Below are 66712 nucleotides of genomic sequence, written 5' to 3'. Positions count from 1 at the left end.
TTTGGTTATTTGAAAGCATCAGGAATGTAGAACAGGTTCTACAGTAGAGTCATTAGATTAGAAATCCTCAGAGCTAGGTATAATGTGAAAAACAAATGATTCTGTGATAGAGTCAATGTAATATGTTGTAATTTGTTTTTTTGAAAGCATCAGGACTCTAGATCTGGTTCTACACTGGAGTCATTTCATCAGTAATCCTGACAGCTATGTGTTGTGTGAAAAAAAAAGGATTCTGTGGTAGAGTCAATTTGATTTGTTGTAATTTGGTTATTTGAAAGCATCAGGAATGTAGAACTGGTTCTAAAGTAGAGTCATTAGATTGGAAATCCTCAGAGCTAGGTATTATGTGAAAAACAAATGATTCTGTGATAGAGTCTATGTAATATGTTGTAATTTGTTTTTTTGAAAGCATCAGGACTTTAGATCTGGTTCAACACTGGAGTCATTTCATCAGTAATCCTGACAGCTATGTGTTATGTGAAAAAAAAGGATTCTGTGGTAGAGTCAATTTGATTTGTTGTTTTTTTGTTTTGTAAGATTATCAGAAATGTTTAACTGGTTCTACAATAGAGTAATTGTATTAGTAATCCTCAGAGCTATGTTTTTTGTGAAAGACAATGATTCAGTAACAGAGTCAATTAGAATTGCTGTAATTTGCTTTTATAATGAAACAGAATTGTAGATATGGTTCTACAGTGGAGTCATTATATTAGTAATGATTATAGATATGTTTTATATGGAAAACAATGATTTTGTGATAGTGTAAATTGCATATCACTGTAATTCATCAGGATTGTAATGCATCAGGATTATAATGTATCTGTAGTTGTTTCTATTAAATATTTTCAACACACTGACTGTATAATACATCGCAGGACTTAAAATAAAATCTGGAAAGAAGAGTGGAAGCAAAGCATCAGGACAGAATAAAAATAAGGGAAAACGACTACGAATCATCTGTAGAACGCGTCATGAAGGACAACTGGACACAAAAAATTTTGATGAGTATATGAGGTAAATTATTTGGCACATTATAACTATTAGGCAGTTTGGTAATTTTGGTAACCTATAACATGTTTGTTATAAGTTGATTTTGAAGATTATACCAGAAGAAAGGAAGACAGGATGTTCGTTTTTCGACCCTATGTTCTTCATATCATATATGGATGCAGTTAAAAAGGCAAAGAAAAAAGATTCTACAGCAATTGAGAAAAGCAATGTGTGGAAGTGGATAAAGAAGCAAAAGATATTTGCTTGCAGATATGTTTTTGTTCCCATCTGCCAAAGGTATATAACAAAAACGTAAGACCTATAAATTATTTTACTGCTCCTAATGCACTAACTATAAGAATGTGGGTTTAATCATTTGACAGTAATCATTGGAATCTTCTCATACTCTGTAACTTGGGAGAAGATTTGGAGATGAATGAAAAAAGTCCATGTATGCTGTTATTGGACTCACTTCAAGAAGCAGAACCAAAGAACCTAGAACCGTGCATCAAACAGTACAATCTCTATTTGATTAGTATTTTAGAATTTAATGATTTATTTATGACGACTGTGTTGTTTTAATAGGAACTTTTTCATGCAGATTTGTGTACCAAATGTATAAGAATGAGTCAGTACAAGGAACTGATGATGTTTTCCAGTTCAATTTGAGTATTCCAATGGTTCCTCAACAGGATGACGGTGAAAAATGTGGATACTGTGTTCTTTACTATATGTTCAAGTTTTTGATGTCTTGTCCAGAAAACTTCAACATTAATGAACATGGTGGCTTTGTAAGTATATATTATTATTTAATTCTACTATTTATAATATATTTTTGTTAACAAATAACAACCAAATTAAAATGTTTAACAGATGAATAGCAGTTGGTTCACAGAGGAAGAGATGAACAACTTTTTCAACAATCTATCATCAGAGAAATTGCATACTGACCAAATGCAAGCTTCAGAAGACATAATTGTGGTCAAGGAAAAGAGTATGCAAAATTCAATCTCATTAATTTAGAATAATATAATCACTTTGTAGTTTGTGTTGGATTACAATTGTGGTCTTTGTTGATGCATAGATCTTTCAAGTAATATGGAAGTTGATGGCCAAAATGTCGATAATGAAATTGCTGCTGAAGAAATTGAAAAACTTTCTAAAGATGAAGAAGAGGCTGAGATGGTGGTACAATGTGAACCTATTCGTTCACTAGTTGTGTACACTCCAAAGAGCTCACAGGAGCAGCAAGAACCCAACCAACCAACACCACCTGCATGTAAACTTCAATTAGAATAATATTTTTTATATTGTATAATAAATAGTGCTATCCAGATTTCTTATGTCTAACACTGTTTGTTTTTGTAAACAGCTGAAACAATTGCCACTCATGAAAAAGATGGCAAGGAAAAGCTGGCTGCTGCTGCACCTTCTGTGAGAAAATCTCCAAGGCTACAACCTATAAAAGAAGATGAAGAAGATTTCTCTATTCATATTGTCGACCCTGAGGGAGGAGAAAATGCAGAGAAGGGACCAGCAGAAAAAGCACAAAGAAAAGTAAGGGCGACAAAGAATGAAGGTGTCAATAAAAGGAAAGCCGTAGAAGAGGTACATAGTTACACTATAACAGTACTTGTTCATTGTTCATCCCATTTTACAACAGTAGACATATAAAATATACATGGTTTCTATTGTATAGTACAGTTACACATTTGTAAAAACATTTAAATGGTCTGATTCTGTAACATAAGTAAAATAGTGCCAATTTTTTAATAATTATAGTTGGTTCCACTTTAGAAGCAAAATTAATGATTACTGATGAATACATCAGGATTACTGATGAGTGCATCAGGATTACTGATGACTGCATCAGGATTACTGATAGTCATCATCTCAGGTAGTAGCACTGTTAAGCTATTATTCTAAGATGAACTTTAAAAATACTTGATTCATACGGATCATAATGATTACTAATGAGTACATCAGTATTGTTGATGAGTGCATCAGGATTACTGATGAGTGCATCAGGATTACTGATAGTAATCATCTCAGGTTTACATTCCACAGTAGAACTGTTGAGCTATGTTCTAACATGAACTTTAATTTTTACAACATAATATTTAATATTTAATGAGCTATGTTTAATATTTGATACAGGTACAACATAATAAGGAAAAGAAATTGAAGAAAAAGGTGGAAGTAGAGAATGAAGATGAAGAAGTGGAAGAAGAAGAAGAAAAAGATGATGATGAGAAACCAAAAAAGATTTTAATCCGTGCTTATCCATCAACATTTTCAAAAACAATCTCAAGGCTGTCTGAAGCTCAAAGGCAGTGGGTCAAATCTGCTGGGTTTGGTGCACTCCTTCATTTTACTCTTGGTGAGGAACTGCCACACAAGACAATAGTTAATTGCTTATGGTGGTTCGAGCACAATAAATGTGAGTTTGGTCTATTCCCAAATCGGAATCTTAAAATAACAGAGGATGATGTTTTTGACATAATTGGTCTACCCCAAGGGAAATTGGATGTTAAACTTGAAGATTCTAAAGATAAAATCCAAAGCTGGGGCAAACAATTTAAAGAAAGGCAGCCAAGCAGGATCACTGAAAAGATGTTGCGTGAAAAGATTGCAGATTCTCGTGATGCCGATGAACATTTCAAGCAGAACTTCATGATTCTGATGGCTAACCTTTTCATCAGAACAGATAAAACGTCCTTTGTTTGCCCCAAAATCCTGAGGTTCAGTGGTAATTTTGACAATGCAAGAGACTACAATTGGTGCAAACTTGTGATACAAAATTTGAAAGAGGCTCATGAACAATGGTGGAATGATCCAAAAACACAATACTACACTGGTTGTTTTGTTTTTCTTCTTGTAAGACACCTTGAAACATTTGATACTCTTTTTTACTATATATGTATAGCTTCTGCCATCGTCTCTTATGACTTTCTATTTTGTCTGTAGTACTTTTATCTAGCTAGGACAAGCCATCCTGATGTGAGAGTGAAGAAAACATGGCCTGCCTTTGTTGGCTGGAAGAATTCATGCATTGATGACAGAGCAAAGAGGGAGGGTCTTGATAATAATTTTGGTCATGGAGATATTGTAAGTAGATAGTCTATATTCTTTCTACATATAGTCATGAATATAAAAAATGCCAATAATTTATATAATTATGCAGGTTCCAGAATTTGAAACTCCTGATGAAAGCAATCAAAATGATGTGAACTCTGAACAGTACAAGGTATAAAAATAATAAAAAATGAAGATGATTCTATAGTAGAACCACCATATTATATATAACTGTTTTTGATCATGTATCCATTTTAACTTGAGTTTTGTTTATTTCCATAAATAAATGAATATAAATGATGTTTTTATTCTATAATACAGGGTGGGAACAGCAACTTCACCACACCTAAAGAAACATTGAAGGGCGTAGGACCCAGTCGGCTGTTTTCTCCACAAGACAATGTTGATGCATCAATATTGTCAATTGCAAGAGATGTTGAACAGAATCACAATAGCACTGAGGTGCTCACAGAGGATGTAAGAAAATTTATTAGAATCAAGTAATTTACTATAGATTCATAACTATGTGCAAGTACTAACATACATTAATGAAACTAGGAGATAACGTCAAGATTACAGCATCATTTATCACAAATGGAAAAGCTGAAGAAAGAATTTGGTGAAACACTTGACAAGGGGAAACAGCTGTTCCCAGAAAGTGATAAAATAAAAGAATATGAACAGAGGTTTGAAGAGATGACAACAGGAAGGTGAAAGATTTAAATAATACTTTTACTCCATAACTTTCTGAACATAACTTGTTTAGATAGATTCTTAGAATTCTTTTTTACTCTTTGGCAAAACAGTATTGATAAAGGCTGGGATTTTTTCACATACAAAGACTGGAAAACATTTGACATTTTAATGCTCCCGGAAAATGAAAGGGCTTTTAATAAGATGCACGATATAGATGATTTTTTAGATGATTTAAAATTAGGGGGTCAGGTGGTTGATAGTAATATTTACACAAAACATATTACTAGGAATGAGCCAAGCTATGCTGCATATGGACTCAACAATCAGCTGAAAAGGGTACTCAAACCAACTGATCATCAGAAGTCTCCATTCAAAATCCGAGCGATTGATCTCAACACACAAAGGTTCAGCAAAGATGAAGAAGAGGAGCTGGATTAATGGAAGAAAGAACCGAGCAATGTGAGTATATATTTAGTATACATTTTAGTTTCAAATAGCTGATGGTTATTGACTATAATGACTCAATCGTGATTTATAAAATATTATGATTCAGTGTTAGAGTCATTTGGAAACCATTCCATTCCTTTAAGTAATGATACATGACAGTATTTGCATACTGACTGTATTTCACAGCTGTCAAATAAAAAATCATCAGTATTTTGATCCTGACAGTATTTCATATATATATAATCCTGACAGTATTTAATATGGTTGACACTATACTTTGCAAAAGCAAAAGCTAATAATTGACTCTGTTTTAAACATGCAGGATTGAGATATTCCTCTGGAACAACGTTACTTGCTTGAAGCATCACATTCAAAGCCTACAAATTGGAAAAGAAGTGTTGTTCCATGTTGTTGATGCTTATACAAGCATACTAAACGAAGATGAAAAATTCAGAGCAGCAGAGTCTCCTTATAGGTTTTTCTGCAGTACAATGGTGACAGTAAGTTAATCACAAATAATCTACAGTCTGTTATTTCATATTCCATGTTATATATTATATCTGCAGAACACATATTATATGTTTAGAATTTTTATTAATAACAGTTATATGTGTCTTTAATGGTAGATGGGAAATGTGGTTAAAGGAAGCCAATTGGTAGCAAACAGTACTGATCCAAATATAACATACATGAAGTTCAAATCCAACATGGATGCAATTTTGTTCAAGCACGGAGTTGATATTAATCATGTTGATCTGGTATATACTCTATCCATATTTATCATTTATAACAATGTGAGATTATTTCCTATTTTCATATTTAGATAGTGAGTAAATATATTTGTTTTTTTTTCAACCAAAGATCTTCTTCCCAATCTTCTCTGGAACCCACTTCTACCTGATATGCTTCAATTTAAGGAAGATTTGTGTTGACATAATTGACAACCGAAGTGGAGACCGTGTAGATATCATGTATGATGGAATACCTGAAGCCCTGGTATGCAACTTTTTCCAGTTTTAAATAAATATAGTAATTTATGTTTTATTTGATTATATTAACCAACTATTATATTTTTAACTATACGTTTCAGCAAGAGAACTTTGGGTTATACATGGCACAGAAAAGCCCAAGAAAAATCAAGTTGTTAAATAATGCTCCAGTGCAACGTCTAGAAATGAAATGGAGAACTTCAAATAAGAATGTATGTTTGTGATGCATCATATGGAAACATATATGGGATATGCTCTACGCAACTGGGATTGCAAATTTGCTGCGGAGGTTGGATGCAAAACTAACTTTTGTTTCTAAAATACTTTCAAGTTTGGATTAGATATGTGTTTTTTTCTCTTTTATGACCATTTGTGACAATCATATTTACAGGGTATTGAACAGAAAAGGCAATTGGAGAAGGCAAGAAAAATATATGCTGCAAAGATTGTCTACTCAGAAATAAACATCTTGAAAGACCACATGAAAACAGAGATAAAGTTTGTTAATCAGAACTAGACTAGACTGAACTTGTAAAAATATATTGATTAATCTTGGATAATTGTGTTGCATCAGTATTTCTGTTCCTGAAGTATTTGGATACTGACTGCGTTTCACATCTGTCATATTAAGATCATCAGTATTTTGATCCTGACAGTTTCATACATGTAAATAACTCTTAACACATAATTCTCTTGTAGAATTAAATTTGTGAATCAGAAGTGGACTGAGCTTGTAAAAATATTTTGTTTAAGCTTGGTTAATTGTGTTGCATCAATATGTCCATTCCAAACAGTACTTGGATACTCACTGTGTTTCACATCTGTCAAATTATAAATCATCAGTATTTTGATCCTAACAGTATTTCATATATGTATTTTGACTCTTAACACATGGTTCTCTTGTAGAACCAAATTGCCATCATCAGTATTTTACTTTTAAGACATGATTCCCTTGTAGAATGAAATTCATGTCATCAGTATTTCCAATCCTGACAGTATTTAATCCTTAAGACATGATTCTCTTATAGAATCAAACTAACATCATCAGTAATTGATTTTTAACATATTCTGTATGTTCTAAAAACATGATTCTCTTGTAGAATCAAATTTAAATCATCAGTATTTTTGGATCCTGACAGTATTTAAATCTTAACACATGATTCTATTGTAGAATCAAATAAACGTCATCAGTATTTAATCCTTAAAGACATGATTCTCTTATAGAATCATATTTGACATCATCAGTATTTTGGATCCTGGTAGTTTTTCACAGCTGTCAGTAATTCACTTTTAGCATCATAAGTAAATTGAATTTAAACACATTAACTTTACTCATCAAACATGATTCTTTTGTATTTCACTGAAAACGAGGTCAGAATTCAGAGAGTCGCTTGTTTTCTATAAATAGAGTTTCATCTCAGTTTACTTTTTCTCACTTCTTCATCACCATCTCAACTCCTCATAGTCGTCGACCATGTCTGCTAAAGATCTTCTCGCCGAGTTTGATAGGGCATTGGAGTCTGATCCTCCGCCACTTACGCCAGATCCGAACGCGGTTCCTCCGCCTCCTCCTCGCCCAACCTTAGGCGAACTTCAGGTCCTCATCACCGAGCTTCAGGCGAGGATAAGGATGCTTGAAAGGCGAAACGACCGCCTTGAAGACAAAATAGATGAGCTGCAGGAAGAAGTGAAGGAGTTGAAGATGGAGAACTCCTTCTTAAGGGATAAAACTGATAACGACTACTAAGTCGTTTGCTTGTAATCCTCGCCCCATCACGGGCTTCTATTAATGAAAATATTTCCATTGTGTAACTTTTACTTCTTTCGTCTTCGACTTTTATTTTCATAGCAATCGATGATTATACCATTGGCTTTTATACTTAATCAACCACAATAGATTAAAATAAATTATTCAAAAAGACAACATACCAAAAAAGATTAGATGCAATCAAACATTCATTTTTCATTAATAATAATATATTTAAAAAAGAAGACAGTACATAAAGGAAGACCTATCTAGCCCTATCAACTAGAAGACTCTTCCTCTGCCTTCTTCTCCTCCTCCTCCTGCTTGTGGAGGATACTGGACATCATCCCCGCGAATCGAATGATCCATTCGCGGCGTCTGATGGCAGCAAGCCTCCTTGCCTCAGCTTCTTCACGGAGGCGCTCCTCATGAAGGTAACAGTTCATTGTCAGAAACTGGACCTCGAGATGTGTCTCGAAGTCCATTTCTTCAACAACCTCATCAGGGAGGCTGAGAACATGGTAGCGAACACCCCAAACAGTGACGCTGAAGCAGCGCTGGCAGATGCGGACGGAACCGTCAGAGAGAGACATTTTCAAAAAACAAAAGGGTTGGAGAAGAAGATGAAAGGTTTTAGAGAAGAAAGGGTTTCTGATATGAGTGTTACAGTAGGCTTACATGCATGCCTTTTATAGAATAGTGTATTAAAGAACTGAAGAGACATTTATTTAAAAGGAGGAGGAACATTTAATCAATACGTATTGGGAAGAAGCATGAATACTGGTGCAAGTAATTATGATTCCGTAACAGAAGCAAAATTATGATTTTCATTTTCATCCAACAACCGTTTATATTATCTATGATTTAAATTAGTAATTATGAATAAAACAACTAATTTAATAAAAACCATGTATGATTTTATTTAGTTTTAGAAACTTATCTTTCTTAAAACCAAAAAAAACACAAAAAATTATTAACAATTGTAATAATGTTTTTATTTAAATAATAAAATATACAGTAGGAATTAATTATTCTAAAACCCAAACCATAAACCCCAAATGTTAACGATTTTAAATTTATTTATTCCGCCTACGTCTCGGCTTCAGGGCCTTCGGCCCTTCAGCCTCGCCTTAATTAGGGTTTAGGCTCGAGGGAGTAGGGCCTACCGGCCCTACACCCTCAATCCTAAACCCTAACCGTCGGGCAATTTAATATACAGTAGGAATTGATTATTCTAAAACCCAAACCATAAACCCCAAATATTAACGATTTTAAATTTATTTATTCCGCCTACATCTCGGCTTCAGGGCCTTCGGCCCTTCAGCCTCGCCTTAATTAGGGTTTAGGCTCGAGGGAGTAGGGCCTACCGGCCCTCCACCCTCAATCCTAAACCCTAACCATCGGGCAATTTAATATACAGTAGGAATTAATTATTCTAAAACCCAAACCATAAACCCCAAATGTTAACGATTTTAAATTTATTTATTCCGCCTACGTCTCGGCTTCAGGGCCTTCGGCCCTTCAGCCTCGCCTTAATTAGGGTTTAGGCTCGAAGGAGTAGGGCCTACCGGCCCTCCACCCTCAATCCTAAACCCTAACCGTCGGGCAATTTAATATACAGTAGGAATTAATTATTCTAAAACCCAAACCATAAACCCCAAATGTTAACGATTTTAAATTTATTTATTCCGCCTACGTCTCGGCTTCAGGGCCTTCGGCCCTTCAGCCTCGCCTTAATTAGGGTTTAGGCTCGAGGGAGTAGGGCCTACCGGCCCTACACCCTCAATCCTAAACCCTAACCGTCGGGCAATTTAATATACAGTAGGAATTGATTATTCTAAAACCCAAACCATAAACCCCAAATATTAACGATTTTAAATTAATTTTATTAGACTGGTTTCTTGCCTGTAAGGCTAAACTTTTTTACCAAATGCTAAAAATAATTATTACAAAAAATTCATTAAATAAAATTTATTTAAAATTTAAATTTAAGTAATAAATTAAGAATTTCTTTCCCCTAAACAAATAATTCAAAACAAACAAAAGTGCGCTAATTTTAAAAAAAAACAAAGAAGCGGGAAAACAAAACAGCATTTATCAGAAATTACAGATCAAACTTAACACACTCTTTCATAACTTCCACTCCACTACACAATCGGTGGTTTTCAAATTCAATTCTCCAACTAAGCTTTCTCATCTCTTTCAGATTAACATCTTCAATCTTCAAATTCTAGTAAAATCTAAATCACATTTCACTAACTTCATCAAAATGCAGACCTCTCCTTTCATGAACACCAAGTGTTCGATAAAAGGGTACGAGTTTGCCCCAAACAATTTCTGTGCTCCTTTAGAGAAATCTGTGTTTCCTGATGATTTTCATATCATTATAGACTTTTTGACTTGTAGTCCAATTTATTACGCATTGACTCAACCTACTAAGGTTACTTTCAAAAGTGTAATGCAAATTTGGAGCACTTTAAAGTTTATAAATGGAGGCCAAGCAGAGAAATCAAAATTGACGTTCAATTACAATGGCAAGGAGTATGTCATCACACCGGAGGTGGTGGAGGAAGCACTGCATCTTCCAAAATTAGAAGAAAAAACTCCAGAATATATTACAGCTGATGTGCTTATTGCGTTTTTGAAATTACTGGGATATAATGGTGATCCTGACAGGATTGGAGTACTGCAGAGATCTCGCCTGAAGAAGCAATGGAACTTGTACTTTGATTGTATCACTAGATGCTTCTTGAACAAGGTTTCAAACTTTGATGCTATTCCATCAGGATCACTTGAAATTGGGTATTCTCTTATCTACAACACTGTGTTTGATTATGGAAATTTCATCCTTAACTTGATAGGTACTAGAAAAGAGGATAAGCTTAAGTATATCTGTTATGTTAGGTTTTTACAGTTGATTTTCAATCATATGTGCCCCTCTGCTGATTTTCCTGATGACGAATTAGTACCTATTAGTAAGATTTCAGAAACAGGGATTAAAGCCATAATAAATGGTGATAAGAAAAATAATTTAAAAGGTGAATGTTTCGTTCCTAAAGAAGTGTGGCAATTTCTTAGCACAAACATGGCAGAAAAATATAATTTGGTTACTACTGGTGTTCCATCATCAACTACTGATATGGCACTAGACAGTTCACCAATTCGTCAAAGCCCAAAGAGAAAAATCAAGGACATCTCCAAACAGAAATCAAAAGTAAAAAAAAAGAAGGTTGTGGCATCAGGAATGGCATCAGATAATAAAAAAAAAGAGATGGACTCAAGAGATACACAAATGCAGAAACCTCCTTGAAAAAGGAAGCTTAGAATTCTGGATGTTGATTCAGATCGTGATGAAAGCACACCTCCTTCAGTGAATATCAGCAATACAGAAACAATTGATCCTGCAAATTCTGGGAAAAAGGCAGAGACCAATGTGTATAAGAGGAAAAGACTTGTGATGTGCTCAAACTACGTTCCTACATTACAATTCAATGAACTTGTTGAGGAAAAAGTCAATCCCCTTCCTGAACTTGATGAAATGATGATTCAAGACATGAACAAGACAACTGAAATTGCTGACACTGAAGAACGGATTATGACGCAAGAGGTTTCAACTCAATTACAGCAAGCAGCTTTGGATATGGTGATTTATCAACCTCTAATCAGTGTGAACCCTATTCATGAAGTTTCTGTAGAGAAAAATCTTCAAAGTAAGAATTTAAATATCAAGCATGTATAGAATGGATAATTTTATATGATTCAATGCATACTCTTTTTATATGTATTTATAGATTTTTTCATATGATTCTATAGTATAATCATCTCATTAAGATAATTTCATTCTATGTCAGTTCCTGATGAAAATATTCATCAGGAACTGGTAACAGCTCATCACTTTTGGAGAATAAAAATTTATATACAATTTATAGATTCTGTAATAGAAGCATTCATATAAAGAATTTTGATTCTATCATATGATCATATAATATAATCACCTAATTAAGATAATTTCATTCTATGTCAGCTCCTGATGAGAATAATCATCAGCAACTGTTAACAGCTCATCAGTATTGGAGAATACAAATCTATAAACAAATTATAGATTCTGTAATAGAAGCATTCATATACAGAATTTTATTTCTATCATATGATTCTATAATATAATCATCTAATTAAGATAATTCCATTTTATGTCAGTTCCTGATGAGATTAATCATCAGGAATTGTTAACATCTCATCAGTATTGTAGAATACAAATTTAAAAAAAATTTATAGATTCTGTAATAGAAGCATTCATATACAGAATTTTGATTCTATCATATGACTCTATAATATAATCATCTAATTAAGATAATTTCACTCTGTCAGTTCCTGATGAGAGTAATCATCAGGAACTGTTAACAGCTCATCAGTATTGGAGAATAAAAATTTAAATACAATTTATAGATTCTGTAATAGAAGCATTCATATACAGAATTATGATTGTATTATATGATTCTATAACATAATCATCTCATTAACATAATTTCATTCTATGTCAGTTCCTGATGAAGCTACAACTACAACAAAAACGGACAAAAATGACAAGGGAAAAAATCCTATTGTCGAAGATGAAGATGTCCATGACAATTCTGATTCCTCTGAAGATGAGTCTGACCCAGAGTTGGCTGAAGTTCTTAGAATTTCAAGGAAAAGTATTTCTGGAAGCAGCAGCAAATTTATGCAAGAGCAAATATCTTTTGACAGCTCAGACTTAAAGAAAAAAATGGAAGCAACAACAATACTACACCAAGGTCTTAGGTCTGAGCTCAAAGATTTGCATACTGTAACAGATAAGCTTCAAGAAAATATCAAATCTTCAGAAAACACTTTCGCAACAAAAAGTGAGATGAGCACTTTGTCGATGAGAGTAGATAGTCTTGAATCAAAGTTCACAGATATTACAGGGAAACTTGATGAAATTCTTCAATTGCTCAAAGGCAAGAAGGTAGTTACTCCAGAGGGCATTGAAAAGCGTGATTCAGGAGTTCAAACTGAAAAGGAAATAAACACTGATGCTGCTGAACAAGTTTGTAGGGATTTAATCCTATGGTCTTATCAACATAATGGTGATCAAGCAATTGATAAAGACGAGGGGGAACAGGAGAAGCTTATGGAAAATGATGAAAATGTCCAGAAAGGTACTAATCATTCCTTTAATTCTGACTTGTATTTTTGTGAAAAGTTGTAGAAGATATATGCGTGTGTATGTGTTTTATAGGTTTGGTATGATTCTACATGCATATATGTTTTTAAGATTTAATTATTTTCATAATTTAGATTCTATATACAAATTATCTAATCAATTTGATTTATGTGTGTTATTTAAAAGTTTAGGTTGTGAATCATATATTTTAAAATTATGGTTCCAAGGTATAGGCATTAATGTTCTTTTGTGAAATAATTTATGTATGAAATTAATGTTTTTTTTTGTTTTAAAATTAATGTTCAGTAATGCAATCAAAATTTGTGTAGTTGTGCTTCTACAATAGATGAATATGTATATCATGCCTTTATTAAAAATTGATATTGAGGTTAACGTAGTTTGTGTATAAATTCAAGGTACTAATGATGATGACAAGATAATTTATAACACTGAAGAGGCCGCCAATTATTTTCAAAAATTGAAAACCAATGATGGAGAAGAAGTCTTGCTGTATGCAAACAGTGAGAAGGCTCTGAATATAAATGAACAAAGAGCAACAACTGTTGCTATGGCTGAAGATAATCCAGACATGAGTGAGGAAGAATACAGGATACTTCAACAAGAAAGGTATAATGAATTGCAAGCTGGAGAAGGTCAGAAGGATTCAGGAAGAGGGAAAGGGAGAGGGAGAGGAAGAGGAAGAGGCAGAGGAAGAGGTCAGAAACAAATCAAACAAAATGATTCAAATGAGGAACCAGTTTGTTTGGATTTAATCAGTTATCAAAAAAATGATGATCAAAAAATTGATAAAGACTCGGGGGAAAATGAGAAGGTTCTCCTCAAAGGTACTAATTATTCCTTGAATTTTGACTTGTATTTTTGTAAAAAGTTGTATAAGATATATGCATATGTATGTGTTTTATAGGTTTGGTATGATTCTACATGCATATATGTTTTTAAGACTGAAATTTTTTTCATAATATAGATTCTATATACAAATTATCTAATCAATTTGATTTATGTGTGTTATTTAAAAGTTTAGGGTGTTAATCATATTCTTTAAAATTATGATTCCAGGGTAGAAGCATTAATGTTCTTTTGTGATATAATTTTTGTCTGAAATTAATGCTTTTTTTTTTAAAATTAATGTTCTGTAATGCAATCAAAATTTGTGTAGTTGTGCTTCTACAATAGATGCATATGTATATCATGCCTTTATTAAAAATTGATGTTGAGGTTAACGTAGTTTGTGTATAAATTCAAGGTACTAACGATGATTACAAGATAACTGATAATGCTGAAGAGGCCGCCAAGTATTTTCAGAAATTCAAAACTAATGATGGAGAAGAAGTCTTGCTGTATGCAAACAGTGAGAAGGCTTTAAATATAAATGAACAAAGAGCAACAATTATTGCTATAGCTGAAGATAATGCAGACTTGACTGAGGAAGAATATAGGAGACTTCAAGAAGAAAGGTATAAAGAATTGAAAGCTGGAGAAGGTCAAGAGGACTCAGGGAGAGGTAAAGGGAGAGGAAGAGGAAGAGGAAGAGGAAGAGGAAGAGGAAAAGGAAGAGGAAGAGGTCAGAAACAGATCGAAGAAAATGAATCAAATGAGGAAACAAGTACTACAATAAAGATCGCAACTCAAGAAAATCCAATTCCTTCAACATCAATTCCAATTCCAAAAGTTGTTCAATATAATGATGCCTTAGAAGTTGAAATTGATGAAGAAGAACAGAATAAATTGATTAGAAATAGAAAATCAAAAGATTCAAAACAGGTAAACCATAATATTTAAATTCTTGATGAGTTGACAGTTACTAATGGACATATCAATCTAGAATATATTCCTGATGCTAATAATATGTTATTCATTGCACTTGGCGTACAACAAAATGCTTCTCTTCAAAATCCTGATATGAACTCAGATCCTGAGAAGACAATTTCTAAAGATATTTTGAATGCTGGTGAAGAAATTGTCCCTGAAATTGTTCCTCATGCTGAAACTGAATTAGGCAATGATCCTAAAATTCAGGTAAATCCAATTATTCATTTTACTTTCAAATAGCAGATGGTTATTGACTATAATGAATCAATGCTGATTTGTAAAAAATTATGATTCTGTGTTAGAGTCATTTGGAAAACATTCCATTCCTTTAAGTAATGATACATGAATATCTTCTAGAATCATATTTAGCATCATCAGTATTTCCTTTCCTGACAGTATTTGGATACTGACTGTGTTTCACAGCTATCAAATTAAGATCATCAGTATTTTGATCTTGGCAGTATTTTATATATGCATTTAACTCTTAAGACATGATTCTCTTATAGAACTAGATTGAAATCATCAGTATTTAACTCTTAAGACATAATTCTCTTATTAAATCAAATTGACATCATCAGTATTTTCAGTCCTGACATTATTTCACTCAATCCTGACAGTATTTAACTGTTAATACATAATTCTCTTATATAATCAAATTGACATCATCAGTATTTCCAATCCTGACAGTACTTCACTCAATCCTCACAGTATTTCACTCTTAAGACATGATTCTCTTATAGAATGAAATTGACATCAACAGTATTTCCAATCCTGACAGTATTCCTGATACTAATAATATGTTGTTCATTGCACTTGGCGTACAGCAAAATGCTTCTCTTCAAAATCCTGAAATAACCTCAGATCCTGAAAAGCCAATTTCTAAAGATATTTTGGATGCTGGTGAAGAAATTGTCCATGAAAATGTTCCTCATGCTGAAACTGAGTTGGGCAATGATCCTGAAATTCAGGTAAAATACAATTATTAAATCTTGGCACGTTTAATGACAACTTATTTGCTAATGATTTGGTAACTGATTTAATTCCCAAAAATATTTCTGATGCTGAAACTGTTTTAGTAATTGGACTTGTCATACAGGCAAAAACTGTCAAAGTAATTGAAGATGTGACTTCAGTTGCTCACTACAAAGTTACTGACGCGGTACAACAAAATGTTAAAGATTCTGGGAATATTCATGGTGTTATTAAGGATGCTGACTACATGAAAAGTATTGAGACCATAGTGGCTTATGTATATCTAGAAAGCTATTATGAAGAAGATGATGTAGAAGTGAAGAAAGTTGACAAACGAGAAAGAGAAATTCAAAGAAAGGTTCGGGCGAATGAAAATTTTTATCTGCGTAAAGTGTTGAAATCAAATCGCAAGATCTGGGATGATCCTTCTAGGCTGAAATCTGACCTCCCAATGAGTCACTGCCCCAGAGCAGAAAAGATAATAAAAGATAGAAGGCGTAGAAACAGAGAAATGAATAATGACAGCATGGCTCAGAGAAAAATAAACTTCATCTCTGGAGGAATGATGACTGAAATGCCTTCTATTAAAGGAGCAACCTCAAAGATTAGAATTTCTGACTTAAAATTGATTAGTCATTCCACAAAAGCTGGACTTGGTTCTCATTTAATTAAATATGAGAATGCAATCTACATTGATCCATGTCCCCTTACAGATAGTCCTGATGAGAAGTTAACTGCATAACATCTTGAGAAAATTGAAAGTGTAGCCATTGTTGAGGATCACTGGGATACAAAGGACATAAAGCAGAAAATGATATATTTTCTACATGATAATACAACCAGGGTGCTGCCAATTGAAGATCTCTTAATCAAGTCCAATAAGGAGCTAAAGTTTGTACAGTATTTACTAAGAGTGACAAATGAAACAACAGCCCTATGGTCTAGGATGATCCTGAATACTATAAGAAGAAGAATGGTGGATGGAGATGGATCTTATACTGGTGAATACACTCCAAGTTATACTGATTACTCGCTGAAAGAAGTCCCTATGCAAAAGAAGAGTGCAAAGGTTTCGGATTCAGAAGGTTCAAAATATCTGCATCTTAATCCAAGAGGGACAATGCCTACGTATATCAGTTTTGATGAAATCAAGTTTCAATTCAGTACAAACACAACCATCAGAGCAGCTCTATTTCAAATAGATGATGATGATGAAGAACAGAAAATCTTGAAAGACAAACTGATCAAATATCTGAAATCAAGGGAGGATAAACGTCTTGCAAGATTTCTATCATTGTTAATTTGTGCATCTTGGTCCCTTGATAGAAGCAATAAAATAAAATCATATATTTGTACTTGTTCATACTTAACCATGTTCATAATAAAAGATATTTTGAAAAATAAAACATAAAAAATAGACATATAAAGTCTGATTCTATAACATAACCAAATATTGCCAGTTTTTTTTTTAATAAATGTAGTTGATTCCACTTTAGAAGCAAAAAAGTAAAATAAAATAATATTCTATATTATTCATGTGTTTCATCAGTATTTGATTACTACATCAGTATTTTATAATTCATATACTATGATGCAACTATAGAGTCAATTAGAAATCACTGTCTCCAGAATAGTTTTTTGTGCATCAGGAATAGATACATCAGTATTTCTCATCAGTATTTTTCATCAGTATTACAACATGACAAGTCAACTGACTCTACATTAGAATCAACAAATCAACTCCAACACAATGATACTTGAAAAATCAATACACAAAATTAATCTAATAAAAAAAATACTGATTATATCAAAAATATTAAAAATATTCACATTCTGAATCGCCAAACAACAATATTTCTTCATCACAAAATACTAACAACACAAAACATATCTACATTTTGAGAGTAACTACTAACTATACATACTAACTAGTCATATTTTGAGAGTAGAAGCTAGGACTAAGAGATACTTGTATATTAGGAATAGTTGGAATCTGCTGATTAACAAGGAGTTTCTTCGGACAGTTGCGTGAATCATGATACCCAAGAGTATGACAAAATTTACATGTCCTGGTTGGTCTTTTCTTCCCATCACGACTTAACTCTGCACCACGACTTAACTCTGCACCACCAACAATTCTTTTACGACATCCTTTGTTATTACTTGGCAGTGGTGGAAGTACATTACTTGAACCTGAAGGCCTCACACCAAAAATCTCTTCCAGCATATCATCTTTTGTTGCCGGACGTTTATCAAATTTTTCTTCAACTCTAATCCTCAAGCACTTCATCTCATCCAACAAATACTCTAAACCTTTCAGGTTATTGCAAACATTATCAACACAAGCTTGATACTCTGTCCATATCCTCATTGCAATTTCTCTACTGATATACCCATCAGTAGCACATTCGCTTTCATCAGTAAACTTCAATTTGCAAAATCTCTCTGCATTCCTCATCCAACGCTTACATATGAACTGATGTGGGATTTTATCAACACCCCACAAACTCAAACAATAGAAACAATGACGACACAGATAGCCTACTCTGGTAAACAGCTTGCAGGAACAGCTAATATCATATGTTGACAAACAAAATTCAACCTCAAACAACTTACCATTCAAGCTCTTATCACAAAGTAAATATTTATTCACGCCATCAGTAACAATTGGTTGCCCACCAAGACTGATATGAAAGCAACTGGCTTTTATTTGTTTTTGAACCTTATAAAACATACTTCGAGTATAAAGGCAAGTTGCATGCTTTTCAATAGCCTTCTCAGTAATAGATTGTGGAATACAATTCTTGTCAGTGGTGTTCAATTTGTTTTGGTCATGAATTTGTTTGTCAATAGCACTCTCATAACACAAGTAGAACTCTGAAAGAGTATCCCCTTTTTGGACGAAATGATTAAAGTAGAAATTACTGCTCTCTGACCTTGAGGTTGTTCTCAATAAGGCTCCCATTGGCTTGTCCGCAAAGAAAGCAGGAATCCATGATTCCCTCATTGCATATATCTCTTTCAACCAGACATGTTCACTTAATCCAAATTCCTTAAGCACATCATCCCAACCTTTTTCAAACTCAGGAACAGTCAAATGTGATGACCAAACAAACTTATTGAGTTTTTCCATAAATCCCGTTTCTGCACAGAACACAAGACCAACCTACATTCACAATATCAAAAACAACTGATAAGGGACCATGCAGAGAATTAATCATAAATAACAAAAAATTAACTTAAAATAATACAATATATGATTCTGAAGTGGAATTTTTTTTCCTAAAACATTTTCATACAAATATGTAATAAGAGAAATCAATAAATTCTACAATAGAATCAAGGATGATTATACCTTGGCAGGGAACTTTTGCATTATATGCCACATACAATAACGATGAATAGAATGTGGGAATGTGTTAGCAATTGCAACTTTCATCCCAAGACACTGATCAGTTATTATACATTTTGGTGGACGGCTAAATGCTTGAAGAAACATCTCACAAGCCCACGTGAAATTTGTTGCATCCTCATGATTTAGTAATGCAGAAGCAAAAGTAACACTCTTCCAATGATTATCAACTCCAATAAAAGGCACGAATACCATTCCATACCTTTCACACCAAAAAAATTGTAAAATTAGATAACAATGAAATTATTCAAAAAACTCATAATTTGCAAAATAAAATTAAACTGCATATCAAACTTACTTATTGGTACGGTATGTTGCATCAAAAGATACAACATCACCAAAAACTTCATAACTCCTACGTCCTTGAATATCAGCCCAAAAAAGACGGGTAAGATGACCGTTTGAATCCGTCTGATATTCGAAAAAAAATCCTCCATCTGATACGTCCCTTTTGTTTTGAAACTTCTGTATCAGCATATCAGAATCATGTTTGCCAATATATAATTTTATATCTCTCATCCAGTTTTGAAAATCAACATCGGTTGCTCCAACTTCAGAGTAGGATCCTGATATCGACTTGAACAAATTGTGAGCTCTATACGAGCCTATGTTTGATTTCGCAGCATCTAGAACAAATCGGCGCTGAAATGAAGTCATAGATCGATTACAAAGTAGAAATTCTTTTCCTGATGGCGATGCTAGACGATGGTTGTGAACTTCGATAAATGACGAAATAACATACGCATTGAAACCATTGTACTTGAGAATAATTTTTGCTCGACAGTCACATCTCTTTGTCACCGTCTTCCTCCTCTTGACTTGCAGTTGAACACTAGTTGATGCATGAGATGATTCTGAATTAACATCAACATCCTTTGTCATGGATGTATCGTGATGGCCTCCTTTAGAACAAATTATGTACTTGGTAACTATAATACCATTCCTGACTTTTTGTGTTGATTTACGAACCTCAAATCCACCATCTCTGCCATAATCAGTATAGAACTTAAAAGCCGACTCAATGTCTTTAAACAGTTGACCAGGATATGGTTTAAGTTTGTCATCAGAAACTTTAGGATTCCACACTTTAGAGCTTCTACTAATTGACTCATCAAAACCTTCTAAGCAATCCTCAACAAAATCATGAAGAGTAGTATCACAAACATTATCAACAACATCAATACAAACAGAATTGCCTGCAAAAATAATAAAAAAATATGTCATCATATAACATTCTAACATATACAGAATTTTGAATATATCATATGATTCTATAATATAATAATCTCATTAATATAATTTCATTCTATGTCAAATCCTGATGAGAATAATCATCAGGACCTGATAACAACTCATCAGTATTGGAGAATAAAAATATATATTCAATTTATAGATTCTATAATAGAAGCATTCATATACAAAATTTTGATTGTATTATATGATTCTATAACATAATCATCTCATTAACATAATTTGATTCTATGTCAGTTCCTGATGAGAATAATCATCAGGAACTGGTAACAACTCATCAGTATCTACAAACAACAACAATATTAAACATCAAAAAATGAATACAAAAAGTAGAAATTTAAAAGTTCCTAGCTGTTTCTTACACTAATCATCAGTATCTCATATAATCTCATCAACATTATCTATCAGCAACAACACACACGGATAATTCGGAAAAGCTTATATGATTCTACAGCGGCAACAAAATTTAATAACAAAATCTTATTCGATTCTATAGTAGAACCATAAAAATCAAATTTTTATCTTCAAAAACTTATTTCAGTATTATTTATGCATAAAGTAGATCTATTGATTCAAACCTGATGATGATTGAATGTCAGCAACTTCGCGAAAATTAGCTTGATTTGAGGAAAACTGAGCTTGATTCGAGCAAAACAAAGTTTGATTTGACGAAATCTCCATATCCGATAGCTTCAATCCACTGACAAGGACGAAGTTAGAGAAACAAACGACGATTCAGCGCGAGGATGAAGAGAGATAGTATAAGAGATAGAAAGAAAGCGAGATGGAGAGCAGCGATCGAAATCGCGCGAGATAAGAAATCGCGCGAGATATAGAGAGAGAGAGAGATGAAATAACGGAAAATAACGAAAATAACGGACAGAGCGAGAGAGAAAGAGTCAGTTTCCTAATTGAACATTGTTTATGAACAGCCGTTAGATTTGATTTAGATCTAACGGTCCAGATTAATGGAGGGGGTTCTCCACGAGACTCCATATAAGATGGTTCTCCATAGAACAAAGGCCTATATATATATATATATATATATATATATATATATATATATATATATATATATATATATATATATATATTTAATAGATTTATAATTTTATATAAGAAATATAGCAAGTATTTATATACCACAGACAAATAAGACACACACATGTGTGTGTCTATATATATTAGCACAGACAAAAAATATATATTTTGAAGTATTTTGCTTAATTACATGACATAATCTAATAAAAATTATATATAAAGCATAATTGTGTTTTGTAAGTACAATTTTTCATAATCGATAAAATTATAATTGAATAATGTCGACATTTATCCTGAATTTTTTATAAAATTAAAATTGATAAATTTTAATAAAAATAAAAAAACTTTTTATAGTTGACACATTTTTGACTGGTTTGACCATTTTTTCTAAAAATTATTTTTTATTCGATTAACGATTAATCAAGACGTTTTCCGTCCGAACAGCGATTAATCGATTAATAGTCGGCGTCCAGGACTCTGTGTGGAAGGTACTCATCCTTTTCTTTATATTCTTATAAGGGTGTTTTGGATTAAGATTTTAAAGTATTTTTTTGCATTCATGAAATCCGAGGGTATTCGATTGGGATTGTTTGAAATCCATTAAAATCTTGAGGTATTCAATTGGGATTTTAAATTATGCTAAGCCTCTCTCTTAACCCTAATTCTCTCTGGCCTCTCTCTTGTCGTAGCCGCCCAGGGCTTCCATCGGTTTTCACCAGTGGAAAGCCCCGAATCACTTAATTGCTTTGTTTTTCTTCTTAGTTTTTGAATAATTTTCTCGGGAAACTTAGATCTAAAATCATCGGAGATTTTGATGTCTCTCTTCCAAGCGGGTGAGTTTCAGTCTGATTTCTCGTGTTTTTGTGGTTCTGCTCCGGATCTATTCTCGATAGAATTCTTAGATCTAAAACCATCGGAGATTTCGTTGTCTTTTTTCTCTGTTTCAAGCGGGTGGATTTTCAGTCCGATTTCTCTTGTTTCTGTGGTTCTGCTTCAGATCTAAGGTTGTTTTCTCTTCATGGTGAGAGTTTTGTTTTTCGCTTCTTAATTGAACGCGGGGTCTTGATTTGGTGATGAAAGTTTGTGTGGAATCGCCGTTTTGGTCGATAGCTCTATCAGGGCATTATGAAGAGGGTACCAGTAATTCAACGAGGATGCATGAAGCGGGTACCTGTATTTGTATATACATTTTCTTCAAAATATCGTTTAACTGTCTCTTTATGATAACAGGCGATTGCAATTTACTGTTTGTTCAACTCGATCATTGGTGTAGATGCCGTATGGTTTTTTATTATTAGATTAACACTTTTGTTCAAAAAAATTATGCTACAAAATCTGGTGGTATTCAATTGGGATTTTAAATTATGCTTTAAAATCCGATGATATTCAATTGATATTGTTTAAAATCCATTGAAATATGATGGTATTCAAATGCTGATGGATTTTTTTTCATTTCATAAAATGGTTTATCTTCAGTTTATTTTAAGTTTTTTGAAATCCCACCAAAATCAATGGGATTTTGAAGCATTGTGCTTAAATTCTATCAACTCTGCGACATTTTATCAAGAATCAGCACAAAATCAAAATCACATACAATCCATTAAAATCCATAGACTAAAAACAATCTATTAAAATTTCAATCGAATACACCCCTGTTAGTCTCCGGAAATATTCTGGCTCATTAAATTAAACGAGAAGATTATCCAAAATATAAGAGAAAAATGTAAAAGAATTGCCGGAAGACGAGTATTTGGAGACTCTGAGTAAGATATCTCCATTTCTTTTTAAATCCTTAAATTCGAGGAAAAGATTTGCAGAAAGTCACTACGCTCGTGCAGAGGGCAGAGAGTACCCAGTATGGTCAAATGCAACGGCGTCGGGCTCCTTGACTTCTTCAAACTACTGTAACAATACTTAGTCTATGTACTTTTCTCTGTATACGTCCTTTCTCTGTATAGTATATGAAAGCACCAACCACCATCACACAACAACACAAATCCCTGCCATTCTTTTTTCTCTTTAAAGTCTTCGTCCTGTTTCAGCTGCATTATTAAAGCTACCATTTCCCCTGCAACTTTGGCGATCAACAAAACACAAAAAAGAAACAAAGATTTATCATTGAACCAACGACGAGTTGATACACAGATCATTATAAGATGGAGAACTTCTTGGGTCTTCTCAGAATTCGCATCAAAAGAGGGATAAATCTTGCAGTTAGAGATGCTATCAGCAGTGATCCTTATGTTGTTGTTCAAATGGGCAAACAGGTAACCTTTTTACTCCAACTTGGGAAAAACATCAATTCCGGAGATTATGAAATTATTTTGCTCAAATATGTTCTCTGTAAATTATGAATCTTCTTTGAATTAAATTCCTTTTGAGAAATGCTAGATATCCCAAAATTTTCCCGAATGCTGAGTTGTCAATACGTAACTTTCTTATAAATATTTGGGGTACGTAGTAGTGCTCATTTGTTTTGATCGAGTAAAGTATGAAGTTTGGCAGCCATCTTCTCTGTGGCTTTTTTTATGATTATGCATGTAGCTCTGTTTTAAATCTTTAGTATTTGGACTTGCTTTATCCTGCTATCTATTTTCGTAGAATTCTTTGGTTGCTTTATGTCTCTCTTTTTCCACTCTGTTGTTCAAGGAATCCATGTAACTCTAACCTTGATTAAACTATTTGGCATGTAATATAATGGATCCTGTATTGAGTTTCGGTATGTATTGATTGGTCTATGTGAAAGCAGAAGCTGAAGACCAGTGTCATCTCAAACAGTATCAATCCTGAGTGGAATGAAGACCTTACCCTAACTGTTGCAGATCCAACTGTCCCAATTACGCTGGTATGTTATTGATTCAATAGTTCTGACTTATACTTTTGTCGACATATTATCATTAGTGAAACAAAGCTGAATCATTTTGCCATTTGTAGCGAGTGTATGACAAGGATACATTCACCCTTGACGACAAAATGGGTGATGCCCAGTTTGATATCAAAGCGCTTCTGGAAGCTGTCAAGATGCGGTTAGAAAGCCTCCCTAATGGAACCATAATCACCAAAGTTAAACCGAGCAGAGAGAACTGCTTAGCGGAAGAGAGCAACATTACGTGGGAAGATGGCAAGGTTATTCAGAACATGATTTTTAGACTTCGAAATGTGGAGCAAGGTGAACTAGAACTTCAATTGCAATGGATAGATATCCCTGGCTCAAAAGGCCTGTAAGTTGATCATTTGCTATGTACAATTAAGCTCAGGTTCGGTTACAGTGTGAAGATATATGATTGTTCTGTTTTGGTCAAGAGGTGGTTTCCCCGTCGCCCCGACAAAAAAAAATGAGATTGCTTAAAAAAACATCATAAAAATTAATATATACTTCCTCCATTTGTGAAATATTAGTCTTTTTTGTAAAAATAAAACTCTCAGTTCTACTGATTTTTTCAATATGATATTTTTAAATTTTAAATATATTATTCCTCATTAAAAGTATCTGTAACTTATTGTTGAAAATTATTAAATTATTTCACCTAACATAACATGATTTTGATGAAAACTTGTTCTTGATCGGTTGAATTACGATATCCCAAATCGTCATTAGAAGAAGATGTGTGACGGCATTATTTTACATTTATTTCTTTTTTTTAAGCGTAGATTTGGCGTCATAGTTGTGTGACACATGATGGGGCAGATCATCAACACAATCTTTTTTAGCATATGTTGCACACATTTTGCATAAATAGAAATTGTAACAACTAAAAAGACCAATACCTTTTTTATTATAAAAGTATAATTTCAACAAATAACCTCTTAACTGTGCCCAAAAAAATTCTAACACCTTTAATGTGGTTTAAGCTTTTAATTTTCATATCAACATTAAAGTACTTTAATTTCTTAGATTTTTATTGTTAATTTAAAATATTAGAAAATTATTACTTTGATACAATCTATTATAATATCGGCTTGTTGTTAAATTTTAATTTTTTATAATTAGTTTCTAAGCTTGATGATTAAGATTTTTAATGATTTTTCATGTAATTGTTATAAATCAGATCTCATACAATGATATCCTGGAATTTGAAATAGAAAAAACAGAGTAGATATGAGTCACACCCCATGAAGATCATAAAAACATGAAATATTTAGCTCAATTAGTTGTGTATTTATTTTTTTAGCTTTGTGCAAACTTAAATTTTTAAATTTTGATACTCGTATTTCTTAGGGGTGTAGCATATCATGTTCATTTGTTAAAAATTAATTCAAATATTCGATATCCAATATTCTGGATTATGAAAAAAAAATTATTCTTGTTCTAGTTCCGTTTAATCAAATATTAGTTTTCACCGTATTGCGTCTGATTATCCGGTTCAAAATTAATTATATTTTTTTATATTAATTTTTAAATGATTAATTAATTTAATTGTAGTTTGAATCATTTTATTTAACTGGTATGTTATATATTGATCGATGGCATATTAAAAATTATAGTTTTAAGACTTTAATATATATAGCTTATTTTTCTGTGTTATTCTATTTTAACCAAGTAATTTTTTTTGAAAATAAATCAAGTAAGCTTTATAACTCAATTCTTTTTAGTAGGTCTCGTAAACGTTTTTTATTATTATTTGATTGACTTTTGATTAATAATATAGAATTTCCCTAAAATCAACTTTATATCACAAGTTATAATATTTCAAAGTCAAATATCATTAAAATTACATCATTTTGATATATATTCTGACACCAAATTTGATGTCTTTGACATTATTCTTATATCTATATTTTTTAAACAGATTTAGTTACACGTCCAATTCTGAATTCATAAGTTTAAAATAAAAAATATTCTAAATAAGAATATTCTTTTCGTTATCTTATTTAGTGTTCCCCAAAATATTGTAATCTCTTTACACTACTAGAACAACTGTCTACGACATCGGTGCTTAGACATCAATTGCTCAAGTGACCGATGTCAAAGTCCTTTAAGACATCAGTTATTTTTAAAACGATGTCGTCGTTATTTTTAGACATCGGTTCCGAAAATAACCAGTGTCAATACTTATTTTGAAAAAATAAGAATCGTGAAATAGACATCGTTTCAGGACACAACTGTTGTCATTTTTTTTGGGACATCGGTTTAGTTTAGAACCGGTGTTAATTTAAATGTTTAAAAAAAATGAAAAATAACTTGTCTTACTTTGCCCCCTTTTATTTCCCACACTTAACCAAAAAATATTTCCCCCACTTTGAACAAAATCATTTCCCCGCCCCTCTTTCCCTCAGTCTCCCTCACTCCCGACATCTCACCTCTCTCTCTCCCTCACTCCGGACATCTCCGCCCCCTCGCCGCCGCTGCCACCACATCTCTCGCATCTCTCCGGTCTCTCTCACACATCTCTAGCATCTCTTCGGTCTCTCTCTTACATCTCTCATATCTCTAGTTATTTGTCCAATTTCAGCTAGGGTTCCAATTGAACCCCAAATTGGATGAATTTTCAATTAGCAGTACGGTGCTTCGAGAATCCCTATTTTATCATCCTGTAGGCTTTGTTTATTTTGATTGGGTTTTGTTTTCTATAGTTAGGGTTCCTTTTTTTACCTGAATTATTTATTTTTGAACAGATCTGGAGTTTGGAGGCTTGATACTGATATATATAGCAAGCAGAGACTAGCTGCAATCTGTATGTGTAATGTATATAGATATGTGAAGACTTTCTTACTTATTGTTTAATTTTTCGAGAATAATTTTTTTGGTATTGGAATATATTGAATTGTTGTTGAATTAATTGAACTGTGTTTGTTTTCTATTTAACAGGGAATGCAGAAAGTAAGTTTATTTGGGTATGTAACTAGATTTAAAACTATTATAAGTTTTGTGTTTAGTAATGGGCTTTTACATTAAGCTGATGGTTTGAGTTTATTTGGGTGCTTTGTTGCTTTATTAGGTGTAGAAGCTTCTCTTTTCGGAGACACTTTGCTGATCAACTTATAAACTATTTAATAATATTATAAAGAAAATGTTGTTTAGTTTTTATGTGAAGGTCTGGAGTTTTGGTTCTTTGTCTTGTAAAGTGATAAATTGTTAATGCACATAATCCAGGCATTTATAACTCTGCATATATCTGTTATTATTACAGTGCTATGATTCCGGTGTTATGTGCAAAGCAGTTAGGACATGTATGTAAATTTGGTAGTGAATATATGGCGGTTTGGATGAGTATGTTGTATAAGTTTTACAATGTTCTAGTTTGTACGATTGATAAGTATCCTATTTCTTACTACCAGTCAAATGTTATGCATATTACTTCATAGTTGAGTTTTTCCGGATAATTTATGCATATATCAGCAAGAAATTATTTATTTTGTCAATTAATTAGTCTTATAAAGACTTGTGATGTGTAAGCAGGTAGATGATAAACTTTACATATATTTAGAATATGTGTCTGGGGTTCCATTTATAAGCTTCTACAAGAATATGGACAGAGGAAGCTTCAGTACTGCTCTGGGGTAAATTCTCTCATAATCTCAAGTAACTACAGATAACAAGATGCCATTACCAGGTCAAATTCAAGAATTGTTTGCTATGTGAGGAGCAAAATATCTAATTTTTCTTACATTTACAATTGCAGGGCCCTCTGTTTATAAGCTTCCTCCTGGTTCTATTTATAAGCTTCTACAAGAATTGGACAGAGGAAGCTTCCACCGGGAGTGGTCAGAGGAAGGCAGGCAACAATGGCTTTCATCTGAACTCAGCAGAAAACGCCTTCTGTTTGGTCATGATCTTCAGAAAACATGAGAAATTGCTGATGTGTTAGACAAGGTCTGACATTGAACTACAATTTGATAATTTTCACTTAATTTCCACTGTATTAGTTTTGTTAATTACAAACTTGACAATAGTGGTTTATGTTTTCAGGATGGAAAAGTCAGTTATGACAAGCTTGTTGTAATGATGAAACTGGAACAGATCAGAGCAAGGCCTCTCCACAATATTCAAGAAAGAGATTCCAGAGTTTATTTTCATATATTGTCCTCGCAGATGTTGCCTCGAAGAATGACTGAAATTTGCCTCGAAGAATGACTGTAAATTGTATATCATCTTAGCAGTTTATTTCCCTAGCTGACTATGTATTTGATTTAAATATGTTTTGCTTGGTTGGATGAAATTTAGATTGTAGTTGGTAGGTACTTGGTATTTTGGATTTGAAATTGGAGTGAATATATATATATATATATATATATATATATGGCTGTTGTTGAGATATGATGATTGTATATGACTTGTTTGCATTTCATTTGGTTTATTCTGGATATTTAAGCAAAAAAAGGGTGCCCATTTTAATTTAATTCAAAACAGACATCGCTTGAAAATACAAGCGTTTAATGAAACATAACTGATGTCTAAAATAGGATAGATATCAGGTACATCCTAGAAGCGTTGTGTAAGTCTACTTTAGAAATCGGGTAAAACCCGATGTCTTTGCACGTTTACCTTTAACATCACACGCGAAGACATTTTATAATAAAAAAATTTAATATGACATAGTCCATGTTGAAAGCCCATCACCTTTTTGTTTCAGAGATGCTTACTAAAATTTTAGTTTTTGAGTTTATTTATCACATTCATTACTTAAAATTTTTATAATATCGTATTGGTACTCGTTTAAACTATTAACTATTAATTAAGTTAGATTTGAATTTGTTCATTTTTATTTGGATATTAATTATATCTATTTTTAGAAAGTGGAATCATGATTAATGCTGAAATAATAACTTATCTTAAATAAATAAGATATTGAAAAGAATATAAATACAACAGTTTTAATGTATGTGGTTAATGCTTTTGAATAACTTGTTGATTGCTTGTGTAGCTCAAGTGGTTTAAGTGGTGCACATGAATAATACAGGTCTTGGTTCAATTCTTGTTGTATAATTCGTAATTTATTTTTTATAATTTAAATTGTAACATCATTTTATTAGTTTTTTAATATCGGTTTTTCTATGGTGTGCCCATGAGCACATGCTAAGCGCGGAAAATGTTGTGCTTAGATCATTTTGATTGGCTCCTCTCTCTTGATAATGGTGGACCCCCCCTGCAAATACACCAACCACACCAATCAAAATCTCCCAAATACAAAAATTTCCACGCTTAGCATGTGCCCATGGGCACACACTAGACAAACCGTTTTAATATTAAAGAATTGAACTTTAATTAAATTATATTAACCAACGGATTATATTTTCTCACGAAAATTTAGATTTTACAATTTATTATCTATTTTAAAATATTTTCTGTTATTATTATGGAATAATTTATTATTCAGTCAATATTAAATCATATTTTTCATATTTCGTATATCTTCATATGTATGAAAAAAGATATTTGTCGTGTAACAGATTAGAGTTAAAAAAATTATGTAATTGTTTTATTAGATGACATAATTTAATCAACAATTAGTCTAACACAAAAACTCATTAACCAACATGCCTTAAACTTTTTTTTCTCTCCATATCATGTGAGAGTCTAGTTTTTCTCTTCATATTCATAAGTAATTAAGAATACTGTAAGAGTTGTTTCTGGAGATAGCATGGTAGTTAACCAGGATATCGATCAGCAAATGGCTGAGCTGGAGATTGACAAGGAGGAGAATGAGGGCTTTGTACTTGAAGGAGATATAGAGGAGAACATAAATAAATATGATATGTGCCTCGTAGGCAGGTTATTGACGGAGAAATCAATCAACGTTCGAGCAATGAAATCAAGACTAGCAGATATCTGGAAGCCAGCAATGGGAATTGATATAAAGGAGCTTGAGCAAGGTGTTTATCTGTTCCAGTTTTTCAGAAAGGAAGACATGCATTGGGTGATCAAAGGGGGACCTTGGTCGTTTGATAATGCAATGCTAGCTGTTGAACCAGTGCCAGCGTGAGTTGACCTAGTTCAGGTAAAATTATATTTCTTGAATATTTGGACGCAACTTCATGATCTACCCATGGGGTTCATGATGGAGGCAGTAGGCAGACAGTTAAGGAATTTTTTTGGCGAGTTCCTTGAGTATGATGTAAAAAATAATACCTTTATTTGGCGAGAATGTATGAGGATCAGAATCAGGATGGACATAAGAAAACCTCTCAAGAGGAAGAAAAAGATTGTGAGGAAAGATGGGTCAGAATTCATTGTCACATGCAGGGGCGGATCTAGGATCTAATCTTAGAGGGGACACCAAAATATTTTCTTAACTCATAAGTCATAACAGATTGATAAATGTACCTGCATGCTATAGTCAAGAACCAGCAAGGCAGCAACCACAGTCTCACAAGTCACAGCCAAGCCAAAAGTATAGTATTTTGCGACAAAAATGAGTGTCTGCCAACAACTCTTGCCCCTGAAATCACACACATAAGCACTCTTAGCATTAATTAAATAAAAATTACATAGCTATACACATATATACAGAAACATACTAGAGAGTAGACATGTTTATTAAAACCTGGCATGGTATATACACAATTATAGGCAGATTCTCCTAGACTTCATTTTCTGAAATTGCTTGATTATATTATCTGTTGAGATAGTCTCAAACATCTCTCTTTCAACATAAGTTACTAAACAATCATTCATCCACTCGTCTCCCATTCGGTTGCGCAACGTACTTTTGATGATTTTCATGGCTGAAAAAGAATCAGAGGGATTGAGGCAAGCCATACACAAAAGCAATTCTGTGTTCACTTCATTGAATCGACTATTTAACTCTCCCATTTGATCATCTATGATAGTATAAAATAAATCATTCTGAAAATGATGCAGATTTGTGAATTCTTGTACTCCACGTCTTGATCTTCCTCGAGCTACAAACACATCTTCCATATTTGGGATACTTACTGAATTCTTTTCACAAAAAACACATATTTCTTCAAGCAGAGATTGCCAACCATTATCCCTCGTGTGTTGAAATCTTCTTTTACACGATTTAACAAGATCCATGGCGTTTACAAGATCTTGATCTTTCCTCTGCAATGCTTGTGATAACTCGTTAGTGATCCCCAATACAGTCTTCATTAAATGCAATAAGAACACAAATTCATAACATTGAATAAAATCGATGCATAATTGATTAACTGTTTAACAAATATAGGGTTGACATTTTAAGTATCAACTAACGATAATCAAAAGCTTACAAAGTTACAGTAGGGGAAAAATAAACACACCTTAATTTTGTAATCACAGAATTGAGAATTCCCCCTTTTCAGCTGCTGCCTGCTACTCTGCTAGCCTGCTGGTACCCATCAGGCCATCACCCATGACCTAATAATTTGAATTTAAAGCATAAACACAACAGATATCTATAAATTAGACACACAATGACAATATAAACATACTTTGTTTAATCTTTAGATTCCGGAATTACTCTGCAGAAGAACTGAAGAAGAAACATCCATGGATTAGGCGGAGCTCGGACAGGTAAGGACAGAAAACGCAGCGCTCCACATCAGAAGCCTCAAGCACATATCTAATTAACTAGTAGCTGATAGATGATTCAGTGATTGTATTCGGTTTGTATTTGATCGGTGGGTAATTTGGATTAATAAAAAGGTGAGTACTTACACTAGCCAGGCACAAGCTCTGCTCGAGAGAACAGACTGCAGAGACTAAAACATATGAATTAACTACTTTTTTGTTTTTAAATTATATCTATTCATATTTTTAATATAAATATATGTGTACAAATTACCTTTTAGTTCCTTATAATTTTATTAAACCACTGCAACTTACTTGAACTTTTAAAATTCGCGGGGACACCCCTAAATTTTCAAATTTTTTAGGGGGACACTTATATTTTTTTTCCGAAATCACGGCGGTAATTTTTTATTTTTTTTTAATTAGGGGGGACACGTGTCCCCCCGTGCCCTTTACTAGATCCCCCCCTGGTCACATGCAAGTATGAAAGATTAGGAGAGTTTTATTTCTCCTGTGGAATGGTCACACATACAGATCGCTTCTGCAGGAAACTACTTGATGCTGGGATCAAAGAGGAAGTGAAGAAAATGGGGAAGCTGGCTGCGGGCGCCACCGCGCAGGGCGGCGGGTCAAACTCAAAGTAAATGGCTCAGGGGAGAAGACGATGACACGTGGGAGGATAGGATTGGTACGAAGGATAACTACCAGAATTTTTCGGGGGATTCAAATTCAAAAAAAGGAAATGAGATAAAGAAACCGAGAAATTACAGGAAAGTTGTTGGGGAAGAATCTACAGCTGATAGAGGAATAACAAACACAGTAAATAAGGCTAATTTAGAGAGATTTACAACAACAGCAAATCTGTTATACCTGTCAAATGATGAGGATAATGATGGATTTCGTATTGAAGAGCGCAAAAGAAGCAGAAGAGAGTTGGACTTCGACGAGAATATGGTTGTAGATATGGGCCACCCTTTTCATGGGCCAGAAGAGACTAGACACTTTCAAGAGGCTGTAATTTCTGATGGAGATTTTGCAGACTCTACAAAGAATTTATCGGCTGAGCTTGCCTTACAAGCCAGCCGGTCCAAATGATTCTGCTAAGTTTGAACTGTCGAGACTTGGGCAAGGCTCGTACAGTTCATATTCTCAGAGACTTAGTAAAGTCTCAAAAGCCCGATCTTTTATTTTTGTCTGAAACATTAGTCGAACGAAATAAAATTGAAGTTTTAGCTTCAACTCTAGGGTTTGCTAATTTTTTCTCAGTAGATAGACAAGGCAGAGGGGGTGGGCTAGCAGTTTTCTGGAAGCATAACATTATTGGGGCTGTGGTTGATTCATCTTTCAATCACATCGATATTGTTATTAAGGAGAGACATAATACATCCTGGAGGTTAACGTGCTTTTACGGTTTTCCTGAACGTGAGAGACGTCAAGCTTCTTGGGATTTTATAAGGTCCTTGTCATTTTATTTTGCTTTACCTTGGTGCATTTTTGGTGACTTAAATGATCTTCTCTATAGTTCTGATAGGAAGGGCAAGCACCCTCATCCGCAGAACTTGTTGAATGGTTTTCGGAATGTTATAGAGGATTGTGCTCTCTCAGAGATCGAGTTGCAAGGGGGAGGATTTACATGGGAAAAGAGCAAGGGCACAACAGACTGGGTGAGAGAAAGATTAGATAGAGCTTTTGCTTCAGCTGCTTTGTGGCAGATGTTCCCATTGTGCATGCTTTCAGTTTCCCATGTGGTAGTATCGGATCATGATCCCATTAAGCTCGACTTGATGAATACTTCATTCTCTAAAAAGCAATTTCGGTTTAAATTTGAGAATACTTGGCTAAAAGAAGAGAGTTTTCATACAGATGTGGCTACGTTTTGGCAGGGTCTTCCTACTATTCATCTTCTTCCTAAGTTAATTTCAGTATCTTCTTTCATGGCAAAATGGGAACGGACGTTTTTCATAAGTTCAGGGAGAAAGTTCTGAAGCAAAAAGGAGTCATTGATGCTCTTAATAATAGAGAAGATGATGATGGTATTCAGATGTACTTTGAAGAAAGAGAGAGGCTAAACGAGCTTCTGCTGCATGAGGAGACTTATTGGAAACAGCGAGCAAAAACATTCTGGCTTCAAGAAGGGAACACTAATTCAAGATTTTTTCATGCTTCAGCTTCTAGTAGAAATAAAATGAATCACATTGCAGCGTTGAAGGCTGATGATGGCTCTTTGGTGTCAAATCATGATGATTTATGTAGGCTTCTTAAGAGTTATTATGTCAATGTCTTTTCTGCATCAGACTGCATCAACAGACATACTCAGGTTCCGATCCAAGCAAGCATTTCTACGGAGCAAAATAATATGCTCACAGCTAGCCTGACCTTTCAAGAATTCACAAATGCAGTAAGGAGCATGCATCCAGATAAGGCAAGTGGCCCGGATGGTTTGAACCCTGCGTTTTTTTAGAACTTTTGGAAACTGCTAGGGAAATAAGTTTTTCATTGTTGTAAATAGTGGCTAATTGATGGCTCGTTCTCTGCGGGTGTAAATGATACAACACTGGTTCTGATTCCTAAGAAGGAGAATGTAGAAGAGGTTAAAGATTTGCGGCCAATAGCTCTATGCAACGTCTTATATAAAATTCTTGCGAAGGTATTGGCGAATAGGCTTTAGAAAATTTTGCCATCTGTGATTTCTGAGGAGCAGTCTGCTTTCGTACCGGGACTGAATATCACGGATAATGTTTTAGCTGCATTTGAGTTGCTTCACTATATGAAGCGAAATAATGGAGGCAAGGAAGGAGAGGTCACCCTCAAACTTGATATCAGTAAAGCATACGACAGAGTGAGCTGGGAATATTTACAAGAACGGATGATCACAATGGAGTTTTCTGAGAAATGGGTGAAGTGGGTAATGCTCTGTATAACCACGGTCTCGTATTCTATATCTTTTCAAGGCTCCACGATAGGCCCCATCACCCCAAAGAGAGGCCTCCGTCAAGGAGACCCGTTGTCGCCTTATTTGTTCTTACTCTGTGTGGAGGGGTTGTCATTATCGCTGAAGACTGCTTCTTTGGAAGGGCGTGTCAAGGGCTGCAAAATTAGTAGCTCAGCTCCAACAATTACTCATCTGTTATTTGCAGATGATAGTTTCCTTTTCTTCAAAGCATCGGCAGAGGAGGCAAACTCAGTTAAAGCAGTGCTGAATGATTATGAAGTATTTTCTGGCCAGGCTGTGAATCACCAGAAGTCTGCAGTTTTCTTCAGCTCAAACGTTAGAAGGGATAAACAAACGGAAATCAAGCAAATTCTAGGAGTCTTTAGTGATATTGGTAATAGCAAATATTTGGGCTTGCCGTCTCTTGTTGGGAGGTCTAAAAAGACTGTTTTTAAATATCTGAAAGAGAAGGTTTTTCAACGTATCCAAGGTTGGAATACAAAACTACTTTCTCGAGCAGGAAAGGCAGTAATGATAAGGAATGTCGCTCAAACAATTCCTTCATACACCATGTCTTGTTTTCTAATTCCTAAGACCTTATGTCAGGAAATCGAAAGGATGATGAATGATTTTTGGTGGCGCTCTAGCTCCAATAACAACAAAAGGATCCACTGGCTGGCTTGGAACAGAATGAGCATGTCAAAAAAGAAAGGAGGTTTGGGTTTCAGAGATCTTCATGGTTTCAATCTGGCTCTGTTAGGGAAACAATGTTGGAATCTCATTTCTAAACCAGAGGCTTTAGTTTCGAGAGTTCTTAAAGCACGATATTTTCCTCATTGTCACTTTCTGGAAGCAAAGAGGATAGGTGGGTCGAGTTACACATGGGTAAAATCTTCCCATAACCCAGACCATGTGATACCTCACAAGATTAAAATTTTTCTCTGGAGGTTTTGCCGCAATAATGTACCAATCCGAAATCTTTTCATGATCAAGGGGATAAGAGTACCAATTGGGCGTGATATGTGTGTGGGTGATGTAGAGCACCTCCTTCATCTATTCTTTGACTGCGATTTTGCAAAAAGTTGTTGGCAACAGGTGAGCATTAGTTACGATATGGAGATGGTGGAAAATGCTCCTGATTGGCTGCTAGAAAGGTTGAGCATGGAGCCAGATGGTAAGCTAGTGCAGATTGCTGCAGTTTTATGGGGTGTCTGGTTTGCTCGAAATAAGAAAATTTTTGAAGGTAAGTCGATGACACCTGCAGCTGTAATGGCGTGGAGCAAAAAACAAATTGAAGATTGGAGCGTTGCAAATGAAAGGAATAAAAGTTTGGAAGAGAATCAAAGATTGGATGTCGATAAGTACCCTCACAAGTGGCAACCTCCACCAACGGATGTGCTCAAAGTCAATGTGGATGCATCAGTTAAGCCAGGGGATGATTGTTTCTCAATAGGAATGGTTCTCAGGGACCATCGAGGCCAGTATTTGGATGGTAAAGTTATGAGGTTTGCTGGGTGTATATCAGTTTTAGAGACTGAAGAAGTTGGGATTTTAGAAGCTCTTTTATGGACAAAGAGCTCTCTAGCTCAAACCATTATTGTCGAGAGTGATGCTCAGCAAGGAGTTACTGCAATCAACAGGATGCATGAGAACCTCTTGGAACAAGGTCATATCATAAAGCACTGCAGGAGCATTCTGGAGAGAAAAGCTGGAGTTTCGGTTAACTACGTTAGAAAGCATGCAAACAAGGCGGCACATGGTATGGCTAGGATTCCTTGTAAGCTTAATAGCTTTGTTAATTTTTTGTCTCCTCCATTGATATTGTTGGAGACCTTGTTGGATGATAATCGTTAAGATTAATGGAATTTTCCTTTATTCAAAAAAAATAAAATTATGTAATTATTCGTCTTTGTATAAAAAATATTCAAAATTATATATTTATAATTTTATTTTATCGTCATTATAATTTTTTTAATGAAATAATAAATCAAGCCGAAGGCTCGAAAGTTATATGCATGTGGTGTTTTGGATCGGTTTAAGAATTGTATTTATTATGAGATAGATTTTTAGTGTTGTAGTTTATTTAAAACTTGTACTTATAAGAGATAGATTTTTAGTCTTATGATTGTTTAAGACTTGTACCTATTCAGAGATAGATTTCTATTGTGATTCTTTTTGTTTTTAGCAAGATAATAATATAAGAATGACTATAAAAAAATGACCAAACCAAAAAACATAAACAAAATTTAGGACTAGAAATCATACCCTTGACTTATTATAATATAGTACTAGCCTTAATGTGACACCCCCGGCCCGGGATAATGTAACATTCGTGAAATTTACAAAACATAAAAATACAATTATTTATTGTTCGAAAAGACTATTTTATTAGTCTCGGATATAATTAATAATGCGAGAAGTATTAGTTTAAATATTATAGCTTCGAGAATACTAGTAAACACGTGGGTTATATTGTGTGGGTCAGTTATTAATTTAAATAGGTACGTCAACCCGAGAGCTGCGAAAATTATAGTAGACGCGATTATTTATTTATTTACCGACACGTGAATAGATATTACATTCTGATCGAGATGATTATTTCATTTTTATTTCTATTTTATAAATCTGAGGATTGGTCAGAAAATATTATAATAATTAATAGTTTATTTAATTAATTATTTTGTACGATATTTAATTATTTTTATTAAAAGCCGATACGAGAATAACAGAATCGAGCGGGATTAATTATAATTCTACGAGACGTTACTTGCACCGCAAGAGAAGTTACTTGGAGCCCAAGTAACTTTACTTGGAGCCCAAGCAAAACATTAATTAGGAATATTTTATAAAGTCATTAGTGGTAATGATAATTAGTAAATTGGCTATAAATACTCGAGAATTAAGAACTAGTTACAAATTCTATAGTTGCAAGAAGGAAAGAGTTTGGCCAGGAATGAATACTGGGTGAAGATCAGGAAACTTGCCGCATAAACAAAATCAATCAACCTCAATATCAAGGTATATACTTGAATTTAGCTCCTTTTATTCAACAAACTTATTATTTATAAATCAGGTAATGCTTTTAATGGTGGAAAGATAATTATGGCACACCCCACTTCCTTCCTTTACTAGGTACTTCCTCTGTCCCAATGAATTGTATACAGTTTCCTTTTTGGATGTCCCACAAATTGTATACATTTCAAAAATAGTAAACTTTTATAATATAAAATATCATTACTTCAACTACTTTCTTCCATTATCTCTATTCTATAATAATATAAACACTATTACACCCACTACTTTCCTCCACTATCTCAAATCTATTATTAAATATAAATGGGTCCCATCACTATACTCACTTTTTATCTAACTTTACTAATTTCTTACACAATTTCTTGGTCTCCGTGTCCCAACCATTTGTATACAAATGGCTGGGACGGAGGGAGTAAGTATTAGAGCATTATACTTGTTGTGATTTAATAAATTAATCATAATCCACACCCCAACGATTTGGCAGAGTCTTGTATTTTCTTAAAAGGGTATTAAGTTTAGTTTTCATAGAAAACTTGGGATTTTATTGGTTTATTGGTGAAATCAGTTGTGCAAATTTAAGGTGGAAGTTTGTTGAGGGTGGTTGTTGGAAGGAGAGGCGGCAGAGCGTCGTCCGGCGGCTCTCGCCGGCGACTGCTGTGGTGAGCGGGAGATGGAGAGACAGCAGGGGAGAGTGAGGAAAGAGAGAGGGAGGGGGAGAGTGAGAGAGAGAATCGGAGAGAGAAGGGGAGAGGAAGTATTACAGTGGCGGTAGGTCACCGGAGCCGAACTCCGGCCGGCGGCAGTGGTGAGAGAGAAAGAGAAGAGGGAGAGAGGGAGAATATGGAGGGGCAGTTTGGTAATTTAATTATAAATAGTTGCTGATAATTAATCTGCTGGGAATTAATTTAATGTCGGATTGTAAAATAAAATTCATAGTCGGATTCCTTGTGAAAAAATAGATGGAATGGACTCTTGAATCACATGATTTGGATGAAAAATGAAGGAGAAATGGTTGGTCAAAGTTTGGCCGTGGGTGTTGACTTCGGGGAGAGAGAAATTAGATGAGTGTGTTGGAGAAGATGATGTTGTGGCATATTCTTATTGGTTAGAATATTGAAAATTAGTGTTTAATTAATTCGAGGGACTAAATGATGGAATTAGTAAAAGTGTAAAATATGAAAGTTTATGTAAATAATTTTTTGGAATTTAATGGTGAAGCCTAATGTTGGATTCGAGTGATATTAAATAAATTTATAATTAGGGTGATTTAATAAATAATTAGTTAAATTGGTGGATTTAGTTAATAATTGAATAAAAGAGATAATTTAGAAAATATGAGACTTTTGGGATAGTAAAATGAGTTAGTAACAAATATTTTTTAATCAATGATAAGAGAAGAATAAATGGGAAATGATCTAAGTAATATTAGATGATGAATTATAAGTAGATTTTACGAGATCGTCATTTCAAGATAAGATTCTAAATTTATTATTTTGTGACATAGAAGATTGATTATCTGGAAGATGAGCTTGATTATTCAACTTAAATTGGAACGTGGTGCACTGTAAGTATATACTGTACCCTTCACTGTGATATTTTATGATGTTTCGGTGAACATTTTGTTAATAATTTTCTGATGAGAAATGAGTATTCTTACAATTGTTCTGTGTGTGATGCTTCCTTCGGGAAATAAGTGTGATACTTCCTTCGGGAAGGAAAGCTAAACCAATTGTTTAGCTGGCCGGGATCCCCAACAGTAGAACGTGTGAACGTGTTTGAATACTCATACTCATCTTGATGTGTGAAACTGTTTTGATGACTCTGATGAAATATTGATTTGGTTCACCAAGTTTTGTGAATAAAACTCAGTTGAAATTTACGTATATGCTTATTGAGCTTTATAAGCTCATCCATTTTTATGTACTAACTTTACAGGGAAGAATTTCGGAGAAGGATATTAAGGCTAATTCTAGGTGAAGAGTATGAGGTGTTAAGTATCCAATAGTCAAGAGAGATATTCAGGGAAATGTTCAAGGTTGATCTTAGATGGAATTGTGTAATTGAGATTCAGTTGTAAACTATAGTTGTAGTAGATTAACAGTGATTCTTCTTATCGGAGTTGATTTGATAATGGTAGTAGTAGATTCTAATTTCAATACTGTAACCTGGATGCGATCCTGTTGTTTTAGGGGGTTAAAATGTTCTTTTTTAAATCTTTTATTAATGCTTTCAGGTTTTAATTTATTTGGTTTTTAGAGATACAGTTTTTAAAAAGTGTTTTAAAAGATTTTGTGTGGTGACGTCAGGATCCAGGCCCCCGGATTCCTGGGGCGTCACAGGTGGTATCAGAGCTATAGGTTCGAGAATCGGCGAAAGTAGGATTAAGACTTTAGACTAGTGTGATTCTAAGTTAGAAAAGAAGTCTAGGGGATATATATATGGATCTTAGTTGTGAAGGTGGGAAATTAAACTATGTGTTAGTACTTACTATAGTTGGAACCCTCAGAGAAAAAGGGACTGTAGATCCCATTGAAGCCAAGATATGGCTAAAAGAAATAAAGAAGACTTTTGAAATAGTTGGTGCAGAAGAGAATATGAAAACTATCTTTGATGCTTATATGCTTAATGGAGAGGTTAATTATTGATGGGAAGCTGAGCAAGGTATAGTAGAGTCTATTGTGATATAGAAATATATGACAAGAAAGTAATTATAGTAGATCAAGCTGTCCAAGTTGTGAGATAACCGTTCAAAAGAAAATCTTTGAGAAAAATCTTATTTCCTTGATATTTTTCAATCCGATTGGGATGAACAACCCTAATCATAAGGGACACAAGGTATACCTGTCTGTGTGATGGGAGTTGGATGGGACGCCATCACTTATGTGTGTTGTGATTACAAGAAGGTTAACAACCTTTAGTAGTGTCTTAATTTAGACACGCAACACTTAGTTCACTTGATCATAATAATTGATCTCCCAGTCATCCTTTTACTTCAAATGAAAGCTATTTTGAAAACTCATTGATCAGTAATTACCATTGTGAAAGACTTCTATATATCCAAGAAGTGCTAAAATTCTTATTTCTTTTAAGTTCTTTTCAAAATACTCAGATTTCAAATCATTTGATTTTGTTCTTTTCAAAATACAGTTGCTTTGAAAAAGTGTTTTAAGAAGGTGTTGTATAGTGACGTTAAATCGAGACCCCCGGATTTGAAGGATGCCACATCGATTACTGAAAGTTATATAATATAACCCTTACCTAAGGTTGTTGATTTGTTTGATCGATTGAAGAGAACATCTTACTTTTCTGAGATAGACTTGAGATCTGAATAACATCCATTAAGGATCAGACCTAAAAATGTACCTAAGACGGCATTTACGACCCGACATGAACATTGTGAGTTCTTAAGAGATGCCTTTCGGATTGACTAATGTACCTATAACATTTATGGATCTTATGAATAGGGTATTTAAGAAAAATCCGGATAAGGTTGTTATTATATTTATCCAGAATATTTTCATCCTTTGACCAAGTTGATTAGGAAAGAAGAGAAGTTTTATGGACTAAGTGCGAGTAGAGGTTTTTAGGAATCAAAGAAGCGGCTACAATGGACGCCGTGTTAATCTTACCTGACCAGACAGGAACTTTTGTGATTTATAGTGATTCATCTCACAAGGGACTATGATGTGTTCTTATGCAATATGGAAAAGTGATAGTATATGATTTAAGACAATTTAAGGATTTCAAGTTGAGATATCCTACCCATGATCTAGAATTAACTACCATAGTATCTGCTTTAAAGATTTGGCGACCTTATTTGTATGGTGAGAAGTGTGAGATATTTACATATCATAAGAGTTTAAATTACTTGTTTACTCAAAAAGGAGTTAAATATGAGACAAATGAGATGGTTAGAATTATTAAAGGACTATGACTGTACGATTAACTATCACCTAGGGAAGCAAATGTAATTGCTGATGCATTAAATAGAAAAGAAAGAGTTATTGTTATGCCGTTACTAAAGAAATTGATTAAGAAAATTAAAAAGTTTGTATTAAAGATTACGAATTCAGAGCATAAGGAGGGAAGGATTTATGAGATGTTAGTACAACCAGAGTTAATAGAAAGAAGTTACGTGGGAGTTGGAAGATGTAAGTAGAAAAAGCTACCCAGAATTGTTCAGCACCAATCGGGATTCCGAGGACGGAATCCTTTAAGGAGGGAAGAATGCAACATCCGTGAAATTTACAAAACATAAAAATACAATTCTTTGATTTAAATTATTTATTGTTCGAAAAGACTATTTTATTAGTCTCGGATATAATTAATAATGCGAGAAGTATTAGTTTAAATATTATAGCTTCGAGAATACTAGTAAACACGTGGGTTATATTGTGTGGGTCAGTTATTAATTTAAATAGGTACGTCAACCCGAGAGCTCCGAAAATTATAGTAGACGCGATTATTTATTTATTTACCGACACGTTAATAGATATTACATTCTGATCGAGATGATTATTTCATTTTTATTTCTATTTTATAAATGTGAGGATTGGTCATAAAACATTAGAATAATTAATAGTTTATTTAATTAATTATTTTGTACGATATTTAATTATTTTTATTAAAAGCCGATACGAGAATAACAGAATCGAGCGGGACTAATTATAATTCTACGAGACGTTACTTGCACCGCAAGAGAAGTTACTTGGAGCCCAAGTAACTCTACTTGGAGCCCAAGCAAAACATTAATTAGGAATATTTTATAAAGTCATTAGTGGTAATGGTAATTAGTAAATTGGCTATAAATACTCGAGAATTAAGAACTAGTTACAAATTCTATAGTTGCAAGAAGGAAAGAGTTTGGCCAGGAGTGAATACTGGGTGAAGATCAGGAAACTTGCCGCATAAACAAAATCAATCAACCTCAATATCAAGGTATATACTTGAATTTAGCTCCTTTTATTAAACAAACTTGTTATATATAAATCAAGTAATACTTTTAATGGTGGAAAGATAATTATGACAGACCCCACTTCCTTCCTTTACTAGGTACTCCCTCTGTCCCAATGAATTGTATACAGTTTCCTTTTTGGGATGTCCCACTAATTGTATACATTCCAAAAATAGTAAACTTTTATAATATAAAATATCATTACTTCAACTACTTTCTTCCACTATCTCTATTCTATAATAATATAAACACTATTACACCCACTACTTTCCTCCACTATCTTAAATCTATTGTTAAATATAAATGGGTCCCATCACTATACTCACTTTTCATCTAACTTTACTCATTTCTTACACAATTTCTTGGTCTCCGTATCCCAACCATTTGTATACAAATGGCTGGGACAGAGGGAGTAAGTATTAGAACATTATATTGGTTGTGATTTAATAAATTAATCATAATCCACACCCCAACGATTTGGCAGAGTCTTGTATTTTCTTAAAAGGGTATTAAGTTTAGTTTTCATAGAAAACTTGGGATTTTATTGGTTTATTGGTGAAATCAGTTGTGCAAATTTAAGGTGGAAGTTTGTTGAGGGTGGTTGTTGGCAGGAGAGGCGGCAGAGCATCGTCCGGCGGCTCTCGCCGGCGACTCACGTGGTGAGCGGGAGATGGAGAGACAGCAGGGGAGAGTGAGGAAAGAGAGAGGGAGGAGGAGAGTGAGAGAGAGAGAATCGGAGAGAGAAGGGGATAGGAAGTATTACAGTGGTTGCAGGTCACCGGAGCCGAGCTTTGGCCGGCGGCAGTGGTGAGAGAGAAAGAGAAGAGGGAGAATATGGAGGGGCAGTTTGGTAATTTAATTATAAATAGTTGCTGATAATTAATCCGTTGGGAATTAATTTATGTCGGATTGTAAAATAAAATTCATAGTTGGATTCCTTGTGAAAAAATAGATGGAATGGACTCTTGAATCACATGATTTGGATGAAAAATGAAGGAGAAATGGTTGGTCAAAGTTTGGCCGTGGGTGTTGATTTCGGGGAGAGAGAAATTAGATGAGTGTGTTGGAGAAGATGATGATGTGGCACATTCTTATTGGTTAGAATATTGAAAATTAGTGTTTAATTAATTCGAGGGACTAAATGATGGAATTAGTAAAAGTGTAAAATATGAAAGTTTATGTAAATAATTTTTCGGATTTAATGGTGAAGCCTAATGTTGGATTCGAGTGATATTAAATAAATTTATAATTAGGGTGATTTAGTAAATAATTAGTTAAATGGGTGGATTTAGTTAATAATTGAATAAAAGAGATAATTTAGAAAATATGAGACTTTTGGGATAGTAACATGAGTTAGTAACAAATATTTTTTAATCAATGATAAGAGAAGAATAAATGGGAAATGATCTAAGTAATATTAGATGATGAATTATAAGTAGATTTTACGACATCGTCATTTTAAGATAAGATTCTAAATTTATTATTTTGTGACATAGAAGATTGATTATCTGGAAGACGAGCTTGATTATTCAACTTAAATTGGAACGTTGTGCACTGTAAGTATATACTGTACCCTGCACTGTGATATTTTATGATGTTTCGGTGAACATTTTGTTAATGATTTTCTGATGAGAAATGAGTATTCTTACAATTGTTCTGTGTGTGATGATTCCTTCGGGAAATAAGTGTGATACTTCCTTCGGGAATGAAAGCTAAACCAGTTGTTTAGCTGGCCGGGATCCCCAACAGTAGAACGTATGAACTTGTGAACGTGTTTGAATACTCATACTCATCTTGATGTGTGAAACTGTTTTGATGACTCTGATGAAATATTGATTTGGTTCACCAAGTTTTGTGAATAAAACTTAGTTGAAATGTACGTATATGCTTACTGAGCTTTATAAGCTCATCCCTTTTTATGTACTAACTTTACAGGGAAGAATTTTGGATAAGGATATTAAGGCTAATGCTAGGTAAAGAGTATGAGTTGTTAAGTATCCAATAGTCAAGAGAGATATTCAGGGAAATGTTCAAGGTTGGTCTTAGATGGAATTGTGTGATTGAGATTAGTTGTAAACTATAGTTCTAGTAGATTAACAGTGATTCTTTTTATCGGAGTTGATTTGATAGTGGTAGTAGTTGATTCTAATTTCAATACTGTAACCTGGATGCGATCCTGTTGTTTTAGGGGGTTAAAATGTTCTCTTTTAAATCTTTTATTAATGCTTTCAGGTTTTAATTTATTTGGTTTTCAGAAATACAGTTTTTCAAAAGTGTTTTAAAAGATTTTGTGTGGTGACGTCAGGATCCAGGTCCCCGGATTCCTGGGGCGTCACGGGGATGACCTCAGAAACCCGACCCGGGAATACCAAACAAACTAACCAACTCAAAATATGCTTACACAACCTTACCGACACTTAATAATATAAAGTTCTTACAAATGTTTACATTATAAGCTCCTAACGAAAACACAAATACAAGTATATTATACTAGCATCTTCCTTTAATTGCCACACGCCTCTCGGTTGCCACTAAAATCTTAGTTCATCACATTCTTATCCTTTCCTGAACATTCTTCTCTAGAATTCTTTCCTGAGAAATATAGTGACATAAAAGTGTGAGCTCATAAAGCTCAGTAAGCATATATCGTACAATTCAACTGAGGTTTATCCAATAAAACAATCTTTTGATAAAAATAGTCATCAAGAATTTACCAATATCATCAAGAATTCATCACAGCAAAATAGTTCACACAAGAATAAAACCGAGTATTCAAGCATGATTAGTTCATCAATTCATCAAGTTGGGATCCCGGCCAGCTAAACAATCGGTTTAGCTTTACTTCCAATAAGGAATCATCATCATCATCAGTTCATCAATTATCAATGCAAGAATACTCGTTTTTCATCAGTAAAATACCATTCTAAAATCAAATCATCATTTAAATATTAAAACATCAACAGCGAATAAGTACAGTATATACTTACCTTAAATCGCTTCTAAATTTAAATTCTTTCTCGGTCTCGAACCTCGGTACTATTAACCCGTCCTAACAATATACATCACAATTCTCGATCAACAAGTTTTACTTTATTAGATCTCAAAGCTAGAATTTCTACTAACTAAAGCCTTACTAACTAATTACAATTAAATAATAATTATTAAATCAATAAATAAAAAGGAATAAAATACGAGGACTTACAAATTAAAAGCCTTCAGTTTCCTAATTAGGAAAGTTCACTATCATGGGGTATTTATATAGGGAAAGTGTGAGAATTCTTCAATCTTCCTCGATGTGGTACAAAGTATCCACCAATTTTGAAAGTAAACACATGCAAGCACAAGTGACAACATCTTGACAAAATAGCAAGCGCTTGGGTGAAATTGACCGCGCCTCACGCCCCACCAAGATGTGCATACTCGCTTCTTAACATTTAGTTGTCACTAAGGATGGAGGTCTTTTAATATATAGCCATAGAAATTCTTTTATGTTATCAATGTGGTAGTACGGCTTCACTTCCCTTGTATTTTCATAATATCCCACATAGAGATTGTTAGGGAGCATCCACTTTTCTAGTTCTATAAGAATGCCTCGATTAGTAACTTGTTTAGCAAATTTTATCTTGTCCCACATCGAGTGGAACAAGAGTGCCACTACTTGAACTCCTATATAATCTAGTTGAAATATTCCTTTTAAGCACAAGGGCTTGCAATGCTCATCTTGACTCCACCTTGTTGAGCCATAAAAACTTCTGAAATGCTCCTTGCTCATCAACTCAACCCGAGTTACTAAAGAGTTAAGAAACCTAGATCGAAGTTTAAACTTTTATGAACTTGTGGAGAATGCTATCCCATGGCATCCCACATTGAAGAATTTATAAGTAAAATTCCCTCAAACCTTATAAAAGTATTATATTCATTGCTTTCTCCACATAAGGTTGAAAGACTAATTTAAGTTTTCACAAGTATTCTTTGTCCCACATCGATGGGTTTAAGAAAGTATCATTTACTAAGTCTATATATAATGGACTTGGGCTTAAAATTACACCATCTCAAATCTATGTTGAGTTCAGGTACTACTCTTAAGTGAAAGCTTAATAGAGAAACTACCTTGAAAAAATAAAGTTCAAAATTTTAAATATAAGCGAAGCATTTGGGTGTTCACAAACACTCAGGCATATTGAAATGATGTGAAACAAAGGACTTCTGTGAACATTTTATGAGTAAAAAGGCATCCTAACATGTCTTTTGCCTATAGTTCTTGAGAATCCCACATCGAAAAGGTTAAAACATTGATAACCTTATTTCTCTATATAAGGTGACTTAGGACCAACCTGTTACTTAAAACAACTGGACTTGGAAGCTCATGTAGCTTTTAGTTTATAACTATTTAGTCCCACATCGAGAAGATGTGGTACTAACTATCATACTTTCTCTATAATAAGAGCTTTACTACAAATTTTATTTTCAAGACAACAGAAATGTTCCTTCCTACTAGATTTGTCTAGTAAAAGATGCAACAAAACACAAGACAAGATTTATTTAATACTTTAATCAAATATATTAATAATACGAGCACATAAATTTATTTTACCTAATTAAAATTCTGTCAGGATATTACACTTAAACCCGTGCAAAACACGGGCGGCTATATAATTTTAAACTAATTATTAATTTATCATATAATAGTAATATATATTAATGATAGTAAATTTACCTTTTTTATTTTTTAACTAATTATAAATAATATTTTAAAAAAATAATGGTGGAGTTTTTATCTTGTAGTATATAAAACTGTTTAGAGATGTGAGACTATGAGAACTCTACGTGTAGCAGACTTTTAGTTATAAAGTAAATCACCAAACCAACATGACCAAACCAAAATTTTGTATGACGACAAATTATACCCATGTTGGCTTATTATAGTATAGTATAGATAGTATAACATGACCAAACCAAAATTTTGTACGACGACAAATTATACCCATGTTGGCTTATTATAGTATAGATAGTATAGATAAGTAGATTGTAAACATCATCCACACGGAAGACCAGCTTGAGCGAGACAACAAACATATCAACAACAAACAACTTAAGCTGGCTGGCTGGCAATTACTAGTCTAATTTGCAATTTTTTTCAACCTCACCAACACCATATAAACTTTAGGGTGATGTCCACTGATTGAAAAAAGGGTGCACCACCCAGACAGCACTATGCTCCCACATGTGATCATTTCCATGAAAGCAGGCACTCGAATAATCATTGCCACTAATATACTAGACTATTAGTGTATAATTTAATGATTCGCTTGTAAATTTATTGTTCGAAAATATGGGTTTTAGTGTAAGTCATATTTTGAACATTATGGCTAAAGGATGTGTGAGATATGATGATATTCTCTTGATAATGGAAATTTTAAATATAAGCGAAGCATTTGGGTGTTCACAAACACTCGGGCATATTGAAATGATGTGAATCAAAGGTCTTCTGTGAACATTTTATGAGTAAAAAGGCATCCTAACATGTCTTTTTCCTATAGTTCTTGAGAATCCCACATCGAAAAGGTTAAAACATTGATAACCTTATTTCTCTATATAAGGTGACTTAGGACCAACCTATTACTTAAAACAACTGGACTTGGAAGCTCATGTAGCTTTTAGTTTATAACTATTTAGTCCCACATCGAGAAGATGTGGTACTGTAACACCCCAGTCCCACATCGAGAAGAGTGGGGATATTTGTTCAGTTTATAAGCATAAGTACTACTACCAATTGCACCAAAAAATCATGATCTTTTGGGAGCCTGTGGTGGGCTTGTGGATTACCCAAGTTGTTGCAGTTGGGCCAGTATATTTCGGCTTATTTTTGGATTCAGAGTTCGGGACTTGACCCGATTTTCGAAAAAGACTTGGGATTTGACTCGGGTTGTCACATATGGTATCAGAGCAAGCTCTCGAAAGCTTGATTCGTCAAGTTGCCGGTGGTGGGGACACGAAGGCTGGTGGTATTATCCCCCAATGGACAGAGATCCGGAGGAGGGGACATGAAGCCAGCCGGTATTATCCCACAATGGCTAGAGAGGTTCGATCTGGGCCTATGGGCTATCCGTTTCGGCCTGACGAGGACGTCAGGAATTTAAGTGGGGGAGTAACACCCCAGTCCCACATCGAGAAGAGTGGGGATATTTGTTAAGTTTATAAGCATAAGTACTTCTACCAATTGCACCAACAAATCATAATCTTTTGGGGGCCTGTGGTGGGCTTGTGGATTACCCAAGTTGTTGCAGTTGGGCTAGTATATTTCGGCTTATTTTCGGATCCGGAGTTCGGGACTTGATCCGATTTTCGAAAAAGACTCGGGATTTGACTCGGGTTGTCACAGGTACTAACTATCATACTTGCTCTATAATAAGAGCCTTACTACAAATTTTATTTTCAAGACAAGAGAAATGTTCCTTCCTACTTGATTTGTCTAGTAAAAGATGCAACAATACACAAGACAAGATTTATTTAATACTTTAATCAAATATTTTAATAATATGAGCACATAAATTTATTTTACCTAATTAAAATTCTGTCAGGATATTACATTCTTCCCCCCTTAAACTAATTTCGTCCTCGAAATTAAACTCAATTCGTACCTGACTTATTGAATAAGTGGGGATACTTTGATTTCATCATTTCCTCGGGTTCCCAAGTTGCCTCCTCCACATTATGATTTCTCCAAATAACTTTGACCAAAGGTATGATCTTAGTTCTCAACTTCTGCTCGCGACGATCTGCTATTTCTACTGGGAGTTCTTTGTACTGCATATTTTCGTGAATTTCTATTGGTTCATATCTATAATATGCGATGGATCCGAGATATATTTCCTTAGATATGATACGTGAAATACATTATGAATATGTCCTAGACTTGGTGGGAGTGCTAGCTCGTATGCTACTTCTCCAATTCTTCTAAGAACGTCAAATGGCCCAATATAACGAGGACTTAATTTTCCTTTCTTCCCGAATCTCATAACACCCTTCCATGGAGAAATTTTAAGAACTACAAAATCTCCCTCCTTAAACACAACATCTCGGTGATCCTTGTATGCATAACTCTTTTGCCTACTTTGAGCCGTTAAAATCCTCTGTTGTATCAACTTCACCTTCTCCGTACTGACACGAATCAACTCTGGCCCCAATAATTTTCTTTCTCCAACTTCATCCCAACATAATGGTGTTCTACATCGACGTCCATAAAGACCTTCATATGGAGCCATTCCAATTGTAGCTTGATAACTATTATTATATGCAAATTCTGCTAAAGGTAAATGTTCTTCCCAACTTCCTTTAAAGTCCAACACAAAAGCTCTTAACATGTCTTCTAAAATTTGAATTGTACGTTCTGATTGACCATCAGTCTGCGGGTGAAATGCCGTGCTCATACTTAGTTTTGTACCCATCTCTTCTTGAAAGCTATTCCAAAATCTCGAAGTAAATCTAGGATCTCTGTCAGACACAATTGACACAGGTACTCCATGCAACCTAACTATTTCTCGTATATACAACTTTGCTAACTTCTCTAGTGGTGATGATTCTGATATATCCACAAAGTGGGCACTCTTCGTTAGTCTATCCACGATAACCCAGATGACATCATTTCCTCTTTGTGTCCTTGGCAATCCTAATACAAAATCCATGGTGATGTGTTCCCATTTCCATTCAGGGACAGGTAATGATTGTAATAAACCTCCTGGCCTTTGATGCTCCACTTTCACTTGTTGACAAACTAAACACCTTGCCACCCATTCCGCAATTTCTCTCTTCATCTTAGGCCACCAAAAATGTTGCTTTAAGTCCTTATACATCTTCGTAGATCCAGGATGTACCGAAAAAGATGATGAATGTGCGTCAGACAATATTTCCTTCTTAATCTCTATATCAAATGGTACACAATTCGATCGCGAAACCTCACGATGTCGTCGTTTCCTTTCCTAAAATCCTTCTTTCCCGATTCTGAATTAGAATTACTCAAAATTTCTTTTAATCGTTCATCTTGAATCTGACTTGCCTTTATCTTTTCCAATAACATCGGTTTGACCTTAATTTGACACAATAAGCTCTCATCCTTCTTTTGCATACCAAATTCCATTCTAAATCTTTCTTCTTTAAGATCTAGTGATTCTACTATAACACTCGCACAATTTCCGACTTCTTTCCTACTTAAAGCATGAGCTACAACATTTGCCTTGCCAGGGTGATACAAAATTTCACAATCATAATCCTTTAACAACTCCAACCATCTTCTCTGCCTCGTATTTAAATCTTTCTGTGAAAAGAGATACTTTAAACTTTGATGATCTGTAAAAATTTTACACTTTCCCCCATACAAATAATGCCTCCAGATTTTAAGCGCGAAAACTACTGCAGCCAGCTCTAAATCGTGGGTGGGATAATTTGTCTCATGATTTCTTAATTGTCGAGATGCATAAGCAATTACCTTATCACGTTGCATTAACACACATCCTAATCCTTTTCTTGACGCATCACTGTAGATCACAAAATCTTCAGTTCCATCTGGTAACCCAAGTACCGGAGCAGACGTTAGTCTTTTCTTTAATTCAATAAAACTTTTCTCACATTCCTCCGACCAAACAAACTTAACGTCTTTCCTTGTGAGATTTGTTAATGGTCCAGCTATCTTAGAGAAATCTTGAACAAACTTTCTATAATACCCGGCTAAACCTAAGAAACTTCGAATCTCTGTCACAGTCTTTGGTCTTTCCCAGTTCATGATCACCTCAATCTTCGAAGGATCAACTGAAATTCCTTCTTCTGAAACTACATGTCCAAGAAAACTTACCCTCCTTAACCAAAACTCACATTTTGAAAACATACAACTGCTCTTTCCTCAAGGTTTCCAGGACTATCCTCAAATGTTCCTCATGTTCTTGCTCAGTCCTTGAGTAAATAAGAATATCGTCGATAAACACAATTACAAACTTATCCAAATAATTCCTAAATACTCGATTCATTAAATCCATAAATACCGCAGGTGCATTTGTCACCCCAAACGGCATTACTACAAACTCATAATGACCATATTGAGTCCTAAACACCGTCAATAGAATTCTTTCTTTCTTCACTCTCATTTGATGATAACCTGAGCGCAATTCTATCTTTGAAAAGTAAGTGGCTCCTTGTAATTGATCAACAAGATCATCTATTCGTGGAAGTGGGTATTTATTCTTTATAGTCAACTTATTCAGTTCTCTATAATCAATATATAATCGTAGGAAACCATCCTTCTTTTTCACAAATAACACCGGTGCTCCCCAAGAAGAAACACTTGGTCTAATATACTTTTTATCCAACAATTCTTGTAACTGTACCTTAAGTTCTGCTAACTCGGTTGGTGCCATCCTATATGGTGCTTTCGATACTGGTTGCGCATCCAGAATCAATTCAATACCAAACTCAACCTCTCTTTCGGGTGGAAATCCTGGAAAGTCTTCAGGAAAAACATCTAGAAACTCTCTAACCACATGAGTATTCTCAACTTTATTTTTAACTTCTTCCCCACCAACCACGTAAGCCAGAAAACGCTCACATCCCTTTCTTAACATCTTATAAGATTTCAAAACTGATATCATGACACTAGGTTTTTCTAACTTGTCTCCTTTAAAATAAACTTTCTTTTTATCTGGGCCCCTTAAACATATTCGCTTTTTACTACAATCCAAATTGGCCTTATACTTTGTCAACCAATCCATTCCCAAAATCACTCCAAAATCCTTCAATTCTAAAGGTAGCAAGTCTACTAGAAAAGTATGTCCGCTAACTATAAGGGGGCAATCCTTATAAACTTTGTTCACAAACAAATTCCTACCATTAGGGAGTTTTACTAGTAATGCATTATCTAAACTTTGGGCGGGAATATTCAACTTATTCACATACTTCAAATCCACAAAAGAATGGGTTGATCCAGAATCAAATAGAATATGCACATCTTGAGAACAGAGTTAAAGCGTACCTGACACAACATCATGAGATTTTTCAGCATCCTGATTCGTCATTGCGTAGGTTCTTGCCACTGTCCTAGGTGCTGATTGCTGAAAAGGTCTTGTTGTAGAAGTCTCTTTCCTTTAGTTTCAACTTCTTGCTTTACTCCTTTCTGTGGGCATTCCCTTGATAAGAAATCACTTTCGGCTTTGGGCATTGAGTCGCTATATGCCCCCTTTCTCCACAATTATAGCACAACCCATCTGCTCGGTAACAAATGTCACCACCATGCTTCAATCCACACTTCTTACACTCCGGTATGGTGGTCTTCCTATCATATCCCCCGAAACCCTCTTTTTTTGTCTTCTGAAACTTCTTGTTATCCTTCTTATATCCTAAGTTAACGCTAAATTCTGTCTCTCGACCTCTTTTCTTGTTGTTGAAAAATTGAGTGCGAGCTTCATACTCCCTTTCTGCAATCCTAGCTTTTCTAACCAACTTATCAAATTGCTCTAATTCCAACAAAGAGACCCTTTCTTAAATTTGAGGTTTCAGTCCCTCCTGAAATCTCTTACATTTCCTAACTTCAGTATTAACCTGATGTGGGGCAAACCTAGAAAGTTCCAAAAACTTCGACAAATATTTTGACACCGACATTCCTTCTTGCTTCAATCCTAAAAACTTCATCTCCATCTCATTTTTCATACACGTAGGAAAATATTTATCAAAGAACAACTCCTTAAACCTCGTCCAAGTCATTGTTGAACAATCTTCCGTCTGTTTAACAGTGTCCCACCAAAATACTGCTTCCCCCCTTAAAAAGTGTGTTGCGAATTTCACCTTTTGTTCATCCAAGCATTCAAAAATTTCTATCACTTTCTCCATTTCCTTAATCCACGTATTCGCAACATGCAGATCCAAATCTCCTTTAAATATCGGGGGATCAGCATCCTTAAAGGTCTTGTAAGTACACCTTCGTTTATTCTCACCTTCTCGCTCCGGATTATTTATACGATCTTGTTCTTCCACACGATCAGTGTTTACCTTAATTGTATCCGTATTTTCTTGATCTCCCCTAATAGTCTTCCATATATTCCTCATTTCCTCCAAAACCAACATCATTTCAAGACTAATTTGAATGCTAGGCCCAGCGCCACTACTATTTTCTTCATTCATCGTTACCTAAAAATCATATACTATATATTAGAACTCTGTTCTAATCCACAAATCATACTAGCACTATAGTATGTACTAAACACATAGTTTATTCCACACATTCACAACTAAGGTCCACATATCCCTTAGACATATTCTCCTAACTTAAAAACACACTAGTCTAGAAATCTTAATTCTACTTTCGCCGATACTCGAACCTCTAGCTCTGATACCACCTGTGACACCCCCGGCCCGGGATGACCTCAGAAACCCGACCCGGGGATACCAAACAAACTAACTAACTCAAAATATGCTTACACAACCTTAACAACACTTAATAATATAAAGTTCTTACAATGTTTTCAAGTTTTGTAACAAAAGTTTACATTATAAGCTCCTAACGAAAACACAAACACAAGTATATTATACTAGCATCTTCCTTTAATTGCTACACGCTTCTCGGTTGCCAGTAAAACCTTAGTTCATCACATTCTTATCCTTTTCTGAACATTCTTCTCCAGAATTCTTTCCTGAGAAAGTTAGTGACATAAAAGAGTGAGCTCATAAAGCTCAGTAAGCATATATCGTACAATTCAACTGAGGTTTATCTAATAAAACAATCTTTTGATAAAAATAGTCATCAAGGATTTACCAATATCATCAAGAGTTCATCACAGCAAAATAGTTCACATAAGATTAAAACCGAGTATTCAAGCATGATTAGTTCATTCAATTCATCAAGTTGGGATCCCGGCCAACTAAACAATCGGTTTAGCTTTACTTACAATAAGGAAGCATCATCATCAGTTCATCAAGTATCAATGCAAGAATACTCGTTTTTCATCAGTAAAATACCATTCCAAAATCAAATCATCATTTAAATATTAAAACATCAACAGCGAATAAGTACAGTACATACTTACCTTAAATATATCACTTCTAAATTTATGTTCTTTCTCGGTCTCGAACCTCTGTACTATTAACCCGTCCTAACAATATACATCACAATTCTCGATCAACAAGTTTTACTTTATTAGATCTCAAAGCTAGAATTTCTACTAACTAAAGCCTTACTAACTAATTACAATTAAATAATAATTATTAAATCAATAAATAAAAAGGAATAAAATACGAGGACTTACAAATTAAAAGCCTTCAGTTTCCTAATTAGGAAAGTTGACTATCATGGGGTGTTTATATAGGGAAAGTGTGAGAATTCTTCAATCTTCCTCGATGTGGTACAAGGTATCCACCAATTTTGAAAGTAAACACATGCGAGCACAAGTGACAACAGTAAACACGTGCGAGCACAAGTGACAACATCTTGACAAAATAGCAAGCGCCTGGGTGAAATTAACCGCGCCTCTCGCCTCACCAAGATGTGCATACTCGCTTCTTAACATTTAGCTCTCACTAAGGATGGAGGTCTTTTATTATATAGCCATAGAAATTCTTTTATGTTATCAATGTGGTAGTACGGCTTCACTTCCCTTGTATTTTCATAATATCCCACATAGAGATTGTTAGGGAGTATCCACTTTTCTAGTTCTCTAAGAATGCCTCACTTAGTAACTTGTTTAGCAAATTTTATCTTGTCCCGCATCGAGTGGAACAAGAGTGCCACTACTTGGAATTTCTATATAATCTAGTTGAATTATTCTTTTTAAGCACAAGGGCTTGCAATGCTCATCTTGGCTCCACCTTGTTGAGCCATAAAAATTCTAAAATGCTCCTTGCTCATCAACTCAACCCGAGTTACTAAAGAGTTAAGAAACCTAGATCGAAGTTTAAACTTTTATGAACTTGTGGAGAATGCTATCCCATGGCATCCCACATTGAAGAATATATAAGTAAAATTCCCTCAAACCTTATAAAAGTATTATATTCATTGCTTTCTCCACATGAGGTTGAAAGACTAATTTAAGTTTTCACAAGTATTCTTTGTCCCACATCGATGGGTTTAAGAAAGTATCCTTTACTAAGTCTATATATAATGGACTTGGGCTTAAAATTACACCATCTCAATTCGATGTTGAGTTCAGGTACTACTCTTAAGTGAAAGCTTAATAGAGAAACTACCTTGAAAAAATAAAGTTCGAAATTTTAAATATAAGCGAAGCATTTGGGTGTTCACAAACACTCGGGAATATTGAAATGATGTGAAACAAAGGTCTTCTGTGAACATTTTATGAGTAAAAAGGCATCCTAACATGTCTTTTGCCTATAGTTCTTGAGAATCGCACATCAAAAAGGTTATAACATTGATAACCTTATTTCTCTATATAAGGTGACTTAGGACCAACCTGTTACTTAAAACAACTGGACTTGGAAGCTCATGTAGCTTTTAGTTTATAACTATTTAGTCCCACATCGAGAAGATGTGGTACTAACTATCATACTTGCTCTATAATAAGAGCTTTACTACAAATTTTATTTTCAAGACAACAGAAATGTTCCTTCCTACTAGATTTGTCTAGTAAAAGATGCAACAATACACAAGAAAAGATTTATTTAATACTTTAATCAAATATTTTAATAATACGAGTACATAAATTTATTTTACCTAATTATTAATTATCATATAATAGTAATATATATTAATGATAGTAAATTTACCTTTTTTATTTTTAAATAATTATAAATTATATTTTAAAAAATAATGGTGGAGTTTTTATCTTGTAGTATATAAAACTGTTTTGAGATGTGAGACTATGAGAACACTATGTGTAGCAGACTTTTAGTTCTAAAGTGAATCACCAAACCAACATGACCAAACCATTATTTTGTACGACGACAAATTATACCCAAGTTGGCTTATTATAATATAGTATAGATAGTATAACATGACCAAACCAAAATTTTGTACGACGACAAATTATACCCATGTTGGCTTATTATAGTATAGACAGTATAGATAAGTAGATTGTAAACATCATCCACACGGAAGATGTTCGCAAAAATCTACACGCAAGCGCACGTGATCATAAGTAATATATTTGTTCGTTCCCACAGAGACTGGTGAATTAAGAATACGCACCTATGCAACAATGTATGATCAATTTTCACTACTAAGACAATTAACAAGGATGGTTCTTTTATACTACTAACTAAATTTACTAATCAAATTCAGAATAGGAAAACACATGGGATTCTAACTTCATTATCGAATTCATCTAGAATTGAAATTACTGATTAACATGCGACTGTTGATCCTAATCAGACAACACGAAAGTAATACATGCCAACTCTCGTTGCACACATATCATACCAATCAAAATCCGCAATTAAGACAGAAATCTCATGGACACCAACAAAGCTCAGACCCTATATCTCTATAGCGGTAGTGTAAGCAGAGAGGTTTAATAACAGGTCGTCTATCGTGATTACACAGGGTGATAAAAATAGTTCAAGTCTACCACAAATTATGTTTCATTCACATAATCCTATGTTTACATGGCATAGTTCTAAATTCAATCATCCACTCTCGCTTCAGAAAGAATTAACAAACAACTTAGAAGTTAGCTACTCTCCTAAGAAGAATAAGCACGGCTCATGCAAAGAAATCAACGTATGTCACAAAATCAAGTAATTAACATTCGTTACTAGACTACATCGATAAATCCATTAGAATCCCATGAAGGCGGTTAGTTCATAATCGAACTAATCGACATCATGGGTTCTAGTGAGAGCATGATAAATAAAAGACGAGAATTAAATGGAATAAAAATGCTTGAATTAATAATAAAGATCACAACGTTACAGAATTGATGTTCACGAACTCGCTCGAAACTGTCACTTCCTCGCGAAGAACGATCCAATACAAACTGATAATGTGCTTCGATAAAAATTAAACTATGATATTGTTCTCTGCTAAAACTACTTGGAGGCTAGGGTTTTACACACGAGAATTTAAAATACATTGACCAAGTCAACCGGGCCTCGACCGCTGCGAAAATCCATCAGAAAGCTTCAAAAATCGGCCCGGGGGACTTCTGCTGGGCGCGGCCGCGCTAAACTAGCGCAGGCGCGCTAGTGGCAGCAGTAGATAGCGCGGGCGCGCTAACAAGTAGCGCGGGCGCGCTACTGTCTGTCATGGCAGCCCTGATTCTTCATTTTCAGCTCGTTCTCGCGTGCATGTCCTTCCTCGCTCCTAGTACCACTTCCGTAGGTGATCACGGTTGCATTTAGCTCATGCAACAAGCCCTTTAAACCCCTAGATAGCTCTAGTGGACGAGTGTGTTCTCGTGAGGGTTTGTAGAAGATGTACCCACAAAATCCCAAGTCTTGATGAATCCACAATTCTCCATTCTTGCAAATAATGCACCAGAAACAATCTAAAATGATAGAAAATCACTTCATCACCTCAACTCGTGACCTGTACAGAAAAACAATAAAAACACATCAAAAGACACCAAACACTTAAGTACAACCAACCAATTTAAGTGGAAATGAAGGCCTATAAGTGTGTATAAATACCACTTATCACACCCCCAAACTTAAATGGATGCTTGTCCTCAAGCGTCAACGACACTAACAATAATACAATGCAATGCATGAATGCAACTACGTGATGAATGAGTGAATTATGAAGTAATCGCCTTGCCAATTATAATACCTCAGATTGTGCTAATGTTCTCGAATTTCATCTCTCTCGCTACTAAGTCAATTACCCTTCTATTTACAAGTGTGGAGTGCCAGTGTGTGCAAGCATGCTCTTTTATTGAGACAAGACAAAAACTACTACTCCCACAGGATCCCCATCAAGAATCGTAAAAGTTTAAAACTAACACCCCGTCACTCAAGTCCAACTAAAAGCCAAGGTCCCAAAGAATGTCCACACCCTTCTATTTTATTCACTATATTTTTTTTTATTTTTTATTTTTATTGGTGATTAATTGCTCGGTCTAAGGTTAGAGCGCTTCGCAGTGTAAATGCGTTACGAACACCACAAGACTTCACACACCAATTATTCACTCTATTCTAGTGGTTTATTTAACCGTGCAATGGTTGAGATCCCTAAAGATTTATGCACTAGTACCCATGTAGCGAGCGTTGGGTCAACAATCCCAAACCACAAAGGGCTTTGGTTGTTAGGCACAAAGTCCCCTCAGACTTAATTACTCGAGTACTAATGAGCTCAACCTAGTTAATTCTACCACTTATTTTTTTAGTGAATTTATTTACTACTATTTTTTTTGCTTTTTTTTTTTTTTTTTTTTTTAGAAAGGTATATCTACTCCTTAGTTCCCCCAAACTTAAGATTTACAGACCTAAGCTGAAGGGTGCTCAATTCAATCCTAGAGTTCATGAAATTTCGTCTAAATCCTATCTCAAGAACATATGTGAATTACAATTTCCAACACAAGCAATTTCCAAGTACTAACCTAGCATTGCAATTGAAACTACTAATCAAGAACTACGCACATAACTCATCATAGGCAATTAACTTGGCTTAACTTCATAATTCATGCAAATGCTCGTGATAGTAACTACGACAATTACCACTAAACATGTAAAATAAAAAAAATTTGAGAAAAATAGAAAGAAAACGTAGAAAAATAGAAAGAAAACGTGAGAAATAAACAAAGCAAAAGCAAACTAAAATAAACGTGAACTACATGAACTAACTAACACATGCAATAATAAACTACACTATAATAATATGCTCTTCCTTAGATTACCACCCCCAAACTTATAATTTTCAATGTCCCCATTGAAAGTGATAAAAAGGCTAGAGCACCCACATACCTACTCGGAGTCCGAGTCCTCCCCCTCCTCTGCAGGAGGTGAATCAGGTGGAGGATACTGCATCCCTGCTCCGAATACTGGCCACTGAACTGTGACCCCCTGTGCCTGAAAAGCACTACCTAGAGCCTGTGTCAAATCAAACGCAAACCTCTGGTGGATGTCATGCATGGTGTCCATCCGTCTCGCTAGTCGGCGATAATGAACATCTCCCATCGGTTCGGAGCTCCTCTCCGTCTGAGAAGTACCAGCTCCAGAAGCTCTAGTCTGCTCCCTCCTAACAAACGCTGGACGTCCCCCAGGCATCTCATCATATACATACCCGAGGCCTCGAGGGTGGGGAACTCCTCCATCCCACTCCGTCATCCGACTGATCGCCGAATGATCAATCGGTGCTGCTGGCAACTGTAATTGCTCGTTGGCTGGCCAACGAACACCGCTTGATCGACAGAGCTTCGTCACAATTGTGCCATACGGAATGGCACCAGTGGTTCCTCCCTGTAAGAACCTCAGAATCCCCTGATGAATAACATGTCCCAGATCAATATACTTGCCCGAGACAATCCCAAAGAGCAGAATAGCTCTATCCACTGTCACCTCATGCCCATGTGAAGATGGCATGATGTTAGCACAGATGAAGGCGTTCCACGCCTTCGCATACCGGTTCAATGCGGCTGCTGGAAACGAAACATGTGCCGGCAAAGGAGGTGCTGTCATCTTCCAAGTCGTGTCCGGCACACACATATCATACACCAACCGCTCAAGATCAACCGGATCATCATCAAACCGGCGTTTGGCACGCCCGATCCTCTCCACAACCCAATCTTCTTCATTACGGCGCTTGGCACGCCCCCCAATAATTCTACGGATCGCCTCCGCACTATAATCCACACGTATTCCCCGCACCACCGTGAATCCATCGCGATTCTCCTTGGCATTAGCATAAAACTCTCGAATAATAGCCAAGGGAACCGCCTCCGGAGCCTCGCAAAAAGACTCCCAACCCCGTTCTTGAATCATGTTCAAAAGCTCACCATCTTCCGCCGTGGGTAGGAATCCCCTCTCCTTAACTATCGACTTATTCATAAGCCGTTGAAACTCGGTTCGTGCACCATCGGAGGTGAACTCAACCTCACCCATCGAGGAAGAATCGCTAGATGTGGGGGCTTGGGTGCTTGGTCCTTGTGATCTTCGGGCTCTTTTGGGTGCCATTGATAGAGATTTAGAGTTGCAAGAGATTTGTGTGTAGTGGGTTTGAGAGATTTGGTGGAGGTTGTGTGTATGGATGTGTATATATAATTAGGGTTTAGAGAATTATAATGGGATTTGGAGATGGGTTTTGTGTTTATATAAGGATTTGAGAGCTGAGTTAGGGTTATGGAGGATATATTTCGGGCTAGGCATGCAAAATTAGGATTGTGGGCTTTTAAAAACGAAAAGAAATTATTTTTGGGAGAAAAATCGACTGCCTCGGCAGTCAGTAGCGCGGCCGCGCTAAGTGTAGCGCGGGCGCGCTGTACACTCTAGTGCGGGCGCGCTGGACACTAGCGCGGGCGCGCTAGTGTCTGACACCCAGAGCTGAAATTTCTCGATTTTTGTGTTTTTGAGGTTTACAATGGTACAAAGTGGTTCCAATGCGTGGGTTGCCTCCCACGAAGCGCTTGTTTAACGTCGTTAGCTCGACGTGAAGTCCAGAATTAATCTGATTCCGATGAAGTATCCTGTGGAGGATACCTCGTTCCATAGCCAAACGAATCCCAAGTAACATTAACATCTAGTGCTAAGAATGCTTCAGCAAGAGAATCCGTTAGTATATCAGCAAAGCGACCAATTCGTTCTTCCACCGCGTCAATACGCCTGATTATCCTTCGGTACTGTGCTTCATTCAATGTTGAATCAGCAGGTGATTGAATTACAGATTGGTTACTCGCACTGGTAGAGAGTAGAGGACAAGTGTCTCCACATGCATTAGAATTTGAGTCTGAGTGAGCTCTAATTCTGTGCCAATTAGTCATCTGTAGTTCCTGAGTGACTTCGACCGCTTCATCATCCTCTTATTCTTCCTCTTTTGGAATTTTTCACTTTAGGTCTCTGTGCTCAGCAGCAGCCAAGTTCTCTATCAGTTCGTAAGCATCATCGAAACTTTTGCTCCACAAATTTCCTCCAGCTGCCACGTCCAACACTGCTCTACATTGACCATTAAGACCCCTGTAGAAATAATGAATTGCCATTCCAGGAGGCATGTCATCTTCATTAAGATTTTCGAGAATCTTCTTGAACCGGTCCCAAGCTAGACAAAGATATTCTCCCGAGAATTGAGAGAATTTACTTTCAGTGTTTTTGATAGCTGATACTTTAATTAGAGGATAAAACCTTGTGCAGAATATTTTCTCCAACTTGGTCCAGCTATTAGTAGTGCTTGCCGAGAGAGAGATAAACCACGATCGTGCTACATCACGTAGCGTGAATGGAAAGAGTCTCAGCTTCACCAGATCCTTAGGTCCGATATTGAAATCCAATGCAATAATGAATTTCTCGAAATTCCTTAGATGCAGGTTAGGGTCCTCAAGAACAGATCCCCCAAATTGAATAGTATCCTGCAGCTTGAGAATGATTGATGGCTTGATTCGAATACCACTGGCTGATATTGCTGGCTCAATTGTGTCAGCCTGATTATAATTGATTTTCAACCGAGAAAATCCACGTGACGCCTCACCAACTGCTGTCCTAGCATAATCCATTGTTTCAGAATCAGAAGAATAAGATGAATCCATTGCTTCCTTATGAGCTTTAGAATGTGTTAACATAAACGCGATCCAAGTACCTGAAATAAAGAAAAGAAGAAAAGTGAGAAGAGAATAGAATCCTAGTCAGTGAATTTTAATGCACACTGATGACAAGTACATAAACTAATTAACACCGAGTCCCCGGCAGCGGCGCCAAAAACTTGTTCGCAAAAATCTACACGCAAGCGCACGTGATCATAAGTAATATATTTGTTCGTTCCCACAGAGACTGGTGAATTAAGAATACGCACCTATGCAACAATGTATGATCAATTTTCACTACTAAGACAATTAACAAGGATGGTTCTTTCATACTACTAACTAAATTTACTAATCAAATTCAGAATAGGAAAACACATGGGATTCTAACTTCATTATCGAATTCATCTAGAATTGAAATTACTGATTAACATGCGACTGTTGATCCTAATCAGACAACACGAAAGTAATACATGCCAACTCTCGTTGCACACATATCATACCAATCAAAATCCGCAATTAAGACAGAAATCTCATGGACACCAACAAAGCTCAGACCCTACATCTCTATAGTGGTAGTGTAAGCAGAGAGGTTTAATAACAGGTCGTCTATCGTGATTACACAGGGTGATAAAAATAGTTCAAGTCTACCACAAATTATGTTTCATTCACATAATCCTATGTTTACATGGCATAGTTCTAAATTCAATCATCCACTCTCGCTTCAGAAAGAATTAACAAACAACTTAGAAGTTAGCTACTCTCCTAAGAAGAATAAGCACGGCTCATGCAAAGAAATCAACGTATGTCACAAAATCAAGTAATTAACATTCGTTACTAGACTACATCGATAAATCCATTAGAATCCCATGAAGGCGGTTAGTTCATAATCGAACTAATCGACATCATGGGTTCTAGTGAGAGCATGATAAATAAAAGACGAGAATTAAATGGAATAAAAATGCTTGAATTAATAATAAAGATCACAACGTTACAGAATTGATGTTCACGAACTCGCTCGAAACTGTCACTTCCTCGCGAAGAACGATCCAATACAAACTGATAATGTGCTTCGATAAAAATTAAACTATGATATTGTTCTCTGCTAAAACTACTTGGAGGCTAGGGTTTTACACACGAGAATTTAAAATACATTGACCAAGTCAACCGGGCCTCGACCGCTGCGAAAATCCATCAGAAAGCTTCAAAAATCGGCCCGGGGGACTTCTGCTGGGCGCGGCCGCGCTAAACTAGCGCAGGCGCGCTAGTGGCAGCAGTAGATAGCGCGGGCGCGCTAACAAGTAGCGCGGGCGCGCTACTGTCTGTCATGGCAGCCCTGATTCTTCATTTTCAGCTCGTTCTCGCGTGCATGTCCTTCCTCGCTCCCAGTACCACTTCCGTAGGTGATCACGGTTGCATTCAGCTCATGCAACAAGCCTTTTAAACCCCTAGATAGCTCTAGTGGACGAGTGTGTTCTCGTGAGGGTTTGTAGAAGATGTACCCACAAAATCCCAAGTCTTGATGAATCCACAATTCTCCATTCTTGCAAATAATGCACCAGAAACAATCTAAAATGATAGAAAATCACTTCATCACCTCAACTCGTGACCTGTACAGAAAAACAATAAAAACACATCAAAAGACACCAAACACTTAAGTACAACCAACCAATTTAAGTGGAAATGAAGGGCTATAAGTGTGTATAAATACCACTTATCAGAAGACCAGCTTGAGCGGTGACAACAAATATATCAACAACAAACAACTTAAGCTGGCTGGCTGGCAATTACTAGTCTAATTTGCAATTTTTTTCAACCTCACCAACACCATATAAACTTTAGGGTGATGTCCACTGATTAAAAAAAGGGTGCACCTCCCAGACAGCACTATGCTCCCACATGTGATCATCTCCCATGAAAGCAGGTCCTCGAATAATCATTGCCACTAATATACTAGACTATTAGTGTATAATTTAATGATTCGCTTGTAAATTTATTGTTCGAAAATATGGGTTTTAGTGTAAGTCATATTTTGAACATTATGGCTAAAGGATGTGTGAGATATGATGATATTCTATCGATAATGGAAATTATTATTTTCATTGGAATTTGGCTCAAATATTATGGCATAGTTAATTTGATTTTGTTTCAGATTAATTGATATGGTGTATATCTTTATATGTTTTAATTTGATTTTATTTCAGGTTATTTATGGAATAGAGTAGCTTGCAAATATTACACAAATCCATAATTAATGTTATTTAATTATGGGAAAAAGTAGCACACAAGTTTCTTTGCACATATATATATTCCTATAGGTGTTAGGGTTAATCATCTCAAAAAATTAGTTACCTAGTCGTCACACCTTTCTCAGTCCTCTCTCTCTTTTGGTGATAATTCTCTTGGTCGATTTCTAGCTCGTTGGTGGTGTCATTCTTCTGCAACATACGGTGTCACCGTTTTATCCTGGGAAGCTATCTTTCTACACATACGGTGAGGGGCGAATACGCTTTAAGGAGACAGTCACGCACTGTACTCGGGTTTTGTTATACTTGTTCTTGTCTCCTTGTCTTTTGATTTTTCTCGATCACTGTTTTGCATTACACACACAAACACGATAGTTTTATTTCTTGGTTTTAACGCATATTGTTCAACAATCTTAAAGCGTATTTTATATGTACATATGTGTTCGGTACTTACATGTTTCTTTGCTTGTCGTGATAGATTATTTAGTGGAGAATCAAACTATGAAAAACGCGATGAACACAATGATTGATCTCAAAAGTACAAGTCATAGTACCTGATGGGGGTCACGAGTAGTCGTCTAACCCTAACCCATAGATCGTAGTATCTGATGGGGGTCAAGAGTAGTCGTCTAACCCTAACCCATAGATAGTAGTATCTGATGGGAGTCACTTGACCATAAGTATAAAACCGAGGACGCTGAGCCTAAGAAGTGGATTGTTGGCCGCTTTCTTGATTATTAAGATTGTCTAGAATGATTATAAAGTTAAATAATCAATGGGTGAATTGTTGTTCACACTGTGAGTGTATTCGACAATTGCAAATTACTCGCTTTATTTTAGTGAAGTAGCTGCAAGTTTGCATCATGCTTAAATGAGCGAAAGAAAGCGATTTTGATCAATTCCGAATATCACCGAATATGAAGATATTGGTTGTTTGGACACTAATTATATTAAATAAGATACCCTGAAAGGAAATAACTAGATTTCCTATTAGTTCTAGAATTTATGAACATTCTCAAGAATGGTGAAGTTGTGGGGGTATCTTGACGAGAATTTTCTGCGAGTTTTAAAATGTAGAAAACATTCTTAAATATTATTAAAATGTGGGGGTATCCATAAGATGTCTTAATACCATTACTTGTAAAGGTAAAATAATTAAGATATTTGGGATGGATACAGACAATGGTTGTGTCTGATTACATCCTCCATGTGAATCTAAATTTGAGATGTGCGAAAGTGGAAATTTCGGAATCTAAGGATACCTTGGTTTTATGCAATATCATGTAGATCCACAATTAATCCAAGTGAGCTTGTAAGCTCTCGGATAAATATGAGATTGAATAACAGACTTGAGATATACATATGGTTAAATATCAAAATGGTCACTGAAGTGGAGGTCATATATCAATTCGTCCACCAATCTTAACGGGGTATCATTTGAGTCATTAAAGTCACATTAAATATCAAACAAGTACCTCTAAACATGAGTTCAGGCACAAAAAAAAATACTATTTAGAGAGATTGACAAATTATCCTTAAATGTTACCAGAACCAAGTAAAAGGTTATGATTTCTAGTATTTATGCTAATAAATTAAGATTTAATCAAGTTTATTTACTATTTATTTTTTATTATATAGTTATTTTCTTTATTTTAATTAGAAATAAATAGTAAATAAACTTGAACAGATCTAAATATATGATCACAAATGCTAGAAGTCATAACCTTTTTACTTGGTTATGGTAACATTCAAAAATAATGAGTAAAACTCTCGAAATAGTATTTTTAGTGCTTGAACTCATATTTAA

At 34.9% G+C, this 66712-nt stretch overlaps 5 protein-coding genes and 2 long non-coding RNA genes across 7 annotated transcripts; 4 read left to right on the top strand and 3 right to left on the bottom strand.

Annotated features, from left to right (window-relative positions):
- Positions 1-1097: 1097 nt before the first annotated feature.
- Positions 1098-4779, top strand: LOC108212507 (uncharacterized). The gene is made up of 11 exons (XM_064090068.1): positions 1098-1287; positions 1374-1505; positions 1592-1781; positions 1864-1984; positions 2075-2269; positions 2363-2598; positions 3148-3867; positions 3958-4098; positions 4175-4237; positions 4387-4542; positions 4624-4779. The coding sequence occupies exons 1-11, from the start codon at positions 1145-1147 to the stop codon at positions 4777-4779; spliced, it is 2253 nt and encodes a 750-aa protein (XP_063946138.1). The 5' UTR covers positions 1098-1144.
- Positions 4780-6090: 1311 nt separating this feature from the next.
- LOC135151618 (uncharacterized) lies at positions 6091-6862 on the top strand. The gene is made up of 3 exons (XR_010290329.1): positions 6091-6204; positions 6299-6486; positions 6589-6862. It is a non-coding gene; the product is annotated as an uncharacterized LOC135151618 (long non-coding RNA).
- A 10993-nt stretch (positions 6863-17855) lies between these two features.
- LOC135151549 (protein FAR1-RELATED SEQUENCE 5-like) lies at positions 17856-21275 on the bottom strand. The gene is made up of 4 exons (XM_064090067.1): positions 21173-21275; positions 19642-20539; positions 19287-19545; positions 17856-19097 (listed from the first exon to the last, which is right to left on the bottom strand). The coding sequence occupies exons 1-4, from the start codon at positions 21273-21275 to the stop codon at positions 17856-17858; spliced, it is 2502 nt and encodes an 833-aa protein (XP_063946137.1).
- A 2284-nt stretch (positions 21276-23559) lies between these two features.
- On the top strand, positions 23560-24937 carry LOC108211843 (protein C2-DOMAIN ABA-RELATED 4). Its single transcript, XM_017383550.2, has 3 exons — positions 23560-23902; positions 24385-24480; positions 24570-24937. Exons 1-3 carry the CDS (start codon positions 23792-23794, stop codon positions 24858-24860), a joined length of 498 nt encoding a protein of 165 aa, XP_017239039.1. The 5' UTR covers positions 23560-23791; the 3' UTR covers positions 24861-24937.
- Positions 24938-30812: 5875 nt separating this feature from the next.
- On the bottom strand, positions 30813-32537 carry LOC135151192 (uncharacterized). The gene is made up of 3 exons (XR_010289779.1): positions 32010-32537; positions 31839-31935; positions 30813-31015 (listed from the first exon to the last, which is right to left on the bottom strand). It is a non-coding gene; the product is annotated as an uncharacterized LOC135151192 (long non-coding RNA).
- Positions 32538-33179: 642 nt separating this feature from the next.
- On the top strand, positions 33180-36874 carry LOC108212505 (uncharacterized). Its single transcript, XM_017384228.1, has 4 exons — positions 33180-33904; positions 34012-34510; positions 34598-34735; positions 34790-36874. Exons 1-4 carry the CDS (start codon positions 33180-33182, stop codon positions 36872-36874), a joined length of 3447 nt encoding a protein of 1148 aa, XP_017239717.1.
- A 16282-nt stretch (positions 36875-53156) lies between these two features.
- Positions 53157-54170, bottom strand: LOC135151548 (uncharacterized). The gene is made up of 2 exons (XM_064090066.1): positions 53570-54170; positions 53157-53479 (listed from the first exon to the last, which is right to left on the bottom strand). The coding sequence occupies exons 1-2, from the start codon at positions 54168-54170 to the stop codon at positions 53157-53159; spliced, it is 924 nt and encodes a 307-aa protein (XP_063946136.1).
- Positions 54171-66712: the final 12542 nt, after the last annotated feature.

Source organism: Daucus carota, chromosome 3 (genome assembly GCF_001625215.2).
Source record: "Daucus carota subsp. sativus chromosome 3, DH1 v3.0, whole genome shotgun sequence".
Lineage (NCBI taxonomy): Eukaryota > Viridiplantae > Streptophyta > Magnoliopsida > Apiales > Apiaceae > Daucus > Daucus carota.
The sequence above is the reverse complement of the archived record's forward strand: the minus strand, read 5'-3'. Positions and strand labels throughout refer to the sequence as shown.

What these genes read in the sequence shown, in the direction of transcription:
- LOC108212507 (XM_064090068.1), top strand. Translation starts at nt 1,145, where the DNA reads ATGTTCTTCATATCATATATGGATGCAGTTAAAAAGGCAAAGAAAAAA. An exon ending in AAAGGAAAGCCGTAGAAGAG is followed by an intron (nt 2,599 to 3,147) that starts GTACATAGTTAC and finishes TATTTGATACAG; the next exon opens with GTACAACATAATAAGGAAAA. An exon ending in ATTTTGGTCATGGAGATATT is followed by an intron (nt 4,099 to 4,174) that starts GTAAGTAGATAG and finishes ATAATTATGCAG; the next exon opens with GTTCCAGAATTTGAAACTCC.
- LOC135151549 (XM_064090067.1), bottom strand. Translation starts at nt 21,275, where the DNA reads ATGGAGATTTCGTCAAATCAAACTTTGTTTTGCTCGAATCAAGCTCAG. An exon ending in TGACATTCAATCATCATCAG is followed by an intron (nt 20,540 to 21,172) that starts GTTTGAATCAAT and finishes TTATTTTTGCAG; the next exon opens with GCAATTCTGTTTGTATTGAT. An exon ending in GCAACATACCGTACCAATAA is followed by an intron (nt 19,546 to 19,641) that starts GTAAGTTTGATA and finishes TTGGTGTGAAAG; the next exon opens with GTATGGAATGGTATTCGTGC.
- LOC108211843 (XM_017383550.2), top strand. Translation starts at nt 23,792, where the DNA reads ATGGAGAACTTCTTGGGTCTTCTCAGAATTCGCATCAAAAGAGGGATA. An exon ending in TTGTTCAAATGGGCAAACAG is followed by an intron (nt 23,903 to 24,384) that starts GTAACCTTTTTA and finishes ATGTGAAAGCAG; the next exon opens with AAGCTGAAGACCAGTGTCAT. An exon ending in CAACTGTCCCAATTACGCTG is followed by an intron (nt 24,481 to 24,569) that starts GTATGTTATTGA and finishes TGCCATTTGTAG; the next exon opens with CGAGTGTATGACAAGGATAC.
- LOC108212505 (XM_017384228.1), top strand. Translation starts at nt 33,180, where the DNA reads ATGATTCTGCTAAGTTTGAACTGTCGAGACTTGGGCAAGGCTCGTACA. An exon ending in TTCTCTAAAAAGCAATTTCG is followed by an intron (nt 33,905 to 34,011) that starts GTTTAAATTTGA and finishes AGTTAATTTCAG; the next exon opens with TATCTTCTTTCATGGCAAAA. An exon ending in TATATAAAATTCTTGCGAAG is followed by an intron (nt 34,736 to 34,789) that starts GTATTGGCGAAT and finishes TCTGAGGAGCAG; the next exon opens with TCTGCTTTCGTACCGGGACT.
- LOC135151548 (XM_064090066.1), bottom strand. Translation starts at nt 54,170, where the DNA reads ATGAATGAAGAAAATAGTAGTGGCGCTGGGCCTAGCATTCAAATTAGT. An exon ending in TAATACTGAAGTTAGGAAAT is followed by an intron (nt 53,480 to 53,569) that starts GTAAGAGATTTC and finishes TGGTTAGAAAAG; the next exon opens with CTAGGATTGCAGAAAGGGAG.